General features: G+C 42.8%; 2 protein-coding genes across 4 annotated transcripts; one reads left to right on the top strand and one right to left on the bottom strand.

Moving 5' to 3' along the window:
* Positions 1-19,801: 19,801 nt before the first annotated feature.
* Positions 19,802-35,573, top strand: PCNX4 (pecanex 4). 3 transcript variants are annotated; one of them, XM_069018515.1, is made up of 12 exons: positions 19,802-19,902; positions 22,410-22,464; positions 23,107-23,833; positions 25,466-25,645; positions 25,734-26,248; positions 27,113-27,213; positions 27,362-27,484; positions 27,706-28,069; positions 30,584-30,687; positions 31,114-32,147; positions 32,645-32,831; positions 33,553-35,573. In XM_069018515.1, the coding sequence occupies exons 3-12, from the start codon at positions 23,145-23,147 to the stop codon at positions 33,802-33,804; spliced, it is 3,549 nt and encodes a 1,182-aa protein (XP_068874616.1). In that variant the 5' UTR covers positions 19,802-19,902; positions 22,410-22,464; positions 23,107-23,144; the 3' UTR covers positions 33,805-35,573. The 3 variants fall into 3 exon arrangements, with proteins under 3 accessions (XP_068874616.1, XP_068874618.1, XP_068874617.1); XM_069018517.1 differs by lacking the exon at positions 25,466-25,645; XM_069018516.1 differs by lacking the exon at positions 22,410-22,464 and having other exon boundaries at positions 19,821-19,902.
* A 1,071-nt stretch (positions 35,574-36,644) lies between these two features.
* Positions 36,645-55,191, bottom strand: DHRS7 (dehydrogenase/reductase 7). Its single transcript, XM_069018518.1, has 7 exons — positions 55,034-55,191; positions 50,192-50,344; positions 44,474-44,580; positions 43,893-44,132; positions 38,895-39,017; positions 37,236-37,451; positions 36,645-36,839 (listed from the first exon to the last, which is right to left on the bottom strand). Exons 1-7 carry the CDS (start codon positions 55,167-55,169, stop codon positions 36,804-36,806), a joined length of 1,011 nt encoding a protein of 336 aa, XP_068874619.1. The 5' UTR covers positions 55,170-55,191; the 3' UTR covers positions 36,645-36,803.
* Positions 55,192-60,069: the final 4,878 nt, after the last annotated feature.

Below are 60,069 nucleotides of genomic sequence, written 5' to 3'. Positions count from 1 at the left end.
AAGCAATACGTCTTGTAAATAAAATATGTTTGGCAGCTGTCTGAAAAAAAAAATCTAAAAATAAACCAAAATCAAATGATTTTTCTTTCAGAGCTTTCCACATTTCTATAAAGTACATCTTTTTTAACGATAAGCAGCAGTATTAGGAGAGCCTGGAAACAGCTGGAATGATTAGTATTTTGTTTGGTGAGGAGCCGTTTCAGCTGCTCTGACAAGCAAGCTGCCATTTTCAATGTAATCACTTTTGATTCTAAAGCACTTGCTTTGCTTTTAACTTTGTGCAAATCCCTCTTGATATTTCTCTTTTTAAAGCAGATGCATTTCCATATGTCCATAAAAGTTTCCTTGACAATTCAGCACACTGCTCAGAATGACTTCCCTGATTCCTGGTGGGGGATTTGTGAAATGAGGCTGCTTTGTTCATTAAGGATACGTGTACATAATGTAAAACATACTTAATATCCTCAACCTCTGCACAGATGTTTTTTTTCTGAAAGGCACTCAAAGTTTCACTGATTTAATTAAACTTTTTTCCCCATTTATAAAGCAATTTATTAATAACTCCTCCTATTCCTGATAGATATATTATTCCATGGTTCAAATGTTACTCTTAAAGAGTTTTCAGTACTCTCTGAAGAGAAACAATTAAGAGTAAAAGATGTTTTTTAAAACAGAAAATCATGAAAACAACTGATCCAGATACTTCTGCTCATTCTGTCATTTTCTGTCCTCAGAATGGTGCCTGATGTCTTTTTGGGGAAAAGGCTTTCTGCAACAACAAGCGACTCTCTGGCACATTTTGTTAAAGTCTCAGTATTTTATTACGCAAAATGTTTTACACACACTTTTTAATTCTTATAAAAATAACCAGCAGCCAAATACGTATCAGTAGCATTTTTAAATTTCAGTTCTTATTCCTTCCCACCAATTTGGCTGGAAACAGGTATTTGCAAACACTGGTAGCCTAATTTCTTGTGGCCTTTCATTTTTTATGAAGTGTTTTCAAAAGACTTCAATCAACCTTAATGGTGCGTTTTTAGTTAAGGAAACAGAATGGAGAGAAGTCAATTTAAGCTCCCCAATGAACAAGTGTGTACAGAAAAAAAAGCCATAAATGGGTTTAGAAAACAGAGCCAGTACAAGCAAAATGCAGCGAGCAGAGCGCTCAGGGAAGCCAAGATATAATGGAAAGAGTAAAATACTGCAGAGCTTTTTAAACTATATACAATTGGAACAATGGGCTGGACCCAGACATCCATGTTTAAACTGTTAGGAGATAGGTGAAAAGCAAGCTGCAATTCTGTAACCAGGGCTAGAGAATACGAGAATGGAAGGGCTTAAAGCTGAAGCAAATGAATGTGGGTAGTTTAGCAGCATAGAAATCAAGTCAAAATTGGCATATTTCACTGTTTAATGTACCATGTGAAGAATCATCTCCTGGCTTTCCGTATTAAAGGACTATTAGTACCAAGCTCCTTAATGAAGCTGCTTTTATGCCACCTGTGAAATAATAATACCTTTATTTGCACACCTACTTTTACCAAAATACTGTAAAAGCACGGGGTAATTAAGTAACACAGCCTCTGTGAGAATACAGTATAGATCTACAAAATATATAAAGCAGGAATACACCTGGGAAACGATCACCCAGCGATCGTTTAATTGTCTCTCATTATTTAAACATGGCGTTAATAATGCATAGAACACATTTTTCCAAAGCATCACAACCTCCCCGGTAAAAGGGTAGCTGCATCAATATTAACAAGCCAAAGACTTAAAATAATTCAGCCCTGCTAAAGCAGAGCAAGGCACTCTCCCAGCTGCCTGGGCCCCAGCAGCACTGCTTTCAAACAAACTCCAGTACAGGGTCCCGGCGATTATCGCCGCTTGTATCAGTTTATACGCGCCTTTTATGCCTGCTCACAGCTGAGTGCAGTTGTTTTTTCAGTCTCTGCCTCACGGTATGATTCAATCCATTTGGGTGGCTTAATGCAAAGATTTCGTAATGTACACAGGGATGAGCAGCGCTAAGGCAACGAACATCGTGCTCATTATTCTTTTAACGGGAATGTCAACAAGAAGAGGAATTAGAGAGGAAATCGTTGTAACTCCAAAAGAACATCTGACTAACCACTACAGATGACATGTTTTTTCCTTTTTTATCCTCTTCATGATCCATAAAGCAGGATTTTTCCAAAACAATTAATTTGGTTGCCAAACCCTTCTTAATTCTAAGGAGATTTAAAACTCATCTACTTGGAGTCTGTCTCATGGAATTAGACCCACAACCAGATTACAAGCTATTCCATCATATGGCTGGTGTTAGCCCAGTTGCTGCTACGTAGTACATAATTGGACTGTTTAAAAAAAAAAAAAAGGGAAAGAAATATAAACCTCCAAGTCTTCTTTACACTAAGCCCACTGGCACCTCTGCGTTTTATTATTTGTGTTACTTTCTCCTCAAAATAAAAGCTCAGCAGCCTGAGAGAAAGAGTTCCCAAAAACTTCTTCTAAGTAACCTTGATATCCTTGATATACAGACCCCACAACAAATATTAATGCTCTTTAAATGAGCCAATCGACAGCACTGGGCATTCCAATTCTACAGCAAAAAAGAGGTTTAAGTGGTAAAATGGTTCTTCTTTGTGTCTAGTGTTGGAGAGCATATGGCAAATTTCCACTTAACAACAGTCTCTTGGTTTGCAACACAATCTAATTCCCGTGTTAATTCTTTTAATTATTAAGTGTGTGTGTTTGTGTGCACACAAGTCTGTGTGTTATTTTGTTTCTTTAAAGAGAATCAGTGACCTTAAAAAAAACGAGGTGGACTTAAATCCTGATCCACTCCTTTGTAACATCGACTTAGAGCTGGGGTCATGGTGGTGGCTTTGTCGTCTCTGCTGGTGGTGCACAATGGTCTGTGCTTGATCTTTGCAGCCAAGATAAGCCAACAGTTAGATAATGTCTCTGCTGGTAGCTGTGGTCTTGGGCCTCTGGTGATCCAAACATCCTGAATACAACACCACCACCTAGCCTTTGTGCATGTTACCTTTATGGGGGAACTATAGTGGCCAGGGAATATGGAGGAATGTCCTGAGATGGCACTAGAAGGGTTGCTCCAAAGAGATGAACCCAGCAATAAATCAGTGCTCTTACTTCATAATAGTCTTCTAATTTATCAAACCTAAACCAATTCCAAAAGCTAGAAGCTTTTGCCCTTCATCAGTCTCTTCACTCATCCTGTCCCCTTCTAACTCTGTGACTGGACATGATATTGACTGCATTGGATGCATCATCTTTTTCTTTTTTTTTCTTTTTTTTTCTTTTTTTTGGGGTTTTTTTTTTTTTTTTTTTTTGGTGTTGGCCTTTTTTGCCTGTGATTCTCAGGATTAAACATGAACTGAGTTCACAAGAGTAACACAAACAAGAGCAACCTGGAATGACTCGATTGCCCAATATGCATCACGCTGGCAAAAAGACATGAGGCAACCCAGGAATTTGAAATAAATAAGGACTCAATTACAGAAAATGGAATAGAAGAGGTGTTTGACCTGCAGTTTGGACTGATTATTTGAAAACATAATATGGTGCAGTCCAGATAAAGTATCAGCCTGGGAAAACTCTTCCCCTTTTGCAAACAGAAGGGATGAAATATTGTAAGACAAAGGGATGCTGATGCATGTGAGGACCATCCATTCAAATTCCAACAGAGCAGCCCAATTTTTAGTTACACTTGAATAATTTAATTTAGCTGTTTAACATTTGTTGTGCAAGGATATAAACTGCTTAAAACTAGATATTTAAATTCAGATTAACTCCTTTAAACTATATTATTTAAAAAGAAAAAGAAATGCATTGGTATCTGATTTTCACCTTTGGGTTTCAGTTTGTAATAAAAATTCAAGTTATCCTATGTCTACCCTTTCCCCAAGAAAAGAATTGTCCCCTTGGGCCTCTAACCAGACACTGATCTTGGGAGAGGAAGGCTGAAGTGGGAGTTTATGATGAATTCCAGCTTCTGAATCCAAGCTGAGATTTCTCCTCCCCATTACCAACATGGAGCTTTGACACTCCCTCCGCTGCTCTGCCTAGAATTGTGTGGGATCTGTTTTGCCCTGCCACAGAAACACACAGGGAAATTCTGTTCTCATTTCTCATCCTCGCTCTCTCCAGGGCTCAGAGGGAATGCCCCCTTTTCACTTCCTTCTCTTTGTGCAGCTCAGGCCATATTACGAACATTAAATAACAATACCTCTCTCTATCTCTGGTTTGTTCAGTGTGTAACATCATCCAGAACAAAACAAACTGCAGCATTTCCTAAAACATGAATTGTTTTTAAAAAATTCAGGCTGGCCAGCTGTTTGGAGTCTCCCAGCTAGGAATGCTGCCTTCAGAACCCCCACTTGATGCTCCAGCACAGTCTCTGTTGCTCACCACTGTGTCCATCTGTCTGCGTGGCGTGTCGCCAGCTCTTAAGTTGGCCAGATCTTTATCCAGGGTACCAAAGCAACACGGATTTGGACTGACAGCCTCAGTAACTGCAAGTGTCACTTCTTCTGTTCCAAGTCCCTCTGCAGTGACAGCATTGCCTTCCTTGCTAGACTGCTATCTCAGGTTGGTATCTCGCTCCCGTTGGCCTTTCAGCTCTGTTTCAGAAAACGACAGAGTGATATTGATGCGGAGCCAAACAGCTACCAGTGAATATAAAATAATCAGCATTGTATTCTTATATACATCATTTTTATGTACATAAATGCATTTCTTCCACCAAGGAGCTATATACTTGAGGTACATGAATGTGTAAGAAAATGTAATTGTTGTATAGCACAAAAACTCAATCACAAAACTCCCCTTGGTCTTATTGTGACAAGAACTTGCCCTAAATGTAACTTTGCTAAAGCTGGTTTAAAACAAGCAGGTCAGGACCCAAATTTGCAAACATCATTTGAGCAGTACTGTGCTCCAAGGAAGTTCCACCAAAATAAATTAATTTCTACTAGAGACATTATCCATTGCAGTTCTGGGGACTGGGATAAAGTTCTGGGTGCAGAGAACATGCTTTTGCAGTATTTTTCTTTCTTTTGCATAGTTCCATATGCAAATGATCTTGCTGGAGGTGCTTTCTGACCCCACACTGTGAAAGACCTCCTCTTGGGGCCATCAGAATTTATAATTACTTCTAAAATCCCTGGTTCAGAAGCAGGCTATTTCCTTTATAAATTCCTCTTAACTTCAGTGTGCATATTTGCTCTACAACCATCACAAGGCAAAAAAGCATTGCTTTTTTTTTCCTGAGATCTGAGTAGTTTATGTTCTGGATTGAGGACAGCAAGAGCCAGATTGTCACTGTACCTGTAATTTATCTCTCAGACAATTGCTATATAGTGAAACATAAAAGTTTAAATCACAGGGCTGGAGAAAGCTCCCTGTGTTGAAGGAACTCCTGGGCTGTGGAAACATCTGCTATTTTGTCTTTGTCTCAGCGACCACGTGGAATTGCACTGAGGTAATGGAGCACCCTTTGTGTGTAAATCACCCTTTTGCACACACCGTTTTTTAAATATTGCTGTTACTGTTTGTTTCTCATCCCATTGCTGTTAGTTTTCAGTAAATTGTTATCTCAACCCAGAGTCTCTGCCTTTGTCCCTTTGACACCAGAGGGGAACAGGGGAAGGGGAGCATCTTATTTGGAGCTTAAGTTAAAATCTTTAAGAGAAAATAGTGCCCTGTGCAAAGAAAACAGTAAGATGGGATTGACACAGATACGTCCATGGGAAAATTTTTCTAAGGCAAAGCTTGCATCACTTCTGTGGTTGCACTACAGCTCCTCAATTTCACAGCTTCCATGACAGCGAGCAGAGGTGTCAGAGCTGGTTAAGGGAAGGTTTGTTGGGCACCACCAGGGCAGTCAGACAGATGTGGGGTCCTCCTGCTTCCCTCTGCACTCTAACCTGTGCCTGAGCAGCAGCAGCAGCTGGCCCAGCACTGGGTCCCCCTAAGGAGCCAGGGACGAGGGCAAGGCTCATTCCCAGGCACCATCACTTTTGTGGCAAACCAAAACAGATACAACAGCTCTGCAAGCTCATTGTACTCCCATCTGTGGGGAGCAGGCTGCAAAAGTTCTGGGACCACCTCAGAACTTCAGGAAATTTCTGAATCGTGTACTGGAACACTTCCCATGCTTAACAGAAAGCTCTTTTAAAAGTATTGCTGGTGGGTTGTGCTTTCCTTATATGGACAGGGTTATAACTAGACATGGATAACTATTTCCAAATTTCCCTATTTTAATTCTTTCCATTTTTATGAGGGTTTTTTTGAGCTTGCTAGTGTGTTCTGTTCTATTGTTAACATAGGGTCTTGCTGAGATTCCTCATCAGACTAAGCTTTAAGAGAAAACACATGCACAGCATAGAGCAGTTCCTCTGCTGTTTCTGCAGAGAAACAACACAAAATCTGCAGGAGCACAGAGCCATCCTCAACTACCCTCGTGCTCATGCTGGCATTCAGCCTCTGTCAGCCTTCTTCAGGGGCAGTAATAACATCATAATGAGACCAGGAGACAAAACTGTCAAATTCTTTCCAAGACAATCTTCCAGGCTCATCAGCATAGACGATCATTCCTTTCACTTCTGGAGTAATAGGAAGATTTTAACCAATATCTTTTGATTTGAGTTGGACTTGAAAAATTACATAGCTGGGGGCCCTATTTGAAAATGCAATGAGACTGAAATGTAAAGTGCAATTTCCCATGCAGTCTGCAGGGAGAATGAGGCACTTGTCCCAGCTCTCTTAATTGTCTCTGATTGCTGTTTGTGTAGCACAGTCACTTTCTCGTCTTCAAAATCACCTTCGAGGGCCCCAACATTTTTCACTTCCCTGTTTTAAATCAAGAAGGGCTAAACACCCACCCATTCAGCCATTACGGCTCTTTTATGTTATTTATGTGTTTTATGCTATTAGGCTTTAAAATTTTGTGTATTTAATGGGCCTTGACAAGTACTTAAGTAACAGGTTTGAGGACACATCAGTTGGACTTGGCACATGTTGATTAAGGTGTGCTTAACCTGACAGTTAATATTTTGCACCATTTTCCCAGCAGCCATGACTGTTATGGAAGAAGTGCTAATTTTCCAAAAATGGTTAGAGCTTGATTATTATGTTGGTTCTTTATTCACATGGCTTCATTATTTTGTTGGCAGTGCTCTGTGAGAGATGAAGTAGTGCTATTATTTCTACTCCCAGCTCCTTTCAATCTCTTGCAATCATTTAGGCACACGTGTGACATTACTCAGATAAGCAATTCTGTTTGCCTTCAGTGAGGCTGGGCAGCAAAATGCACTCCATAAAATGAGCTGCTCAACTTCAGGAGTGACTACAGGATTTTCTGGCATACAGCTGGGGAGGCAAACAAGAAACTGTAAAAATCATGATTGTATGTCCCACTAAGTCTTCTCTGTCTACATAAAGAGCTTTCATTCACAAGGGATGTTCTGTCAGCTGGAAGCCCCTAGAGCCTCTCTCATTTTTTGGGAAGCCCAAAGGAGCCTGGTTAGGGAAGGAGGGAAAGGTCAGGTATTTGAAATAAGGGGAATCCAGAGAGGCCACTTTGTCCTCTAAAACTGTTTTTTCTGTCTGTGGCTGGAATATTACAACCTGGTATTCCCAAGTTATCCGACACAGCAGAAGTCCAACTTAGCTTTTTACATCAAATTATTCATGGAAGTCAGCAGGAGGTGGAGATAAACTATTCATTCTGTGCATATCTATGTGAGCATCTCAGGAGAGATCCTCAAGGTCCTGCCAAGAAAACAAGTGAAAACATTTTAGGAATGGGAGGGAACATTCATAATTGAAATCACCAACAGCGTAGTTTGATTAGTTAATTCTACCAGAATAAAGATGCCACCTTTCCTTAGATGATGGGGCAGCACAGAGGAGAGCAGAGGAAAGTATGAGAAGCGGGAGGGAATGTGATTGTCACTCCAACATATTCTGCCAGCCTGATTTTACACACCATGGGACCTGTGGGACCCTGATGCTTCAGACATCCTGACCTGATAGAGGGTACCCAGGCACACCTGACACCTCTCTCCTTCACTTCTTCCCTTTTGTCAAGATAATACTATAATGTCATCATACCACCATCAGGTCCTCGTGGAGATGCCCCTAAACCAACACCTCCCACCACCTCATACTCACCCAAAGTTTACAAAACCATGTATTGAGAGGCCTCTGATTCCTTAACACACAGTTGCAAATGAAAGGCAGGACTGCAGACAGAAGCCAGCTCACTTTTGCCCTTCTTTGCTGGAGAAATAAAAAGTGGAAATAATTATTTAACATTGTCTTATTTTTCCGTGGGTTTTTGTTGTTATTATTCCAATTGCCACAGCAATTCTCTCCAGTCCTGGGTCTGAATATGCTGCTCATGGTCCCTGCCTCAAGGAGCTGACCACAACAGGGGGAGAAACCACAGATGGACAGAGCCCAACAGACCACAGGGAAGGAAATAATAAAACAAGCCAGGTTAGCATGTATTTGGGCTGGCTCAGAGCACTTGAAATTTCACCTTAAAGAAAATAAAAGTCCATTAATAATAAAGACTGTGCTAGTTTCAGACCATTTAAGCTAATTTTTTTTCTCTGCAACAGGAAAATAAATGCCACAAAAAATGTGAAATTTCTTCAAAGCCCCTAGTCTAGCAACAGAGAAAGGAAATAAATGATGTTTTAAAAATGAAAGCTTTTTCTTTAAATATTGTATTTAAATGAAGAGTATTGACTGGTTTTTGTTCTTTAATAAGATGTTAAGTGGTTTCTTAGTGGTATTTGAGGCAATGGGAATAAGTCAGGGTTAACTTGGCAGAAACCCCAAACCACACTTAGCTGTTCCCTATTGTAACACTGAACAAAGGTTTTATTAACATCTTACTCCTTGTTGAGCCCAAAAGTCCCTTTTCAACACAACCACAGCCTTGAGTCTTCAATTTGCAGCTCTGTGGAGAGGATTTATGCCTTCAGATCCAGCACATTGTTCAGCATTTGTTTACATTTATCCCCATCAAAAGTTATCTATGAATAGGAGAGATGTTTAGAAAAAGAGTATTTTAAATAAATCAGCACCATAGTTTGCTCATCTCTCAAACTGGATGGCCTTGCCCCAAACATTCAGCATCAACTCTATCCCAGCCCAGGCCAAAGCTAATTAATTCACTGCCTTTTCAAGAGCCAATGTATCACCAGCCCTTGCTCCTTGAGGAATTTAAGATGAAGCATTTTTGGAAGGACAATCTCCTGTCACCTGGAAAGATGTATTTCAAGACCACACATCTAATAGTCACATTTAAAGAGAAACCAACAGTTTGCAGTCCTTCACAGTGATGTGGTGATGACATCCACATTTGGGTTTCTCTGGCCAGGAGGGACCAGCACCTCATCCACAGACCTCCCTCACAAGAAGAATTCCCCTGTTTGACTTGAGCCCTAAGGTCAGCTTTCCTCATGTATCAAGTTTCCTAATCCACATTAATATCCAAACACGTCAGCATTTCCTGATGCATTTTGTGCTTTGCCTCAAGGGCACAAGAGCACGTCGTGGGAAATATGCTCCCTTCCTTCATGGAAATAGTCTTTAACCTTGTATGATCTGCTGGTTCATGCTCCAGGGAAATGCACCTTTGTGGCCCCGGGGCACTGCAAAGAAGCATCCCCTGTGCTTTTTGTGTCCTTTCAAGTGCTTGATCTCATGGAAAAGATGGAAACAAAGAGACTGGTATGCTTTTATAGATGGGAATAAAAACCCCCACTGATTTTGCATGGATTTATAGCAACTTTATTTTTTTTTTTCCACAGCGGGCAGCAATTTTTCAGCTTCTTCACCAGGGTCTGTGTTTCTATCGTGTTGCAGCTGCCGTAAAAAAGGGAATAAAAAGGGTTGCTCTCCAACCTCGAGAGGGCACCACGAGACAGTTGAAAAAAAGGAATGGAAGCAAACAAGCTTTACCTCAGACACCAAATATTCCTGTCATGAGAATGTTCAATTACAGTAATTAGCAATAATCACATAAGCAACAGGAGCTTCCCTTACCTCCCTTCACCCCTTGGAAGAATGGAGTCTACTTCATTAAAACCTCTGCTTCCTGCCTAATCCCAGGGACCCGTTCAGGGGTGCTTCCTTCGGAGACCGGGAGACCTGGATTCACCAGCGCAGCTTCCCAGCGCTGCTGCCAAGATGCCGGGACAATGTACGAACTGCAGAGGGGAAAAAAACCATATTGTAGTGACTCATCTGACTCCAAAATGGAAGTTTTAAAAGGGGAGGGAGGAAGTGTGAAACATTAACAGGACCTATTACATGCTGTGTGACTGTAGCCATGCTTTCCAAAGCAACTCTGACCTACTTATAAGAGATGAGCTCTGTCCATGAAGCAGGATTTGGGTTTTTTTCATAAATAATTATGTTTTCCCTCCTACCACCCGGTATCCAACCGACTTAGTCAGACAGTACCTGATTTGCAGGGGGAAAGCTGAAGTTAGCAGATTTACTGAAGGTCACAAGAAATCACATTTGTTTAAAGAAAACATTTTTTTTACTATTTTAGCCTAGATGCATCTCAATCCAGTATCTTAAACTCAAAGCCATTTTTCCACCCTCCAAACTGAAGCATTCTGAAGAGGAAGCACAGGGCACTTCACCTGCTGGGAATGCAGAGAGCAAGGCAGCCCCAGGCAAGGCACTGGGCTACATCCATCCACACAAGGAATGGAGTTGAGGGGTTAAAATCTGCTGCCCTAATTTCCATGAACCCAAAATGATCCATAATACCATGCCATGAAGACCCTCTACCCTGACCTGCTCCAACAGTCAAGTTAGGAGTGAGCAGATTAATTGTAAAAATCAGAAATTAATTTTAGCAACGTTTCTACTTCTTTGCTACATCCCCTTTATAATGGTGTTATTCTAGTTGCACATTTTCTTGACAAATCTAATTTTTGGTGCTATTGATAACTTTGCAGTATAAAACCTGAAAGAAAACAAAGACATTTCAAAATAGAGAAGTTAAACAAAAAAAGTAAACTATTTTAATGTAAAAAATTACTCAGTGAGTTTGGGTAAAGAAAGGTAGCTAGAGAGTTCTGAATGTGCTTAAATTCCTCAGTGTGGATGAAAGAACAGGCCTGGATTTTCCTGACCTACAAATGCTTGAAAATATAGGCAGCACAAAGGTATCTTCCATACTGACTTTCCAGAAACCAGGATTGTGCTCTCAATGTCTTCAGTGCATTGTCTGAGCCATCCAATATAGATGGGAAAGTCGGGATTCAAGATATAGCACAAAGTAACAAATTTCATAAATGGCTGTAAATCCATGTTGTGAATCAATGACTGTTCCAAGTGAAAGGCAAAAGCAAAGGAAAAAACCAGGAATTCAGTTCTATTAGGCTTTAGGTCCTTCTACCCCAAAATAGCATGCAACATGATAAAGGCAAAGAACAAGCTGGACATATTCAGGACATTTGGCAATCTGATAGCAATTCCAGTCAGTGACATTTCACAACCAGCATTCTGCTGTATCCTCTGTACTCAGGAAACCAGATGGACACTCTACACTCTCACCATTGGTAAGCTGAGGGCAGAGATGGGGAGGTCTTGTTGTTCAAAAGAACAACCATGCAGAAAAGAAACCCAGTGCACAAAGGAAACCATGAATTTCAGTCATATAAAGGTACAGAAAACAAGTGGTTCCTACATGACCAAGAGAATTCCATTTACAGATGTTTATTTTGGGGCAGCACTGCTGTCATTTAAACAGAAGTGCTACAAATACAACATTTTAGGACTCACATTACAACATGGATAATTAAATAACTGCAGTTTCTTGTTTCTGTATAGATTTACACAGGTAATCCTCGTATGGATTGGTTTTGTCCTCTTTTCAGACTTCTGACGGCCACTAGAGCTCAGGATGATGATTAAGTCTTACAGGTGTCAGGGCCATGAGTTAAAAAATGATGTGTGGGTTTTGTGGGAACCTCAGATACTTCAATTTCCATCCCTCCAGCTCTATCCCAAGCATTTATTTATAAACACTTCCAAACGGCAAACAGCAATCTCCTCAGCGTCAACTCAGAGAATTGCAAAGTCACAGAACCACAGAGTAACTCAGGTTGAAGGGACCTATGAAAATCATCAAGTCAACCCCACTGCTAAGGCAGGGCCACCTGGAGCAGGTGACACAGGAATGTGTCCAGCTGGGTTGGGAATATCTCCAGAGAGGGAGTATCCATGACCTTCCTGGGCAGCTTGTTCCAGCGTTCTGCCATCATCAATGTAAGAAGTTCTTCCTCATGTTGAGGTTAAACTTCTTATGTTTTAGTTCATGGACATTGCTCCTTGTCCTGTCGCTGGGCACCACCAAAAAGAATCTGAAGACTGAAGGAGCTGGGACTGTTCAGTCTGGGGAAGGTCAGAGAATTATATCAATGTATATAAACCCATGGTGTGAAGGAATGAGAACACAGAGACCAACTCTTCTCTGTGGTAGCCAGTGAGAGGACAAGAGGCAATGCAATGGACATGGATTGCAATAGAGGAAACTCCATTTAAATATGAGAAGTTTATACTGGGAAGGAAATCAAACACTTGAAAAGGTTGCCCAGAGTTGTTGTGGAGTCTCCATCCTTGGAGATACTCAAAATCTGAGAGGACAAGGCCCTGAGAAACCTGCTGTACGTTGATTCTGCTCCGAGCAGGGCTTGACTAGACAACCTCCAAAGGTCCCTTCCAACCTCAACACTTCCGTGATTCTGTGACTGCCGAGCCAGTTTTTTTTCCAAGTTACTGGTGTGTTTGGACACAGGAAGAGCCACAAGCTGTATCAACAAACTTCTGTGACTGGAAAAGCTGAATTAATTGCTAGAATCACACCAGTCAGCTGGAGAGGACGCGAGTTTCTGTTCGATGGCCTGCCAACATAAACATTATTGTTGCAGAATCTGAGCTCTAGCCGAGGGCTGGGTGCCAGATTTCTCGATGTGCCTCGAGAAATCTCGACTTCGTTAGCCACAGTAGTAGCACCCTGATAAGAGCTGCATGTGATGGCAGTGGGAGGGGCTGGCTGAAATGGGGATTGAGCCTGTGCCACCAGATCTGCTGCACCAAAAGGGGTACGGATGCCTTAGCCCAGCCAGAAAATCACCCTGTGGCAAACAAGTGGCAGATATAGGAAGGAACTATGGAGATGGTTCCAGAGCACCCAACAGAGAGGCCTGGAAGAGCCGGCCTTCTCATACTCTGGGGAAAAGTCAGCAGCCCCCAGATCCCCCTGTTCATTTCTAGTCTTCTACCCAGCCCCTGGAGGAGAAGTATTTCATGAACATTCATTTCAGCAGAAATACTGTCCTATTCTATGGCTGTAGGTGGAGTGGGAGTAACATCCAGGCACCAGAGCAGGAAGAGGTAAGGGATAAACAAGACTGAACACTGTTGAAGGAGTGGGCTGGCAGCTGAGCTTCTTGGTGGAACTTCATGCTTCTTCATGGATGGAAAACAGGAACAGAGAAAGAATGGTCCTTCCCTTTCATTTCCTGGTTACATGATGAGCTGTTTGATTGTGATAAGGGAGATTTCGTTGCCAGCTTTGCCTTTTTGGCAAACAGCTCTTTTAAGGTCCAGTTCTTGGAATACATTTAAGCTTTCTTTTTTTTTTTCAGGCCTGATGATTTCAGAAAAAGCAATGTAAACATAATTCCTAAAGACACAAACTGAGAAGCAACATTCCTCACATCTCAAAATCGTTCAGCCTAGTTTTTAAGTCCATCATGTAAGTTAGGGAAGAAGGTCTATGCAATTATTTCATCTGCAAAGGCAGATGAAAATACTATTTTAAAGTACATCCAGTGTATTCCAAACCCCATTTTTAGATCTAGCAGTGTGGTTGTTACATCAAGCATCATAAGGCTGTATGTTTCACAGATTCAGTTGCAATGCTTGTCTGTCCCCTTCTATATAGATGACTTGAAATGAAACAAACTGGAGCTAGATGCTGAGGAATTATTTATTTTGAAAAATGATTGCACATTTTTAATCATGTTTGCCATGGTTAATTACATAGACCTGCTCAGGAACAAAATTAATCTTTAGTCTGGCTTTATTTTTCATTTTGTCATGTACTATGTCTCCAAATGTTGAACTATAATTTATTCTTAACCACACTGGTGTTTTTGTAGCACAATCAATAAACATCCAACAAAGGACGTCCTCTGCATTTTGTTACAGCTTAAGCAATTTTCACTTCAAACCATGTTATTCTTTACTCTTTGCTTTCTTGTCCAGTTCTGCACATCAGATGTCTATAATTGCCATCCTCCCAATTGCATACACAGCCTGCTTATTTCTCACATCCAAAACAGGAGCACAAGCGTAAAGGCTGACTAAGACAAGTATAATTGCTGTTCACAAGAACAATTCTGCAAGATCCAAATCTAGCAAAGTTTGTAAGCATATATTTAATTTAAAACATGTTTGTATTTCCATTGCCTTTGACAGAGTATGTTTCATGTTAAGGCTTCTATAGAAATTCTCACACTTGAACTATGCACAAGCTAAAGACCTTCTGGACTGGATCAAGGTCTGAGCACCTCACAAACTGAGCAGATCTATTGCACTAAATGCAACCTTCTTTGTCTTTCAGAAACTAAATTCCTTTATTGTCTTTACACTGCAATAGACTCACACTTCAATTTAAAATCTAAAATGGAGAATAGAAATATGACATACATATTAAGTGAAATTTCAGATATGAGAGTTTCTAATCTGCAAAAAAGCTTCAGTGGAAGTGGTTCATTCTTAGCAAATTACCTGTGACAAGTCAGAATTTCACTGATCAGCTTCTCAAATACTCAGTGTCTGTTCAGAGGAGTATCTAAAAACTCATCATGCCCAGTCCTTGACGAGGAACAAGAATTCAATTCAAACTGAAAAGAGGCAGTGCTGGGAGAGGTTCTGACATTCAGAAAGGGTAGCAGGATAAAAGAGAGAGAAAAATGACAGACTCAGTCTGCACCATTACTAAAATTAGATCACTTCTTTTGTTCTCCTGAACCTTCTGCTCTATTTGCCAGGAATCATATTAGCAAAAGAAACTGTGAGAATCTGTCCAACCTTATTAGAGAAGCTGGACACAAAGAAATTATGAAAATCTCTTCTAAATGTACTTGCACATAAAAAGAAAAAAGGCAGAGTTTTAGAATTCTGCAAGATTAGATCAAAACCCATGTCAGAAAAACCGGACATCAAACTAACCAAGATTAATTAACAGTATTGCAGTGTGCTGCACATCAGCACAGCACAGGACTTTATCATTTCTGTCTCTCTATATACTGTTTTACTGCTTAGGACAGACCTGGACAGGCTCAGAGGTGTGCCCATGGCTCTTGACAATAGCAACCAGTTTACCCAAAACATTGCTGTCTAAGCTACAGTTCAATATTGCCACCCAAAAGAGCTGTGAAGGTCCAGCTTTGCTCCTGAGGAGTATTTGGGTGGCTGGCAGGGAATCCCTTCTCCATGTGGAACCTAATAGTCTGTAGTGCTGTAGGGGCAAGAGGTGATTCTGGGGTATACCAAGGAATCATGGCTGAACTCCTCGATACTGTGGGAATTTCACGGGAGAGTCTTTACACTGAGATCTCCCCTCCCTGGCCTGCTTTTTTGAAGACACAATTAAAAACAATAGGTAAGGACTAATTAATACTTTAAGTTGGGCACACAAGGGAAATGTGATTGAGTGATAGGATCAGGTTCCTTCTCCAGTTGGATTTCACTAGAATAGCTGGTAGTGGCTCTTGTGTAGCCTCATGTCCATAGTCTCATGGTAAGAACATCTTTTAGGAGCGGCACAGTGAGCTAAGAAGGTCCTTGGCCTCCTTCCTCTTGGGGTGGGCCCCCAGCCCCCCTCAACAAGGCAGTTCCTGACACCAGACCACTGCTTTTTATTCCTCCTTAAGCAGGTACCAGCCCAGCCAGGGACATCCCAGTTCTGAGTGGATCAAGGCACTTTTTGCACAGTCACAAACCAGCAGCTCAGATCTGCTTCTGGAGAGATGTTTCCTAATGACCAATGTGGAAGCTCTCCAATTAATGAGCATCCAACTCCCTCCAGAGACACCTACTTCATTCCCAATATCGCACAAAGCCCAAATGTTGCACTCTCATCTCTGAATTTTCTTGGTCAAGAGTATTTTTTTAAGTCTTTGAGAAGCTGGATGCTGGACAATGGTGACCTGAACCAACTTTTGACAAGTAGCAAGTGTGTACATGACCATTTTTAATTGGGTGAAGTGCTCAAGGACACAGGACACGCTGCCTCGTAGGTGATACAAACATTCCTACTCCACTGGAAGCTACGAAGTGTCCTCTAGCTCCAGCTGTAAGAGGTTGTGTGTCATTGGAGCCGAGAGTCTCCCACATGATCTGTCTCTGTTTATATCCACAACATCCGAGTGGCCACAGACTGGGGTATAAATGACAACTGCGAAGGCTGCATGGCCACAGGACTGTTGCACCCTGTCAAACTAAAGATGCAGAATATCCCACAGTCAATCCTGGGTTGTCACTTACAATTCTAGCAGCACACAAATTTGCTATTTGTAATTCTCTCTCTGTCCCTTTCGCCTCAGATCAGTGACAGATTCTCAAAACACAGCAATTGAAAGAGACTTCCAAGAGAAGTGAGTCTTTCCCAAAACATAGAATATTTAACTAGATTGTGTCCATAATCAAGATGTTTTCAGCTTGAAATGCAAAAAAAGGGAAAAAAAGGAAAACATTACTGTGTTAAACAACAAAAATACAATTCAGCCCAAAGCTCCCAATTTTAAGAATATCCTACACAAATTAAACAGAAATGTGCGAACTCAGTGTTTTATCCCTCATCTGAAAAATATAGCTCTCATAAAATCCAAACCACGTTATACACAAACTTAAATTGATGAGAAATATTTTCATGTTTTAATGTTGTAAAAAATAGCTAGGTAGGAATACTGAAATTACTTGCAGCATATGTTTAGCTGCCACACAGGAAGGGCACCTGAATGGGAGCTGATACTTCAAGTTGCTAAAACTCATTACATGGATATTACCCTTGAACTCTTAATGGTTGCTCAGGAATGTCACCAAAATCCTTTCCCTTTGGGAAAACATGGGAATCTTCCACATGTAGGAATGGAGTACCTTTTCCTAAAGTTTATTTTAAGGGGATAAAGTCACCCAGAAAGAAGTGAGCTCCTCCGTGTGTTTTTCCGCCAGCCTACGGCCACGTTGTCAAAAGGCATTACTTCCAAGGGAGCCATAGGAAAACAGTCATGGATAACACACATCCAGCACACATGGTTCCCAGAAACCTACACAGACAGACACAGGACGAGTCCCCTGTAGGATGCAGGACAAATAGATTGAGTAAAACAAGGAGTCAGATTTCACTCTGACATCTTTCCCTTTGGGAATGCCAGCCTGTGGATTGCAATAAAACAATAATTAATTGGGCATCAGGAAAAAGAGAATAAACAATTCTGTAGTCTAATTTGAAACTAAACTTTTTTTTTTTTATCTAGAACTAAATCTCTTTAAAAAAATAATTTCCTATGAGCTCTCTCTTTCTTAATAATCAATAACTGCAAGAAAGCATCTGTTTCTCCCACCCTTATAGCTGCACACAAAGATGCATTTCCAAACAGAAATCACTTTTTTGGTTCATCTTCACAGAGAAGAAAGATCAGTAAGAAAAATATTTGCACCTGCATCGCTATAAACAAAGTAAATGTTAAAAATATGGAAATGTTCATATTATTATTCAGGGAGTCAGGACTAACAGACTTTTCATAAGCTAAAAATAAGCAAGCCAAAACCTAAGTCCCAAATCTGGAAATAGTTTATGTGTATTGTAATTTTAACAGGATCCAGAGTCCTGTTAAATTCAATGAGATAGCTCATGTTTCCAGCTATATATTGTGTGATAATCAGAAAAAGACAGCTGGAGGTCAGCAGAATTTACCTGGAGCAGTTTACTCTGTTAGCAGGTTTTATCTTATTTTATATGACCAAGAAAATTCTTAGAACTCTTAAGAGAAATAAATTACTATGCTCCCTTCACCAGTAGCTTGGAGTTTTCACTGACTGAAATTCTGATTTATTCTTTTGAGCAAGAGTGAAAATACAGGAAATGATTTCTCAGAGTTTTGGAGAAATTTCCTCTGAGTTTTGGAACACAAGTGGCAGAACTTGCAAAGAAATAAATCCAGTGTCTGCTTCCCTCACCCTGCTGTTGCTATTTAGGATTTAAATATTCCAGAAGAGAATCATCAACTTTACAAAGTTGTAACTGAATTGGGAGACTGGGACAGGATGAAACTTGACAACCAAAAAGTAAGTACCGGCTACCAACCTTTAGGGAATTGCACAGAGATGCTATTTACCTTTGAATACCTACAAGACATAAATAATTTTAATAGGATTGAGACAGATACATTTGAAAGACAGGCAAAAAAAATATTAGATCAAGGATGCTGAAAAAAACCTTTTTATTTTTCTTCAATACCAGCATTTATCTTCCAAGAGGCTGGAATCATCTGTGCCACTGAACTGCATTTAAAAGAAATTTAGTAAAGATAAATCAGCATTTTCCTTTGGTGGTGCTTCCAAGGTTTTACACTGGATTCCCCAATCCAACTGCCTTTTTATTATCTCTGAGAATAAAGATTAACAGACCTATGAAAAGGTTATGATACTTCTGGTGAGAACTGCTTACAGTGAAACCTTTGTCTATCTAAAACTCCAAGCACATACTTGTGTGTTAAATTAGTTATTCAGATTAAAATGGATATAACTGTTTCTAATTATTTACAGGGTGATTGTTCTAACAAGTATTAAGGTAGACAAGCGTGCCCTGGTGTTAATACACTGAATTATACATTTTAGTATTATTAGATATAAATTATACTATGTGTGCTGAGTCTATTAAACATTCTCAATGTTTAATGGGTGTAATTTGAAGTGGTAAGTAGTATTGCACTCTTTGGATTTATATTTCAATTTCCCACTGAATGTTCAACTTTATTCAAAGAAAACAGAATGTATTTGGTTTTACCTGAGGCTAAAACCAGTGTTTGTGTCTTGAATCAGACAGCACATAAAAGCCATTAATATTCAAGATTCGGGGAACTCTTAGGGGGTATTTTGGTATTATGTCAGAATGCTGTGGACCTTCTTGCTCTCTACAACTCCCTGACAGGAGGTTGAAGCCAGATGGGGGCCGGGCTCTGCTTCCAGGGAACAAGGGACAGGATAAGAGGACAGTCTTAAGATGTACCAGGGGAAGCAGCTGGACATTAGAGGAATTTATTCCTGGAAGGGTGATTAGACATTGGAATGGGCTGCCCACGGAAGCCGTGGAGTCACGGTCCCTGGAGGTGCTGAAGTAAAGACCGGCTGTGGCGCTCAGTGCCATGGTCCTGCTGGCACGGCGGTGTTCGGTCATGGGTTGGACTCGGCGAGGCCAGAGGTCTTTTCCACCCGGATTGATTGTGGGATGCTGCGGGGCGGTGGGGCCCTGCCCGCCGTGAGGGAGCGGGAGCGCCATCGCCCCTCAGCGCTCCGGTACCGACCCGCCGAGGAGGCGCCGGGAGCAGCCCCGAGCCCGCCGCTCGCCGGAGCCATTTCCCGCAGGCAGCGCGTCCCACCGCCTGCCGCAGGCGGGCAAAATGGCGGCGCTGGCTGAGGGGCGGGAAAAAGGGGCGGGCAGAGAACGGGAGCCGTGCGCCATCCTCCTCCTCCTCCGCTTTCTCCCACCAGCGGCTCGGCCGTGTGCTCTGCCGGCCCCTTCCCCGCTCCGAGCCCGGGCCACAGGTAGGTGCCCTCCCCAACGAGGCTCTTGCCGGGGGTTTGCCCCCTGGCCCTTCCCCTGCGGAGACTGCAGAGGTGTTTTTTGTAGTCGCTTGGTGTTGGGTGTTTTTATTCAGTGCCTGCAGAAGAGGTGAGGGGAGGTAGGTGGGTGGGTGGGAAGCGTGGTGGCTCAGGCGGGTCAAGGGCAGAGCTGTCTCGGGAGGAGGCGGCCTGCGACCCTTCCCGAAGGTGATCCCGGGGTGCTCATCCCCTAACTGGATGGGGTGTGTTGTGCCAAAATGCTGTGTCCCTGCTCTCACCGGGGAGCGGCATCAGCACTGCTGAGCAGTGGCCCCCCCAGCCTGGTTTGCCTGGCTCCTGGCTAGAATCTGGCCTGCAGCACTGTGGGGTCTTTAGCCATGGATGTTCATCCAGGGAATCTTCATCCAGGGCACACAGGTGGGCACGGGGTGCATCTGGATTTGGTGGGACAGGGGATGCCAGAGCCTCCCCTTCACCTCCCACCTGTTCCTCCAGCCTGTGCTAGCAAGGTTACAAGCTGTGTAACCCTTACTTATCCTCACATGCAAACACCTGTAAGACCACCGAGGTAAGAATTTTTGAGCCCTATGTGTTTCAGCTGCTTAGGTGGCAGAAGGCTGTACACATATTCTGTAATCTGCTAAATATAAAAGCAAACCAAACTGAGGTAATCTAACATCAGCCCACATGAAGGATGGTGTTCATTTAGACAAAAATTCGTGCTCTCCTGTGAATTCCTGCCTGAATTTGTGGCAAGGTTGGCTTTGTTTCCCTTCGTAATAAGCGCATAAAGAGGTTATTGCAGGGAAAACTTGTGAAGTGACTTTATGATGTTTAAGCCCTTTTTCCATCCTTGCTGTGATAGTGTCCAAGTGGCACGGATCCTCTCTGGTGATGACAGACTGTTGTGCTGGGGGTTGTTTGGGTATCCAGGCAAGTTGTCAAAGTGGGGCCAGGCCTGTATGTCAGGAATGTGTATTGAAGCCAGGTCTTGTAAACACTCACAAATGTGTGGAGCCTTGTTGCTAGGGCTTTGCACAGGAATACAACATGTACGAGTCCCTCTTTGAGGTCCTGATGTGCTACCTGACTATTTGGAAGCCAGGAGCGTAGCAGAGGGAAGAGTTTCCATAGTTAGCAAGCTTCAGCCTTGGGATTTTCGTTTATAAATAAATTCACCTCTTTTTATGGCCTGTTTTGGAGCAGAGCCAAGTGGAACTATATTGTTTATGTGCGTAGATTCTTGTGTCTCACACAAAGATGCCTATTGTTTACACAGAAACTGTAAGAGGAGTGTTTTGTTAACATTTGGTTAGCAATATAAACTGACAAACACAAATGCAGACTGGAACTTGAAACAAAAATAGCCCTTCTCAGAGGAGAAAAACACAGCTGCCCAAAAACTGTTTTTCAAGGAAAACTGTGCACCTAATGGTTCTATGTGGTTTTTTTAAATTCAGCTTCTATCACTTCAATGCCTGTGAATCTTCTACTGCATGTAACTATCCCAGCAACTTAAGCTCCACACCCATGTACCCTCTAAACAGTGCTTAGTTTTCTAAAGAAGATTGACTGAATTGTGATACTTTTTAATTACATTTGAAATTTGGTTTTAGTTGGGTGTGTCGCTGTTACATTTTTAAATTCCTGAGCTGACTGGGATGAATTCCCCTCTCCATTGTCAACATGTGTCTTTTCCATTAGTTCCAGTAGGACTGACTGCTGCCTTCTCCTTACTTTTAAGAAACTTTCAGCGGCTTGAAACAGTATGACCAAAAAACCTGTGTTTTCAATATTTTATTAAAAAAAATTTAAATCCACAGCCTACATAAAGAGTAGTTACAGAGCCTGTGGGGGTCTGCTTTCCATGGTGGAGTGTGATGACTTAGTGGATGCAGAATGCAAATTTTCAGTGGTGATAATGCAAAAAATCTCATTTGCACTGTTTCCAACTTCATTCTGTAATGACCAACATCTACCTACAGTCAAGTGACTGATACTTGTTTAAATAAAAGGGGTGAATTGTTCTCAGAAGGGCTCAGAAATGTTTGGTATTGTAGGAGAAAGGTATCCACAGTAGTTTGAGGACTGCGGCAGCCGAGTGTTTAATTTTTAATGTCTCAGCAGCGATGGCAATAGGTGTTCATCAGATCATGCAGGTCCAGTGGAAGAAAGTCAGAATTTCAGTCCTTGCACATCTCCTGATGCACACCATCTCTTTTTTAGAATTATTATAATAACATGGTTTGGCACTACTTTTTTTGTGCTGTTTTTTTCACCCTGTTTCTTAGCTTGAGTATTTCTACCTGTCACTCATAGATTCTTGCTTTCATGATTAGTAGCATAGAATTATATTTGAATATCATAGTTGCCACCTTACATTCATTGTTTCTACATTGCCTGATCCTCTCTAAATGAGTATTTGCACCTATTTCTATTTGATGGGTTGTTGTAAATGTCTACAGGTATCTTTTTTTCTTTTCTTTCAGCTTTCTCTATTGGCATAAAGAAGAATATATGTGCTGCTTCTGTGACAACTCACAAGTATTGTGTTTATGTTTTTATTTTATAAGTTTTAAGAAGCAGAAAGTGAACTGTTTATTTTATTGTAGTGCTCATTACAGTGAGATCCTGTCCTGCAACTGGGCTGCGTAGGAAGGGCAGTACCAATGTGGGAAACAATTTGTAATACTTCTACTTATATTCTTTAACATATTTATATAGAAAAAGCTTTATTCCATAAAGCTTTGATTTTTTACAGGGACCCCTGTGTGCCTGTATCCTTGCACTTGGGTGGCTGTTCACTGAAATCACTGACCCTTCTGTTTGTATACAGAGATCCTTAACAGGATTATTTGGAATGGGAGGTCTGTGGCAAGGTGTGATTGGAATCAGATCGGGTGTGGAAAATGTCAGTTTTAGGAAGGTGTTCTGGTCTGGAGATGAGTTGGTTTTATCATCTCCCAAGAACAGATTATATATTTTTATTTGCAACCTTCAGGTGAAAGAATGTGTTCACATTTTAAAACAGATGCTTGCTAAGTAGTTGTATTTTAGGAAATTCTAACAGCAACATGTCAGAATTCCACTGTAACTTGATACATAAAAAGAGGAGACAAGAATTCCCTTGGTTCTGAGCTCCAGAATCAGTAATGTGTCTGTATATTCCTTTCTGTTCTTTCACAGGAAAGATGATCCCCAGGCAGCATTCCTGAGCCACGAGGATGGGGCCAGATGTACCCCTGCTCAATGACTACAAACAGGAGTTCTTCTTGAAGCGCTTCCCTCAGACTGTGCTGGGAGGTCCCCGGTTCAAATTAGGCTACTGTGCCCCTCCTTACATCTATGTGAACCAGATCATCCTTTTCCTGACACCATGGGTTTGGGGAGGAGTGGGAACACTCTTGTACCAGCTGGGAGTGATGAAGGACTACTGCACCGCAGCGCTGTCGGGAGGACTCATGTTTGTTACTGCACTTGCTCTTCAGATGACAAACCTCTATGCAAAGCAGAAAACAGTGACTGTAGAAAGAATGCAAATTCAGAATACCCTGACAGATGAAGATGAGTTTGAATTTTCCAGCTGTGTAGGTTCAGAGACAGTAAAATTTATTATTCCTGGCAAGAAGTATATAATCAACACTGTATTCCATTCCCTTCTGGCAGGGGTGTTGTGTGGGCTGGGAACCTGGTATTTGCTGCCAAACAGAATAACCTTGTTATATAGCAACATTGGAGGAACTGTTGTGATCTTTGTGTTTGGATGGGTGACCATATGTATAGGAGAGTATTCGTTAATCATAAACACAGCTACCGAAACAGCCACTTTCCAGGCACTGGATACTTATGAAATCACTGCTCTGATGAGACCTTTCTACATTTTTGTCTTTATTGCAGTGGATCTTGCACACAGGTAAACATAATAATGCGTTTTGCTACTTAAAGTGGTGGTTATTCTGTGTATTTTTGATGGGAAAGGTTAAATTGTTCTTCCGAGGAAAATTTATTTTGAGGTTTTAATCAACTGTAGTAACTTCAAAGAAAGAAGATTGATGCATATATGGTAAAAACTGAGGTTCTATGTTGTGCATAAAAGGTTCTTAAATTTTTATAGCATTCCACGTAAAGTAGGAAGAGCAGTTTGTAAGTAAGATAGTTTTACCTGTCTTCTACCATGTCATTTTTCATATTTTTGTATTGGAGCATTTGCATTTATGTCCTTTTAAAGAATGTGTTTTGAAAACACGTGTTCCTGACGTGGAATCATAGATCTAAACACTGCAAGCTTCAGGATTACTGGATTTATGTCGAGATTTCATCCTGGAATACTTTCTAATGTAAGCTCTGTAAAGTGATAGCAGACGCTTTTATACAACAGACAAAACAAAAAAAAAACCCACCTCTGAATTTGGTTTTAATGATTGGGTAAGCAAATGTGAATATTGCTGAGGCTTTGTTATATGGATTTTGAACTTGGATTTTTAAATGCTTTTGCAATACAAACGAGCTGTGTCAGTCTACAAATTAGGAGAGTCACATTTCTGTTTTTCAGCTAAGTGTCTTAGCTAAAGTATTTGTAATACCATGCTCTTAAAAGCAGATGCTTTTAGATTTACTCTCTGCAGTCTTCCTCCCTGTCAGGTGATATTTATATCACTTTGTCACATGTACATATTTTATGGTTGGGGTACTTCAGATACATTAAAAAAAAGCATGTTTGATTTTGCTAGTTTTGCACTGGGAGGTGTCTATGTTAGTGATTTACCCTAATAGCCACTTCAGGTAAGATATGAGTATTATACATATGGATCTTGGACTCCAAATTCTTCTATTTAATTTCCTGAGGAGAAAATTAAGACATTTTCTAAATTCCAGATAAAATTCCTCTGAGACTTGCTTACTTATTAAAAAATAGAGAGAAACCAAATATCTTGGCAGTCTAACTGGTGAACTACATTTGGGTTAGAATTTATGCACATTTCTAATACTGATCTTTGTGGTTTTGCAGGAAGATTTTGACACTTTTACATAAAAAATAAACTCTCATTAGGAATATACAGTAGTATTTGTAGGTGTACAGGCAACATGTCAGTTCTTCCATTGTTAAAGCTTAAATCTTGGGCCTTGAAATTGCAAAAAATTTTGCTTTTGTGTTTCTGAAAAAAAAAAACTTAGCAATTTTTGTTTAACAGTCGAGGCCTTGGAGCCTTTGGACCTTTCTTGTTTGCACAAGTATTTCTTCAGCGTATTATCACAACAGTAACAAAAATAATCGGGATAATTGCATCACTGTATTCATCTGAAGGCTTCAAACCTTTTACATGAAAAGTTAGTCTGTGTTCTGGTGTTCTAATTAATGTGTTACTGCCCTAAGCATAAATGTATGTCCTTATTTTTCCTTTTAAAAGATACTCATTAGGTTTTGTAGGTTGAATGTGTAATGGTTTTGCTTTGGGATTTGCTGTAGTAATTAAACAGAAACTCTTCCCACATGGAAGTTATTCTTCCCTTCACAGAAGTCAAATCCATTTCTTCTTTTATCCAGGTTTGCTGTCAACGCACCCATTCTAGAACAGACAAACCAGATCTTGCACATCCTGTTTCTTTTTCTGCCATTCTTGTGGGCAATGGGAATTCTGCCCCCGCTTGATGCACTTTTTCTCTGGGGAATGGAACAACTGTTGGAGTTTGGACTAGGAGGTTCACCTATGTCAAGTAACACAAAGTAAATGTTTAGACAATTGTAAAATATATCAGTACTGTTTATAACCTTTTTCTTTTCAAGCAAATCTTCTTTATTTTCTCCTTCACAGGTTGTTAGTAATGTTTCTCATTTCTGCTGGAACAGCAATAGCATCGTATTTCATTCCCAGCCCCCTCGGTGTGATCCTCTTCATGACTGGATTTGGGTTCATACTGAGTCTTAACCTAAGCGAGATTGGGTTTGCCTTCAAACACACCATGATCAGCCATTTAGCCTCCAGCAAATCTAAAAATATGCACAGAGGTCTTAGGATACAATTTGGGTGGAGGGAATTTATTTTCTATGTGACTGTGTTGACATTTGCTCTCACAGAAGCCAGCCTGCTGCATCAATTTGCAGGCTCCTCATCATTTTCCCAAGCCAGTCCCCAGGCCATAGCAAGTTACATTCTGATCCTATTGCTTGTAATTATGTGGATTCTTAGAGAGATTCAGAGAGTGTACTTGTTTGGAATCTTCCGAAACCCCTTTTACCCAAAGGATGTCAGGACTGTGGCTGTGTTCATGGAGAAGCAAAGAAGGCTAATGAAAGTTGGTGTTGTCAGGAGGATTTTACTAACACTAGGTAGGAATACACCACTGTCTGTTGTTTGTTAGATGATGCTTGTAGGGAGATTGAAACTCTAGAATTACTGTGTGTGCAAGATTCTGTGAATGAACCAAGGGAAACCAAATGGCTGGAAATATTTGTTGATGTCTTGTTAAATTGTGCGTTGAGGTCAAAGTTACTGGTCCAGAATATTTGAAAGTGATTTTATTTATTTCTTTGTTAGGGGTGAACCTAAAAAATTGAGCCTTTTAAAAGCCCAGCTGAGAAAGCAGGGCCTTTTAAAGGGTTTTAGTTACAAGTGCAGTACCCACTTTTGAAAAGGTGTCTCTTATAGATCTTTTTGAAGGTACTTGGAAACAAAATGAGTTGAAAGTGTTCAAGCTGACTAAATATTTGGTTCTTACAGCTTGCTAGGAAAGGGAATGTCTTGGTTTGAAAAAAAAAAACAGGAGAGCTCCTAAAACCCCAACAGGGAACAGCCTCCTTTCTGGTAGGTTAGAGACAAATGCATCTACTTCAATGGAATAAAAAATTGATTTAAATTATTTAATTTTGTAAAGAAGCATCAGTTTGGGAAAGTAGATTGATGACTGCTATTCCATGTTTATTTTTTTGAGTATTCTCTTGGAGAAACAAATAAAGGACAAAAGAATTAATAGCAAGTAAGAACTAAGCATTGATGTAAATATTTGTTGTCCTGGGCCATTAGTGCAAATAAATTGTTCAATATCCTGGGAGTGTAATACAAAGAGGAGTTTGTGATGGTAGAGGTTTCTCTTTTTATGCTAGGATTTCCATCCTGCAATAAGACTGCTTACCTCTGTAGACTTTTGTTACGTTTTTGGAAGGAGGTCAATGATTCTTTTCTTTCAATTGCAGTATCTCCGTTCGCTATGATAGCGTTCCTGTCACTTGACCATTCGCTACAAAGCCTGCATTCCGTGTCTGTTTCCATTGGATTCACAAGGATATTTAGGATGGTAATTTGAATTTTAAATATGTTAGCCTTAGAAGTGCTCTTCTACATGATTTGAGTACCAAGGCGACCTAGAAGAAATATTCTAGGTCATGAAAGCAGAGATAAATAGATATATTTTTTAAGGTATTTCTAACATATCTCTATTTTAGGTCTGGCAGAATACAGAAAATGCCTTACTAGACATGGTGGTTGTGTCAGCAGCACAAATGTTGGTGTTTAATCCAGACCTCTGGTGGAACAGGAGCCTTGATACAGGAATCAAACTCTTGCTGGTAATGGTCATAATGTAAAATTAAGGAGATAGTTGTTACCTGAAGTCTGTGTTTCCTTGCCCTCTCCTATTGGAGAATTACAGAGCCCAGGACCCAGCAGATAGAAGCTAAAAACTGGGAACTAAGATATTTTCTACCACCAAGCAATGTAATTTTGTTAAAGCTGCTGTAGCTGCGCTGAATATGCTGCATACAGCGCGCTTCCTGCCTGTCTCCTGCAGGTTGGCCTCCTGCGGGATCGGCTGTTGCAGTTCATCTCCAAGCTGCACTTTGCCATCGCCATCCTCCTGACGTCGTGGACAGAGAAGAAGCAGCGCCGCAAATCAAGCGCCACCCTGATCGCGCTCAACGTCGCCTTCTTCCCCGTCCTGCTGGGCCTGGTCGCCGTCTCCGCGCTGCTTTCCTCGCCCCTGCTGCCGCTCTTCACGCTGCCCGTGTTCCTGGTGGGCTTCCCCAGGCCGCTGCGGAGCTGGCCCGGCCCCGTGGGCGGCACTGCCTGCGTGTGCTCCGACACCGTCTACTACCGGCAGCTCGTGCCCAGCCTGGCCGGAGCGCTGCAGTCCGCGCTGGCGGCGGGCGGCCTGGGTAGGTACAGGCAGCACTGGAATTTTGTAGCTAAGTATTTCAGGAAACATGCTGGAGAACAGGAGAATCTGTAGTTGGAAACTGTGTTTCACAGTGTGGGTTAAATCTGATATTCAGGGATTGTTCAGTTGAGGAAAAAGTGGTTACTTTTGTACTTCTTGTACTACCAACTATAGGACAAGAGGGGACGGCCACAAGTTGTACCAGGGGAGGTTCAGGTTGGATATTGGGAAATATTTCTTCATGGAACAGAGGGGTTGGAGCAGGCTCCCCAGGGAAGTGGTGGAGTCACTATCCCTGGGAGCATTCAAGAAACAAGTAGATGTAGCAGTTTGTGACATGGTGGTATTCTGTCAAAGGCTGGGCGTGATAATCTGAGAGGTCTTTCCAACCATAAGGGTTCTATGATCTCTACTTGTTACAATCCTATAAAAAAAAAAACTCTGGTTTGTTACCTTTAAGGAGAGACTAAATGGTGATGAAACAGTATCAATCCTAATTTTTCTATGCTGAACAAAAAGGATGGAATGCATTCATCCCACCTAACCGGAGGCAGTAAATCGAGTTCTTTAGCCAGACAGCATAGAGAAGGATCTGTGTCAGACTGGCTGTCTAGGTCTGTCTGTCTCTTCATCAATCCAATTACTCAGCATCCAGAAGGTGACTTATGCTAATTTGGCTGTGTTAATTGGCTGTGGTGAATATTGACTGGATGTTTGTGAAATACATGATGTAGTGTAGCTACCAGTAAACAGCTGGGAGCAGAACCCGTTGATAAGACTTAATGCTGTATCTTGTGCAGGCAGTTGGGGTAGGATTGTAGCAGCACTTGTGGGTTTACAGCCTGTGAAAGGCATTGTGATGGGGTTTTCATAGAATTACAGAGACAGAGGTGAAGAAATGCCCAGTCTTTTTCCCAGCTGGAGAGAGAGTAACTGTTTTAAAATTGCAAGGTCATTTTCTTGAGAAACAGCCTTTGTGTAACCTAAATAATCAAAAGATTGTAGCCCTTAGACAAGAGGCAAATATTTACATAAGCCTCTTAGAAAATGGCTTATGGCTAGAAAAAAATGGTCTAATATTAGAAGGCAGTGGAAGTTAATCATGCTTTTCTGAAGAATATATCCAGGTGCTTTACTAGGAAACATTTGCTGCACTTTCATCACTGGCTAGAGGGAGCTACTAAATAAAACTGGGAAGTCTTTTTTCTCTAAAGAAGGATACTTCAGTTTGTCTGCTGCATTAGTCCATCTATGTTTTATATGTGCAGTAGATGTATTTATTACATTATTATAATATATAGCTATCATATATATATATGTTATATATTTCTCATACCTATCTATTTTATACCTATACATATTTTAATAGGATTTTTTTCCCCATTCCCATCATGACTGTGGTGGCATGTATGCCTCAGAATAAATAATTTAAAACACTAGTCTTGGGGGGTAAAAAGTCTCTTCTTTAATGTGAAAATCTGTGAATGAATGTCTTCAAGCAAGAAAAACTGTGGTGTTCTCAGTTGAGTTCAAAAGGAAGCGGTACCACTTTGTGCATCACTAATTTAAACCCATCCTTTTTTCTGTGTAAAGGAGTTTTAGTAGCTTTAACAGCCAGCAAGAAAGGAATTAAAATCTTTGCAAAATGTTAACAAGAAAATGCACTTAATTAGCTCAGTGGGATAGAAAAGGTTACTTAAATTTTAACTACAGCTTAATGGTTGGTTTCACTGATTTCGTCTTACAACATTTTAAAACTAAAATTAAGTAAGTGAGTGTAAGTGAGTGGTCACCAGACATGAGTGACAGTAGAAGCTGGTCATAGACTGGCAGCAAATATGCTTAAGAATAGAACCATTGTGGCAGGAGGATTGACATTAGGCTATAGTTCAAATACACTATGACTACTCGTTCTTAGGAAATTTGGCATTGCTCTTTTTGTGAAATAGGTAAAAAAGAGGGAAAGTACCTGTTTGGGGGTTTTTGAGTACTAATTTGATGTTGTCCAGGACCTGATTTTCAAATTCCAGGTCAGTTATATTTTTATTTCTCTGATAACAAATAAACTTCCTACTCCACAGCAAATTGGCCCATTAAGAAACTCTTGTGCTATATCATCATTCTTTAATGCATTCTTAGTCAGAAGGATTTTAGGTTTCCAGAGAACATCAGTGAGAACTGTGTGGTTGGAAATGGCAGCCAAAAATTATCTTTAATCATGAAAGTCATCTCTGCAAAGGGAATTGAGGGTGGAGTTGTTTAACCCTGGTCTGCAGTGAATAAAGTAGTCCTGCAGTTGCGTGAAGTTTCCCAATTTTCCACAGGTTTTTCAAAGCTAACACTGCAATTTCAAGATCCAGCTTTGCAGCCAGTTTCTTAAAGATTCTAAGGTGCTACTTAGCTAATGATTGTGATGTTGATGCAGAAATATTTTGAGTTTGCAGTTGAATTCTTATGTTGGCATGTAGAAAAGGTAATATGTAATTTTTGTTTGGGTTTTTTTCCTGTCTAGGTCTCTCTCTGCCTGGATCACATTACTTGTGTCGCTTTCAGGACAGGCTGATGTGGATATTGGTGCTGGAAAAAGGCTTCACGTACTGTGGTGTTAACATTAAGGTAACTGCATGCTGAGCACTGAGATGCTGATGTTTGGAAATTGTGCAAAGGTTTTGCTGTGTAACATTTCAGCAGTAGCTGATTTACCTGATGTTAACAGTAAATTTTCTAAGATGAGTGTTATACTAATTAGTCTTGCAATTGACACATGCAGCAGATGTGAAATTTTTTGTCATTTAGCTTGTGACACAATATCTTTAATAAGCTGGCTAATAAGATCTGCATCAGGCAAAGATTTATTTAAGACATTGATTTGTGTCTAATATTGCCGTGAATGCTTTGTTATTGCTGTTATCTCTAGTTAGATTTGTAGGGTCAGGTGTGGAAATACTGACAATCATTTTGTTCACAAAAATTGTGCTGCAAGCAAACAGCTAGCATGTCCTGGTGGTGACTAACAGGAAGCTGTTTTCATGTGTGCTTTAGGGGCTAGAGCTGCAGGAAACATCCTGCCATGCTGCTGAAGCTCACAGAGTGGATGAAATTTTTGAAATGGCCTTTGAACATCAGGAGCACACAAGGATTCTGTCTCCCAATCCCCATTTTGGACACATCCTGACTCCCTGTACTGTTGTTCCTGTGCGGCTGTATTCCGACGCCAGGAATGTGTTATCTGGAATAATTGATTCCCATGAGAATTTAAAGCACCTGAAAGATGATTTCGTTAAAGTGCTTGTATGGATGCTTGTCCAGTATTGTTACAAAAAATCAAAGACGTGGGAAAGCCCAGGCAGTGCCAACAAGAACAAACAAGGATCATTTCCGGAAAATCATACTGGTGCAGTAAAAGGATCCAGGGCTCTGAGGGAAGAAGACAGCTTTAGTGTTGATACAGTGGAGGACTGGACTGATGATAGTGACATTTTTGATTTTGAACCCAGCAGCAGAACTAGAGACAGAAAAGAACCTGGGCAGTTGGGACTGACAACAAAAGTGCACCTGTCTATTCCAGGGTCTGTAGAAACACAAAGCCAAGATTTCCTACAAGAAATGTCACCAGAAGATAAATTAAACAGGGCTGTGGTGCTTGGGCTGCCTGCTCTGGACAAAGGGAAACAGCCAGAAGTTTTACCTCACATAGAATTTAGTTGCTCTTACTCGGAGCTGCTGAGCATCCCTGAGGAATGGAGAACAGCGCCAGTGCCTTCTTCCAAAGTCAGTGAAATGAGGCAGAGGTTTCCAGAGGAATGGTACCACTTCGTTTTGAGCCAACTGGACTTTTTTCATCTGAAAGAGAAGCCTTCCAGTTTACTCACAGACCTTATGCAAGATAAAGCTTTGAAGGACCTGTACATCCACGGGGTGCTGTCGTGTTGCTTTGGTCTGTTTGGCCTGGATAACGCCGTGCCTGCCCCAAGCCACGTGTTCAGGGCGTACACTGGTGGCATTCCCTGGTCTGCTGGCTTGGACTGGCTAACAGGCAAACCAGAGCTCTTCCAGCTGGCATTAAAAGCGTTCAGGTAAAAGAACACCATTTCCTGAGATTAGAAAAATTATATAGAGAAGTGTCACTTCAGTAATGTTTTGTTAAATCTATACAGTTTAAATATATTTGTGGGTTTTTCCTACATAAATATTGCCCTTGCCTCCAGGCAGTGAAGCCTGTGTGTTTTCTTCTTTCTTCTCTTCCCACAGCAGCTGCCTCCAATCTGCTCTGTTCAGTGGGGAAAAACAACCTTCTTTCATTGTCCCCAGATCTAGACAGTTGTGCTGGATTTAGATATTTGGCACTATCCATTATCAGGCAGTGGGGAAGTGTGGGAGGTGAATGAGAGATGTTTAAGCTGATGTGTTTTACATGTGGGTGAGCTAAAAGCACACCCAGACCAACTGGCAGTGACTCAGCTGACAAGCAGTGGCTGACAAGTGTTTGGTGGAGACTCTCTGTGGCCTGAAGAGCCTTTCTCCCTCCTGTCTTTGCTGCACAACTGACTGTGTGACGTTCTGCACCTTTCAGATACACCTTCAAACTTATGCTGGACAAAGCCAGCCTGGGCCCAGTAGAGAACTTCAAAGAGCTGGTGAATTACCTGGAAGAATACGAAAGCGATTGGTACATTGGGCTGGTGTCAGACCTGGAGTGGCAGCAAGCAGTTCTGCAGGAAAAGCCATACCTGTTCTCACTGGGGCATGACCCAAGCATGGTAAGGAGAAAAATCACTAGGTCAAAGTTTGGGTTTCTTTTAAACTGTTCTTTTTTTTCCCCCTTGTAATTGTATTCTAAAACATGAAGGCTCTGCAAGGTTGGTTTGTACTAAAGAGGTGTAGATACAAAAATGCTGCTAGCAAGGATTTTCTTGCTAGCTTCTAAGTCCGTGAGAGACTTTTCTCTCTCACAGAAGAGGTAGCAGGGAATGTAAACAACCAAGACACCTGCAACCTTGAAAAGTCTTGTTTATGGTAGAGTAGAAAAATATTTTGACAATGGATGTTTTAGGATTTTAGCCAATCACCCCCAAGGGGTGGCTGGTCCTTTGTCCAATTAGACTATGAAGAAAAAAGTCTATAAAAGAGTTTGTAAAATAATTAAATAAATCAATCTTGCTGCACAATTCCTGCCTGCTGGATCTTCTCCTCCTCCCTATGGCTGCGGGACACGGCGATATACCCTAGGGCCCAGGCCTGCGGTAATAAAGAGGAACTGGCACCACTGTTGTTGAAAACCCCACTGCACTGTTCTTCAGATGCAGCAACATTTCCTGATTATATTCCCGTGTAAGAATTGAACTGAGGGGACTGTTTTATACTTTGCTGTGTTTAAAGTGTTCATGGAGTGTACCCCCAAAGCTTCACTCAGTGCTTTGTAACCAAAATGCTCGTGTGTCTTCTGGGAGAATGTACCGGACATCTTGTTTGTTCTCGTAGGGAATTTACACAGGGCGAGTCCTCACTCTGCAGGAGCTGTTAGTCCAAGTGGGAAAGCTCAATGCCGAAGCCGTCCGAGGCCAGTGGGCCAACCTGTCCTGGGAGCTGCTCTATGCCACCAACGATGACGAGGAGCGCTACAGCATCCAGGCCCACCCGGCCCTGCTGCGCAACCTGACCGTGCAGGCGGCTGACCCGCCCCTGGGCTACCCCGTGTACTCCTCGCAGCTCCTGCAGCTGCCTCTCTTCTAGACTGTCCTTTTTGTCATTATGACTGTTACTGTTTTGTCTTTTTCATCTGCATGTTGGGAATCAGATGTCCGTGCTCCCTTCGTGCACTACAGATCAGGTGTTACTCTCAGGGTGGTGGTGCCAGGCCGGTGCACATCCTTGGCACAGAGATGGTTCTGGCCAGAACCTTCAGCAGGCAGGAAGTTGGGAACTGGTTTCTTGCTGCTGGAACACAAGACACCATTGCCTGTGTGGCTGATGAGCCAGATGCTGAAATTCTCTTCTCCAGTTTAGAGAAGAGCACCATAATTCTGATCATTACCATAATTCTGATTGCTAACATAATTCTGATCATTAACTATTTTTGGTGCATTCTGATTTATTTTTACTTTTTGTTTTGTTTCTTGGACAGGTGACTTGCACTGCCAGTCAGGTTACAGCTCCTTGTAGTATTGTCAACCCCAGAGTTGGCAACAACCAAAGTGTACATTGGACTATTTATATGGATTTTTTTTATTTTGGCCATTTTGCATTGGACTGAACTCAGTTCTAGCATTTGTTATATGACTTTCACTGATCTTCCTTAAGTGTAGTAAGTTATCAGCCGTGCTTTAACTGAAGTAAATTCTAAGGGACAATTTTTACCAAAGTACTTGTTCTGGTAAAAAGAATTTATGGAAACCAGTGTGTGCTCTGACACACTGATAACCTGGGTGACTTTACTGATGAAAGAAGTAAACATGTATAATTAGGGGACAGAGGAAATTTTAAGAACAAATGCTATGATTTCATCTCCTTCCAGTATCCATATATATGATATATATATTTATATATGTTGTTACTTGCAACCTCTGTCTGCCTCACTAACCAGTCTTCCACAAATGCAATGAGAGCTTGATGGGGGGTTGGGTGGAAATCCAGCTGTCTGTGCCAGAAATAATTAATTTTTTTAACCTCACTACAGGCTGGAACAGACTTGGGCAGCTGGTTTGTAGTGTTACAGGTCACCTTGAAAACAGGTCCAGGCCCAGTTTCCAGTGGCTCATTTATCCTGTTCACTACCACCAGTCCTAGCACATAAATGTGTGTTCTCAGCAGGTCAGTGGTTACACTGTAGGCAAATGCTGTGCAGGGAGTAGGTAATTGCATTTCCTAATCCTATAGAATCAATTTAAATCAGACCTGCCCCATAACTGAAGTAGTATTGGCTTAGAACACCATGCCTTGTCTGATCTGGAGCATGTTTATGACTCCTCACCTTTAAGACCTTTTGTTTTAGATAAAACTTGTCAGAGAATCATGGACTTGGCTGCTGGCTGTTCCTTTCGATAGTGGCCAGAAATGATTTTTAAAACTATGCAAGTGGTGTAGTGGAAATTCAAAGCAGGCTGGTGCCATGCTGGGCCCTGAGCTGCAGCTGGAGATACAGAGCCATGGAAGTGACTTAGGGGCTTAGAGAGAGCATCGATTTCAGCTCCCTCTCAGAAGGAACTACACTGGCAAGTGTTTACTCTGATCTAAAACTTCCAATGCCAAGAGTGTCATGAACTCCTCAAGCAGTTCACTCCAGTTCTGTGCTGCTCTTGCAGCAGCTGGAAAGTTGGAGTTATTTCATAAATCTAATTAACCCTCCCTTCCTCATTGTAAACCTCTTACTACTTGTCTTCCGTATGGTCACAGAAAATTTAATTATCTTTTTTTGCAGCACTCCTTATTCAAAGATGGCTGTAATTTCTGCCCTCATCCTTTGTCTTTTGTAAACTGAATAAACCAGTTGAGAAAAAACTGCAGAGAGCTGTGCTCCTTTTCCTTTCCTTTCTCCAGGTTCTCTCCATCTGGTCCCTGGCCTTGAGGAGAACTGCTGATAACCGGGCCCAGTGTTCCAGCAGAGTTCCTGATTGGCACCAGATGGAGGAGCACAATTAGCAACGGGCAGAGTTCCTGCTGGAGAACAGGAAGGTGGAGCTGGGCTGTGCTGCCCTGCCACATCCTGTCCCCTGCTGTCACAGGCAGCATGTCCCACACCCCCACTCCGGGCTCACGGAGCCCCTTGGCACATCCCAGGATGTTTGCAGTCCTGAGACCCTGATTCATGGTACCATCACCTTAAACCTGTCTGCAGTCTGGTTTTGGCAGAAACGGGGGTCAAAGCTTCTTGTTCTGTCCCGCAAGTACAGCCAAGTGCCCCTGTTCAGCTGTTGGTTTGCTTGTATGCTCTTGAACCATGGCCTCTTTGGTTTGGTGCATTTCTTTGATTTATCTGGAATTCAGGAATCAGAGCACCTTCAACCTGGCCTTGTCTGTGTTCAGAGGCTGCTGTTTGGATTACTGATGGCATCCTGGTACTGCACTCAGCAATGGGACTAAGCTTAGGACAGGCCCCCCCATTGTTACCCCATGGGGCCCCTGAACTGCTGTGTTTTCCAGCCAGGTGTCTGCAGAGCTTTATTTAGTTCTTCCCAACACCTCCTTGCTTTAGATTGTGATGTTCATCACACACAGGGAAGTCTAAGTGCAGTGGAGCTGGGGAAGGGTCCCGAGCGTGAGTCCTGATGTGTCAGAAATGAAGGGATTTAGCCCTAAACACACATCCCAAGCACAGACCAGACACCCTTACCCTCTGTACCACACCCTTCTACTTGTAGGGGTTTTTTTTTAATCAACATGAATTAGGAATGAAAGTGAGGGAAACAGGATCCTGGGGTCTATAATTTTAGGCTGCTCACCAGGTATTTGCCTGTGTCAGAGCAGCAGACAAACAAGCATCAGAGCAGCCCAGCCTCTCATGGGTCTCAGTTCTTGTAAGCTTAAAACGTCAGCCTATGGGAGTTTAAATAAAAATCTCTTTTTAAACACACCTGTTTCATGTCAATCAAGTGTATCATCAGCTTCATACATCTGTCAAGTTACAGGATGACAAAGACATAAAACCAAAAAAAAGCTATTGTTTGCAGTCATGCAATATGAAAAGTTTCTCAGCCTTAGCACAAGAACAGCAGGATTTTTGTACATGCTCATCCTTACTTCTTCTTTCTTGAATAAGAGGCGTCAGCATCCTGGAGGGAGAAGACATTAAATCAGAATTTCCCCACCCAGCTTCCTGCTGTGTTAAGTCTTTCACTCACAGTGGTGTTTTTATTTTGAAACAGCTCGTGACAGTGGGAAGTTACAGTGTGAAAGCACAAAGTTTTAAGCTGCATGTGCCACACTTATTTTTGCATTTCCTGCTCTTGCAGTACTTTAACATGGTGGGGGTTTTATACCAAATTCAGCAAAAACACAGTGAGAATAAATAGCATCTACGAGGGAGCACTTCAGGAACAGAAAGCTGCCCTGCATATCAGGGCTCTAAGTGTGAGTGAGGAGCAATGCAGTCCCAACATTCCCACAGCAGAAGAGTCAGCAGAGCAAACCAAGCAAGCAGAGGAGACAGGGACACACTGCACACTCACAATTCCACTCTTGAAGTTCTGTATCCTCCTCTTGCCCATCCTGTTCATGAGCCACCAGGCCCAGGTGGGCGCGTACTGCCACAGGTAGCACACGGCCAGGTAGGGGTGGTCGCTGATCCAGGCCTCCTTCACGTCGTTGGCCACGCTCACCAGGGTGAGCCGGGCACAGCGATCCGTGGGCATCTTGTGGGACTGGTCCCCGCTGTTCTCGAGGGACTGAGGGGAGAACAGAGCAGGGAGGGGTTAGAACTGGATCCTGGGAGTGACAGAGGGAGGAAAAGGGCCAAGCTCTATGTGACAGACACACTCCTCCCCATTTCCCCACAAGCAGAACTCACCCAGAGACTGGGGCAGAGGAACCCATCCCTCACTATCCTCTGGTTTTCAGTGTGGGAACACTTCCCACCTTCCTTTGGCTCAACTAAAGCACACTTTTAATTAATGCCTCTATTGATGGGTCAAAGGTTTAAAAAAAGTGGATCTCCAGGCTCTATCCTGCTTTAGCAGGGCTTCCACTTGATGGTGTTTATTGAACAAGTTCCCCCATCTGCAGCTCTGAGGAATGGGAACTCCCCAGTTCCCAGCTGTGCCTGCCCCATTCTGCCCTAAAAGTTACTCAAGTAACCAAGTTACTAATCAAGTAGATGAGGTCACATTCCCCATTAACTTAAATATTCCTGCCAGTTCTCTTCATCTCAACCAAGAGAAAAGCAGCCAGCTGCTTTGGAGTAGGGACATCAACCTGAGGTCTTGTCCCTGTGTATCATTTAGTTAACATAAACCACAGCCCTGTGGACTAGTGCACATTTCACTCCAGTAACAACAGGCTGCTCTAGGAATCTGTCCTTCTGTTTCACAGGGAAAAGCAGTTCTGGTCTAGATTTGCTCCTCCTCCCTGGTCTTCTGCCACACCAAAATATGAGGAATATGTTTTGCAAGCTTTCACCATTGTTCAGAAAGAACATCTTTTCTTACACGCCAGTCAGAAGTTTTGCAACACAAAAATCATTCCAGAACACAATTCGGCAACGAGAGATCCCCTCCCTATCACTGGTGGGTCATCCCAAGCTTCAAATTGATTAAATTTAGGGCAGATTACAGTCTGATGTATCACAGTAGCAATTTTTGCCAGCTGCTTTGTCAGACAGCCTTTACTAAAGGCCATTGTGCTGTTGGAAGGTTTTGCTTTTCCTCCTGGAACAATCCCTAACAGGAAAGGAATGCACAGCTCGTGTCAGCTGAGCCGGGGCTGTGCCAGCAGCAGCATCACCCACCAGGGCACAGCGTGACCAGGGCAAACAAAACCCTACCTGTGCAGCAAGGACAGCACTCCTAGGCAGAGCTGTATCCAGAAAATCCTGGCTTTCCCCCCAAAACTGCAGCACAGTGGCTGTACAGTATATTTTACTAGACTTGGGTTGTATGTGTCAGAAAAGAGAGAGCCATAACCATTATCAAACCCAATTTTCATTTGACAGAGACTTGATACCACAAAGAATGACAAGACTATAGACAGTTCTGCACCACTCAAAGGATTTCTTGGTAAGAAGACGATGTTAGTGTTTGCTAGGAGGACAAAACCAGACAAAAGTACCCCACAAAAGGATCACTGGCCCCCCAGCAAAAGTTGGGTTTGTCACAACAGAACTGAGTCCTTACCTTTGCAAGATTCTCAGTAAAGACATTTTGGATGATCTGGGACTGTACAGGCCCTGGGCAGATTTGGATAATGCTTATCTCAGGGTAGTCAGTCAGCTCGGTCCGCAGAGAATTAAAGAATCCCTAGAAAACGAGAATATAGTGAAATCTTCCTCTGCCATGTTTTCTGCAAGGTTTAACTGAGGACACCTTTTCATAAAAATTCATGCTACAAAGAAAACAGCATTCCACTAAAAGCAGTTCCTACTACTTTCTGTGACTTTTCAAGTCAATGGCTAATTTAGCATTTTACCTGCAGTTACAGACATTGATACATAAAGCAGTGAGGAATCTATCCTCATCTTACCAAACACACAATTTCTCTAAACTACAGCCACATTCTGCTGTCCCTGTACTGAGGCCAGGCCTTGCTGTTTGGCAGTAGAAATGCCACCAATCCTAAGAACTGCAATATCATGGAAATCACCCTTTTGCAGGTGAATTGACATTTGGGGTGAGATTAAAGAGTTTACACAGTGTCTATGAAGTAAGTGAGGAAGAAAAGGAAGAAAATTTTCAGCATAGCAAAGTCAAAAATGCACCCTGACATTTCAGGGGGTTAATCTGCAGCACTGAATCTACCTCAGAGTTTGAAACTGTCATCCACATTGATAAAAATCTTATTTCAGCTCAGGAATATGCTACCAGTGTATCCAAGTTAAACTAAAAGTACAAAAATTGCAAGTACTTCTTTTCTTTAAGCTAAGAGGATACAAGGTTTTCTGAATCTCTGTAGCAATTCACATTTAGACAGCAACTATTATGGGAAACATGGCCCAATTCAGAAGGCTGCATTCCACCAAAGCTGCTGGTCAAGCACTGTGCAAGATGATTTAGCCAACACCCCATCATGTCTTATCTCAGACCTGGCTACCAACAGTTCCCTGTATCTATTCCAACATGTAATTTTGTGTCACAACGGAGACACAGAGTGAGCACAGGCTGATAAACTTCTCCCACTGTAGTAAAATTTTATCACTCTACTCCCATCCAGCTTGGGAGGAGGGCTGGCTGACCCAGAGCTCCTCCCTGAGCTGCAATACAGGCTAAAACCAGTCAGATATGGGCCTGTGGTGACACAGAACCATCACCTGGGACAAGCCACCAAAGCTCAGCAAGGAGCAGCACACTCTGACCAAGAACATGGGCTCCAATTGCCCAGTTGCTGGTGGCTAATTTCAGTTCATGGATTGCATACAGGCTTTGCAGATCAGTTCCCTAAAAACACTGAGCAGGAATTTAAAGGCATGAGTACCTGCTGGCCCCAGATCTGGGGCTGGATCTTCACAGCATGTAAGCAAATCTGGAGAGGACTAAATTCTAACATTAGACACACTTATGTGCCCAGAAATCTGCTCCTGGACAGATGAGAATCTGCTGGCCTTCCAGTTGTTTTGGATTAAAAAGCAGGCCCTCCCCTGGCTCCTCCACCCCTGTGGGCACCAAAAGGGCTGTATTCTATCCACCACTCAGGCTAATGCTATATCCCAACCTGCACTTTCCTCATCCCTTCCTTCCCTGAGCCCACTTCTTGCAGAAAAGCCCCCAAACCCCCAAGTTGTGCAGTCCTGTCACAAAGGCCGTGCCATCAGTCCAGCTGAGGATAAAGTCACACATAACAAGACATTTAGACCGCACTCCCCCACCACTCCCTGTCTATTTGAGGCGAGGAGCAGAACTGGCTCCCATTTTGCCTGAAGGGAACACACTCAAGATGCACTTCCAGGAGTCGAGGAGGTGGAAGGGAGTGTGTCTGGGAATGCTGTGGTAGAAGGGAAGCCAGATCATGGCTCAGTCACTTGTGACAAAGCTCCTACACCTGCTCAGATGGTGAGACACTCCTAGGATCCAGGCAGTACCTAAAACTGGGCACCTGAGCAGCCACACGGAGGCACACAGCAGCAGCCAGCCCTGTGGGCACTGTCAAAGTCAGGGTGATTTCATTAAAGGCTGCACAGCCTGTAAGCATGAAATGCGAGCAGCCAGAGATGCCAGCGAGCTCCTGTTCCTGCTCTACAGCCATTCTGCTGCCCCACATCCTTGCCTCATGCTGCAGCTCCAAGGCTTTCCACCAGAGAAGAGGCACAGACTTCACCAGCAACACAGGAGGGCCAGGACACTCACTCAGCTGAAATCCTGGCTGATACACATGGACAAGAGCCTCTTGAAAACCAGAATCTTACAAAGACTCAGTCCCCTCCGGAGGCTCTGTGTACAGTATGTACATGTTTTCTAATTCCAGCACTTATCCTTGATATTCAAAGATAGCTGGCATGAAATTCCTCTACTTCCTCCCAGAAGAGAAGCTTTAAATTCCTCAGAAAGAAAAATAAGTGCTCTCTCTTCTTGAAATTCAGACAGGGACAAGCCCAGATTTGGGAGCAGTAAAGGAGCTCCAGTGCAAGAGGGAGAACCCGAGTGCTTCCACCAAGCCCAGACTGAAGGCAGCTCTGGCATTCAGACACAGAATGTGTGGCACAGGAACTTCTTTCAGCCGTCTCTGGGTCTTTCCAGCTTAGTGACAAATCCTAGAAGATGCTGAAGAAGGCAAGGCTAAAATGACTGCTACTCTGACAGAAATATTTAGGAATTCCACTCATGACCAGACAGTGAACAAAGAGAGGAGCTGTTGCTGCCCTGTGCTTCTTAGACAAGTTCCTGATGAAGGAGCATTTTGAAGGCCACCATTTCTCAGCCATTCCCCATGGCACCAATTAGAAGAATTCCAACTGGGTGAATGTCACATGATCTCCACGAGGATCATCCCTCCAGGAGAGAAACTGCACCAGGCAGATGCTGGACTTGACTCATGCTCTTACAGCACTCCCAGCACTGAAATAAAGGGTAATTTCATCAGTAGAACATTGTTATGAAGAATTCCAGTTGGCATGAATCAAAGCATGATTGTTTCAAGAACAGATTCTAATTCTAGGCAGAATTCCTTCCTTCCTCCTACAACTGCCATTTAAAGGAATTAAAAAATAAAATGAAAAAAAAAAATTTAAAAAACCCACAAGGAAAAGGAAGGACTTTTTTTCAAAAAAAGGTGTAATTAAGATTGCAGCATTAAGGGTGTCAGTTGTGATACAGACTCCAAGGCACAAATTAAAAAAAGCAATGAAACAAGCCAAAAACCATGACAGATGAATCTGTGTCAGATGGGCTCACATGTTTAATAACTGGTGGCTTAAACACAACCTTTAAGAAGATCTTAGAATACAGGTGGATATATTCTGGGAAAGCATCACTTTATGCTTTGGCTTATTTTTCCCCTCCCTTCTTCCAGTCTCCATTTCTTCTTGGTCAGCATCAGAAATGGGTTACAGGGAGGGCTGCCATTCCTACAGAATTCCTTTATTTGAACTGCACTGGAAGTTTGTTATTTCAAAAAGGCTTTTCCTAGTTTTTGGGGACTTCATGCCCGCATCTAGCTGTAAGTCCTGACCAATAAAAGACTCCAGGCAGAGTATTTCCAAAATCTATATTGCAAGTCGTGTTTCAACACCTGAAATTAGTGTTTGCAGAACTACTGTGAAAGAAACAGGAAGCAGGTTTGGAGTCTGGCCTGGTTATTGAGCAGAGGTAGAAGCTAATAAAGATAGAAGCAGTTCAGTCAGCTTATTTTAATTAATTTTAGTAAACCATGTCTTCAAAACTTTGTCTGTCCTCTCAATCTTAACATGAGGTTCAGAATTCTGAGTTATTTTTAAAGCAACACGTGAATTCCTTGTGCTCTGCAATTAATTAGCCATGCTTGGCCCAACTGCACCACACCCAAAGATAATTCAACCGAAAGAACATTTAATAAATAAAGGAGCATGAAGGGAAGTCAGGCTTCTGCTCATTGCATTCTTCTAATTAAAATCTACCAGGCTTAACCCAAAAGCTGGCCTGTAATGGGCAATTCCAGCATTCACTGCAATGAAGAGCAGCAGATCTCTCCCCATCACTAACTGAAAAATATTGTTAGCAGAGACCTGTCACCATCTTCTACATCTTCATCTTTTCAAGAGGCTTTGCAATGTCAGCCACTGGTTACATTTTTGTTGTTGGCGGTCAAATTGTCAAAAAGATACTGATCCCTCAGCTTAAGCAGTTGTTTGCTCTGTTCATGTGCTGAAATGCAGCAGGGAGTAAGAAGGTGCCAGTTTTTAAACCATCACTGAGCACAGCTGAAGTTTGTTTTACTGAGATCAAAATGTACATTAGCAGGAGGCCAAGCAGTGGTGAAAGACAAATATGTCTAAACAAATTCACTAGTCAAACAAGTGATTCCTCAATGATACAGGCAGAAACTTTTCTGAGCTCCTCTTTTATGTTTTTCTACTCAAGTGACACCACTTTAAAAAAGTTTTTCCAGGCAATATTAAATGCTAAGTGTCAGGCAGAAGATAACTTCCTACAGCACTGGGAGCTGCCAGTTCTTCACACCACAGAAAGACACAGAACTGTTGGGAAGAGTTGTTCAGCTGTTCCCAGATGGATCAGGAATTCTCATGTCTCTGAGTACTCTGCTTTTCCACTCACTGTTCTCACTTCCCTGTCCTAAAGATTTCCTCAAGTCTTAAAGCTGTCACCAGTGGCTCTTTCTCCTTAAACGAATTAAGACCATTAGGGCTCTATATGCAACAGAATAATCCCCTCATAGAGGTGTTCCCTCATCTGAAGGCCAGAGGCTGAGGTTTTGTGTTTCACACTGGAATTTACCCATGTAGTGGTTAGAACCAACTAAGCTGGCACTTGAATTCCAGTCAGGCAGATATATCTACACTGGGAGCTGAGTTATTTCACATTTCAGAGCAAATTAATCTTAAAGGACTTCCAATACCTGAGGATGTCGCATACACTGTGTGAAATTTCAGGTGAGACTTGTGTTTTCTGCACAGAACAAGGCCCTCTGTTCCAGCACTGGTACTGGTCCACTTAATTGACTTAATTAACTTCCAGACTGTAACTCACCTGCAGAGCGTGCTTGCTGGCACAGTAGCCGGTGGCAAGAGGAGCTCCCATGATGCCCATCACACTGCTCACAGTGACAATCTTCCCTTTCTTCCTCTGGATCATGTGATTCAGGACATGCTTTGTCAGAGAGATGGTGCCCAGGTAGTTGAGTTCAATGATGGCATTGTAGACATCCAGGTTTGTATCCACGAACAAGGAGCGTTGGGAGCGCCCACCATTGTTGACCAAAACATCGATCTCAGGAAAGATACAGAGATAAATTAATATAAACACAATTTCCTTTAATATTTGTGGTTCCTCAGGCAATCCATCAAGTGACATCAAGTGAGTGTTTAGCCCTTGGCAATGATTATTTGGCACTTTTATGATCACTTGGCAGTGATTATTTGGGTGTTGCTGAAATCCAGAAGCAAGCAGCAGAAGGGATAAAAATTCAGGTACTTTTTGGCGAGTTTAATACTGAAACTGAAGAAAAATACAGACACTGCTGAATTTTCACACAGTAAAATAAAAGTGAAATATGAACATAAATGGAGGTCTAGGAGACAAAGTAGTTTAACCCCAGAAGCACATCTTACCTTGCCAAAATGCTTGAGCACACTGTTGGTTGCAGGTTCGTGAGAGGATCTGTCAGTCAAGTCGAGACGCAGAACGAGGATATCATTTTCACTCAGGCTGCTAATCTCTGAAAAACAACCATGAAGGGAATGGGAGCCAGTAAGATTCCCAACATAACAACTGTGGGCAACATAACATGCTTTTAAATACCACATTTTCACAAAGACACCAAGAAACCATAACATCAAATTGGAAATAAAATGCTTGCTTTGTTTCCATTTTGATCCCCACGTGGAATCTATTTTTAATCTGTTCCTACCAAGTGTTTTTCTCATCATTGGTTTTTGTGAAAAGCTTGACTTTACTAAACAGGCTTGGTAGCACAATACAGAAGTTTCACTTCTCCAAATAAATTGCAATAGTTGGGAGTAAAATCCAACAAACTTTTCACAGAGGGATTCAGAAGAATATTGGGAGCCCTGACACTTTGCTTGGATGTCAACAGGTCAAGCCTGTTTATTCCTGACAACAGGACTCACACATTCAAACCCAAAACACAACATACATACCTGAATAGCTACGAGGCAAAGCCTATAGAAGCTGAATTATTGGGGGCTTTTTGGGAGGAGGTAGAAGGCTTTTGTTTAACTGACAGCTTTTAATGTATCCGTCCCCTGAAATAAAAGTCAGCTGCCATCAAGTTCCAGCCTTTCTGTTGTGCTTTTCCCCCACTGCCTCTTCAGAACTGACCTTTTCCATAGAAGGCATTTCTTGAGGAGTGATTTGTTACCCTGGGGTTTTGGGGCAGATGAGTCACAAAAACAAAATCCTCATCATTTCAAGCTTTTTTTTTTTTTTTAAACTACATCGAACAAGAATTTTTACATTATTTATATTCGTTTGTTGGTGCTATTTTTTTTTCCTAAATCAATTCCTAGCCACATCTAAGTGTGGTTGCTCCCCTTTAAGCAGCTGCCCTCTTCAGAGGGCCTTAGGCTTTGATTTTTTAATTACTACTTCTTGCAAATACAGGGGAAGTTGAACTTTGTCTTAACAGTGATGTAGAAATAAAGAAGTTACTTAAACCCATGAGTTGCCTCTGTTCAAAGGTCATTAGTATTTAAGACACTGGTTAAAATAAACCCATCTGTCTGGTTTAAAGTTAGTAGGTATTTCCATTTATTCCTCCCTCCATGTGCATTTTCTCCTCCATTTCTTCCAGAAATGCAGCAGTAAAATGTAGTTTAAGCTGCCCTCTCAGGGCCACACCTCTACCTCTACGGCTTGAAGCAGATATGCACAGCTGAAACCTGTTGGGGTGTGGATGCTTCTGCCATGGATTAACAAGACCACAAAGTCAGCCCAGCCATGAAAGATACACAGAGGAGAAAGCAAAGAGCAGAGGAAGAGACACAGACTGCTGGTAAGGAAGGAAGTGATCTTTTATAAGATGTAAGAAACCAGGAAATTTCAAACCAGAAGCCTTGTTTTGGAGCAGTCTGTTGCCCAGTTCGACTTCCCCCCCCCAAAGCATTCAAACCACACATCTCTTGCAGCTTCCTTAGTTCTTTTCTAGGCTGAGGGATCCTTACTTCAGGCACTCCTCACAGACAGCTTTTACAAAAATCAAGCTTTCCTGTTGCCCTTTTCTAAACTCCTTCTCCCATTCACTAGCCCATTGTTTTCCTGGCTGATGACCAGCACTGTGCCCACTGTAGAAGGCACATATATGTCCCAGTTTATACACTGCCAGAATGGTGTTCCTCATTGCTTTTACTAATGAACCCTAATGTTCCACTGCCCCTTTTGCCTGCTACCAAAGTGATGTTTTAAAGGGAACAATTTCTGGATATCCAGAGAAAACACTTGGTCCCAAGTGGGAGACCTTAGTTTAAAGTTCATTGCTCAGGCTTCAGATCAATAACTCTTTCCAATACATGTTGATCCAAGGTAGCAGTTTCTCATAACATCATAAACATAGCTCAGAGAAGTATTTTCCAGCTCTTCAGCATTTCCTCTTCTGCCTTTTATTTCTCCCTTGTATAAATGCCCTTCAACAGAGGTTGAGCTTTCAGCAGAGGCTGATCAACATGACCTCTTGGGGTCCATTTCAACCTCAATTACTGTATAATTCTTGAACTTATAGATTGCCTGTCACTCATTTGGCCTATCCATAATTAAATCATATCTGACCTTTGCCAAACCGAGAAACATTCCCTCCCACTTCTTTTTCTTTTTAGGGCTTTTGAGAGAAAACAGCCTCCAACATTCTGACAAAAGAAAGGGAAGGAGTGGCTGGGGAAAATAGAGAAGCCTCTTGCAGGAGCTGTGCGAGTTATACAAGTTGTTTTCCCTCCCTCCTGCCCAAGTGCAATGAAGTGTTGAGTTGGCATATGCATGACTCAACAGGTATTTCCCCATGGCTCTTACAGTCCTTTCCCTCTCTCTCTTTCTCCCCCTCAGCTTTTAAACAGCGTAGAATGCACAAACCTGTACCACAGGGTGGTGTCACTAAACTTTGGACAAGATGTATGTGCTTGTTTCTGACACACAGCTCAGTTGCTGCTGCAGTCAGCCTCTACAGCAGGCATGTTGCAGCCTATGAGCTCCAGTTATGCCCCATAAATCAGCCAAATTCATACTGATGTTGCACAGTGCAGCTCACACTTCATCTACCCCACATTACTCAAACCTTACAGGACAGTCTTGAACTCAGCTGCAAAGACAAAGCATGCAGGTGGAAACAGGGACAGGCCATCCAGGAAGCACATGGACCCACTGGACAAGCATGCAGGGATGGAATCAGGAAGATCAACACCCAGGTGGAGTTGAAACTGAAATTTCCATTGGACTTGAGGAATGTGAAAGGCAGCAAAGGCTCCACAGGTACAGCAGCAGCAAAAGGGAGACCAAAGACAGGGTGAGCTCACTGCTGGGGATGGGGATGGTGAGGAGGAACTGATGAAATGCACAGAAAAATGTCAGGTACTTATTGACTTCTTTGCTTCAGTCTTCTCTGGCAAGATCTCCTCTCGAGTCTCCCACACTCCTGAGGCTACACTCTGGGGAAGGAAACACTGCCTAGAGTCAGACAAATCAGGGACAAAATGCACATACAAGCAGGGCAATATATGCATCCATGATTTACAAGAGCTGACCAATGTCACTCCTTTTTGGAATGTTCTTCTAAGTGGAGTAGCTCCCCAGGGACAGGAAATAAACAAGTGTCATACAGCCTAACTTCAGTTCTTGGGAAAAATTACGTGGCAATTCCTCCTGAAAGCAATTTCCAAGTAGGTGAAGGACAAGAAGGTGTGTGGGAAAAGCCATCATGGATTTAGCATGGCCATGTACTGCCTGACCAACTCAATTGCTTTTTGTGATCAGCTGTGGTATCCCTCCATGATCAATATGTATGAATATCTTCATTAATGACCCAGATGATGGGAAAAAACCCACAGGTTTTCACAAAATTTTGATTTAACATCAAGTTCAGAGGAGCAGCTGCTGGAGGGAAGGCCTGCCATGCTCAACAAGCTTTAAGAATATTCTGACAAAGCTCATTAAGCTCAACAAATTCAAATGCAGATTTTCACACCTGGGACAGGATGATGCTCTGCAGTACTGCAGGCCAACACCCAAAGGGTCAGGAATCAGCTCTCCAAACAAGACCTGGGGTCCTGATGGAAGGACAGCAGCAAGCTGAGTGCAAGCCAGCCACTGGCTCTGGCAAGGACAAATGCTAATGGGCTGCACTAGTAAAAGCAGACTGAGGGAAAGTGATTTTTAAGAGCTTCTGCACAGCATTCTAAGACTGCACCTAGAGCACTGTGTCTAATTTTGGACCCCGTAGCTCAAAACAAATACTGATGAACTGGAGATAGTGTAGCAAAGGGCCACTAAGTTGGTTAAGGTGGCTGGCACACATAACAGTCAAGGAAAAGAGTGGAAGACAGATTTACACAGCCTTGAGAAGCAAAGGATAAAAGTGGAAGTGGGTCCAGTTACTACCTTCCACTGCTCAAAAGCTGGCTGTGGAAAACATGAACTATCATAGAATCACAGAATGGTTTAGGCTGGAAGGAACCCTAAATATCACCTTGTTCTAAAGCCCTCTGCCATGAGCAGGGACACCTTCCACTATCCCAGGTTGCTCAAAGCCTCATCCAGCCTGGCGTTGGACACTTCCAGGGATGGGGCAGCCACAGCTTCTCTGGGCACCCTGTCCCAGGGCATCACCAGCCTCAAAAGCAAGAATTTCTTCTAAATATCTAATCCAAACCTGGTTTCTGTTAGTTTAAAGCCATTTCCCCTTGTCCTGTCACTTCATGCCCTAGTTTTGTTTCTGTGTTACTGAAGAGTTTCCAGTATTCCTACTAATCAGACCATTGGTTAAAGTTCAGCAGCAAATTTTGCGAAGCACAGGGCTACCTAAGACTTTCAAGCTTGTGTATGGCACAGCTCAGACATTCACAGGGTCACTGAAAATTGGCAGAGGCAGAAATCATCTCAGATAAATCCGTGCTCTCAGTCCCATCACTTGAAATAATATTTCTGAATATTCCTTAGCACGTCACACAAGTATTTCCTGAAAGTGCCTATCCAGGACTGCAGCTGCTGCCAGCCTGTCTCGTGTCACGAGTTTTGCAATCACAACAAACAGCCCCAGATGCAAACGGTGTGGAAGACTTGTGCTGCCCATTGCATCACACAGCACCGGGATTTTTGTCACTTAACCACACTGTCATCACATGTCCCTCGCTTCTTTTCAAATGTTAAATTGTTTAAGTGACTGCTTTTTTGAGCCCTCAGACAGTAAAACTAAGGAGTGGTGCATTTTTGAAAGTTCCTTGAAAGATTTTCTGAGTAGGCTGCTGCAACTTTCAGCTTTCTAGGCATGTTTAGGTGCTAATCCAAGAAAAACATCTGATTATTCCCTAGCACACCTTCCAAGTAGACTGTGGACATTCTGTCAACATTTCTAAGACTGACCTGTCAGTGTGATAATACATTCCACATAAAATACTCCATCCTGAGCTATAGAGGATAAATAGTCTGAAAAAAATGCATCATCTTAATAATGTTCAAACCCTCTATTTATCAGTGTGAATTAACTGCCTATTCTTCTTGCTGCCAAGCCAGAAAACCTGAGAGAAAAAGAGAAACAGGAAGAATGAAGCCAGACTACTGGCTCATTGGGTGTATGAAAGCTAACTGGAAGATAACTGAAATAGTTAAATATTTTGCTTCATATTTTTTCCTCTTGATTACAGGAGATCCTCTTTCTTACACTTTCTCAGAACAACTTTTTCTGAACATTTTTATTAGTCCATTTTCCAAAGAGCAAAGTCGGTTGTCTCTCTGCCTGTAATGTGCACAAACCTGAAGAAAGAATACTTCTTAGTAGCAAGCAGCTACATGGTTTGGTTCTTTACCAGGATGATACCCGTGAGATTGTTTCCTCCATTCCCCACAGCATTTTTTCCATTTCTTAATCTAGTACCTTACAAGAGCACTTGCAAGTGATAATGAGATTTTTAGGTAACAGTGGCATGTGTAGGCAGTTGAAATGCACATCTATACAAAGGCTCCTCACTCACAAAAAGAGGATACCAGCTCTGTATAAAGTTGACTTTCATCATTAAATTTATTGTTGTGATATGTGGGTTAGTGTTCCTGTGGCAATTCCAGCCCAGCAAGGGTGGGACTGCTTGCATGAAGTGCTAAATTGTACTTACGAAGGCATTTCTTTTTCACTCTCTGCAGTTCATCCTCCCTTCTGGCAGAGATGGCAAGCAAGGCTCCCAGCTTTGCCAGCTGGTAAGTCAATTCTTCTCCGATGCCACTTGAGGCTCCTGTCACCCAGACAACCTTGCCACGCAGTTCATGTTCTATCAAAAGAATCAAGACAGCAGTTCACACATTGCCAATGCTAGGATAAGCATCTAACTCACTGCAGGGGTGTAATCTGGTGCTGTTTTTAAGAAATATGCTCATTTTGGGGGGTATTACAAAACCCTGACTTCTTTATTTTTTAGTCACATGCAGTTGTGAAATTGTTCATAGTTGTTCTGTTGCCACTTGAACTTTGTTCCAAGGCTAATCTGAATAAACACAGGTTATTTACCGGATGGAAGAAATCTGATTGCATTTCTGCAGGCCATCCACTCATAACAATTCCACTAACCTCATCAAAAACCGCTTCAGAGGAAAAGAAGAGAATTCTTGGAATTGACAGGAAATCGTTACTGTACTGCAAATACAAACAAAAGCCTAAGCAAATCTTTCCAAATAATGATTTCATCCCAAAAAATGTTCCAGAGTAGTCGCTGACAGAGTAAAATTCTCTGAGCAAAGACAGCTAATCACAAAAACCCCAATGGGTGTTCAGGCACTTTGTTTTGTATCTGATGCAGGTTAGCTCCTGCACCGGCCAGGGCACAGTACATGGAGTTCCCAGGGTGTACGTTCATGTGGGAACTCCCCGTGTTCTCACAGCTCCTGCCCTGACACACTTTTTTAACCTGTAGTAAAAATAAGAGCATCTTGCTCCTTTTACTCCTCTGCTGATACGCCTGTTCCCACTTGTCTATAATCATTCCCACTCCGTGGTACACCTGGGCACTGGGAAAAGCCTTAGTTTTCCAGACATATGTCCAAAATCATCAAATACCACAGATGGCTGGAAAATCACTCAATTAATTCCAGAACATGATTTAGGGAGGAAGGATCACAAATATCAGAGCACTTCCCAGAAGGAATCGTTGCCTGACACGTGTCATTGTTCCTCAAGATCAGCCATAGTGAGTATCAGTCTTGGGGAAAATCTGACTCAGAGCACTGCTGACAGGAGCTCTTCCCTCTGTTTCTCAAGTTTGTGCATTCCAACATCTAGCCAACCAAGAAAGATTTCATGGCATAATTCAAATAGCAGAGCCAAATGCAGTTCCTGAGACTTAAAGCCAGTTCCATTCTGGAAAGGGTCAGAACAGCATTTTTCAGCTCACTGGAACTTAACCACTCATTTCATTTAGCCAAAGTGCTCCTTTTCCACTGTGGCTGGCGCTGCTTTTACTTCCTGCTCTCTTCGGTGATCAGTTCCTGGTTCTCTCTACACTGTGTTTCAAATTTCTGCTTTTGGAGTCTTAATGACACAAATCCCACAAAGAGACCAGCACCAAAACCCTTTACCTTCAGACAAAAGCAGTGAGCACTCAAGACTGACTATCAGAGCTCAGCTTGACTTTGTGGGGCTGGCAGTGATTATTTCTCTTTTCTTAAGCTGACTGTATTTCAGCCAAAGAAAAATCCCTCCTAAAGTCAAGCTTTTGTGGTTTGGGATTGTTTGGAGTTTGTTTCTAAAAACACTAACAGCAACAGGAGTCACTTCCCAAAGGAGAGATGTATTCTAAGGTTATGAGCTAGGGAGGTGGAAAGAGATGTTCCTGATGTTGTAGGAATATCCACTGTGTTCATCATTAGAACAAATGGCTGCTGTCTGTAAAGCTTATTCACACTCTTTTCCTACTGTTTTATTCCAGTATATTCCAAATTTATTGAATTAATCACAAGAAACATGGGAGTTTGCCTCTCCTATCACATTTTTTTCCTGCAGAAAACCCAAGCAGACAAACACTACATGAACAAAACAACACATGGACGTAATTTCAACCCTGCTTACCACACTCATTCCTCTTGCTACTGAAAACAAATCCGCTTCCTCCTACCACTTAGTTTCCCTGTTCCCAACCTGTCTTGGGCAGCTTCACAGCAGTTATTCAGGATCTTGTTCTGTGAACAGAATAATTAACTGAGATAAGGAAAGTTTTCCCACCGATTCCCCAGAGCTGATCATTACCAAGCACTGAGCTACTGAGAGTTAACATAAAGGGAAACCTCAAATGCTGGTGTAGAACAAGTAACCAAACCATCAGCTTTGCTCCAGAATAAATGTCCTGTTGTTGCTGGAAATAAGTTTAAAAATTAACCGTGCCAAATTAAAAAATAAAAGCAGATTATTCTATTACTAAATGCTAACTACTGCGCTACAAGGCATAACAAATGAGAGGCTGAACTGAGTAGCACTGCAAGTAATCCAAAAAGTTGTTTTGTAACTCTATTTGGAGGCTTTTCCCAACATTTTATAGCTCTTATAGCACAAGGTTGCCATTTCTTTCAGGAAAAATATTTCAAGTGCAGAAGTTTAAAACAGAACATCCACTCCAGAGCCCTAAAGAATATACCATTATTCCTAAATTTATGAGCAGGGTTTTCATACATGGAAGGTTCCCTCTTAGCTTGTTGATATTAAGCTGCCTGTGAAAAGCAACCAGGGTTTAGGGTGACTTTTATCCACCCAAGGAAACACAACACGGAAGGAAAGGCATCCAGCACCCAAAAACCCTTCTCTCCTGACGACACACACATTCAGAGGATGGGAAGCAATCCAGCACCTGCCAGTGAATAAATCCAAAAGTCAATTTTCCCTATAGAATTGAATCACTGAATTAGAACCACTCTTACCTACATTAAGGCCTTTCTTTGGAATTATAGTTTATAGCACAAGAAACACTGGAGATCAGTCCACTTTCTGCTAGATATGTTAATCTCCAAAAACTTCAACCCCCATAATAATGTTGTAGTAGTGATAACACAATATAATGACTGCAAGAGTGATAGTTCTAATAACAGCTTTAGTTAAAAATCAAGGAATTCACACTTTATTTTCTTAGGCACCCTACATTACATGCACAATATGGAGAGAAGGAAAAGGGAGAATATATTAAATGAAACATCATTTCTAGTGTTTGTCCCTTCTCTTTTTCTACCTGATTTGCTGAATGGTACCATTTCAGCTATGTGTTTTACTTAATTACAAGCACAGAGGCTAGGGGGCAAGGGGATGTGGCCAAAACAAAGCCTACCTCTTATGCTGACAAATTTCTGCCTGATTCTTCTTGTATTACATGTTAAAGCAATTCCTTTACAAAACTGCTACATCGGTCTTTAGATGGGAATTTTTAGAGACTACTTAAAGGACTTCCAGGCCTTCAATAATTCTGAAGGCTACATTCGAATAACACTTTGTCTACCCTAGAGAGCTCCTGCATCTTGATGTGTATTGCACACAGATGCCTCAGGATAAAATTTCAATTCTGTTTAGATTAGTCAAGATTTATCTCATTTCTCTGCCCTGATTCTTTCCATGTTCTTTACAAAGCCCACACACGGAGACGTTGCAATTTTCTTACAGCAAGGGAACTCCAACCAAGTTCATACAAAACTTTGGGCTGAGTACTCAAAGAGCTACAGGAGATTGTTCAAGCTGATCTAAATTTAGTAATTTTTAGAGCTTTATTACTTGTGCTAATCCATCTATAGAGAACAGAAAAGCATGCACATTTGCAGGAAGCTTCTACTGAGAGCAAGAGAAAAGGATGTCTCAAGTTTGTCCTACTCTTCTCTCGAGCCACTCCTAATGCCAAACTTCACCTGTGCCACCGTCCCCTAAGGAATCATGGTCCCAGGCCCAAACCATCACTGCACTATTCCTGATCCACCTTCATGCGATGCAGTCCCTTATCCCTATCTCAACCCAACAGCCCGTTTCAATTCCCACATGGGACACCTTACACTGTCTCTCATCCCACCTTTTTTCCAATCAGCTTCTGTCCCCACTCTCCACTTCCACCTCAAGCACCAGCAGCTCACAGCAGCCACGAATCCCCACAGCAGGTGGATATTCACAAATTTGTGCCTTTTCTGCCCAAAAACCTCTATTAAGCAAGCAAAAACCTAGATTTCTAAAGATCTTTGTCCAGAAATAGGGAGAATTGCAGTCAGAATAGAAAGTTCAACACGAACAAGAACTGAAAGTGCCTGTCTAACAGTATTTTATTGAGCTTTTGTCCCCCCAGGTGACAAAGGCAGCACCTTACAGAGATGCAGTGGACGGCCCCTGACAGCATCGCGTGCCTGGGCTGGTCGCTGGCGCCGTTCAGGGCACAATTCACGGAAGAGGAAACCCAGCTAGCCCCAGCATTAACAATCATGTTTACTTCACCGTAAACACTTTCGACACCCCTGTGAACACAAGATCTGCTTGTGAAGATGTCAGAACAGGCTGGAGCAGAAGCTAAACATTTAGGCTACAAAGCCACTCGTCCCGGCCACACGGGCCAGGCACCCTCGTCCCTTTCCGAGATGTCTTTCCACACTGTCCCTGTATCCAGTGCTCGCCGCAGCCTCAGCTGCTCCGCGGGGCCCTGCCAGGACCGGGAACCTGCCCAGAAACTCTGCAAAACAAACAGTTTTGGGCCAAACAAGCCAGCCCTCAGCACAGACCCGCGGGAATTCACGGGTGTGGCTTTTTGGGAGCTGCTTTGCCAGCACGAGGGGCACCACGCGCCTTATCCAGGTAAAGGGCAGGTAAATTACACTTTGGGGGTATTTTTATGGATAACCCCACGGGACAGCTGGTGCCACCAGCACCCCTATGCTCCTCGCCACCCCGCTTGCGGAGCGCCCCGCGCCCGCCCCCACCGCGGTCCCGGGCCGGGGCTGCTGGCGGGCGGCATTACCTGGCTTCTTCCCCCACCTCTCGGCCCAGAGCAGCGTGAGGTCCCCGTCGGCCCTGAGCCAGCGCAGCAGCTGCACCAGCAGCGCCAGGAGGGCCCCTCCCGCCAGCACCAGGCACAGCGCGCACCCCCACGCCATCGCAGCCGCCGCCACCCGCCCGCACGGCGCCCCTTTATCGGGAGCCGCCCCCGCCGCCCGCAGCCAGCGCCGGCCTCCTCCCCGCCTCCCGCCTGCCTTCCACCCCCGTCCCCTCCCTTCCCGTCCGCTCCGCTCGGCCGCGCTCCCCCCGCAGCGGGAGGCGCTCCCCGCCCGGCCCCGCGGCGGCCAAGGCTGCGGCGATAAGCGCGGGGTCTGTGGGGCAGGGGCCGGGCGTGCGGCCGGGGGGTGAAGGTCGGTTTCTGGGAGCGGAGCCCTTTGTTTCCTCTCCTCGCCGTGCCCCCAGGACTGCGCGGCCTTTCCTCGCTGCAAAGAGCGCTGCCCACCGCACGTCCCGGGCAGCGGGGCGGTGTCCGGGGCTCGGCTTCGGTGTGCAGAAATCGAACGCTGCTCAGAGAAAAAAAAAAAACAGTGCCTGGTTTCCTGGAGAGCCTCGTGGCTGTCTCTTCGAGACACCGGCGATTCCTTTGCCTTCTGAAGCTCTCCGAGGGCTTCAGCCCAGCTGCAGCCACCCCTGGCCCCTGTGACAGGTCGCATCCTTTCCCGGCCAGGTTCGTGCAGGAATGGACATACCTCCTGCTTCCCCACCTGTGAATGCAAACCCATTTCTCACATGCACTCAGTCTGGCCAACGTTTCAGACCTTGGGCTCCAAAATTTGTGTTGGTGGTTACCGACAAGTGCTAAAAATACTGGGGACCGCAGCATTTCTGGTCATCACATCACTCATCTACAGCTCTTCACCACTGATTTATTAGTGCTTATGTGCAGAGGTGAAAAACTGTTCCTACTGCTTTGATGTACCAAAGTATTTCACTAGAGGAGGTACTCTCATAAAATAGAAGGCTAGAGAGGGACTTTTTTCAAGGACATGCAATGATAGGACAAGGAAATGGCCTTAAGCTAAAGGAGGGTAGGTTTAGATCAGATGTTAGGAAGAAATTCTTTCCTGTTAGGGTGCTGAGGCCCTGGCCCACACTGCCCTCAGAAGCTGTGGCTGCCCCATCCCTGGCAGTGTTCCAGGTCGGGATGGATGGGGCTTGGAGCAACCTGGGATAGCAGAAAGTGTCCCTGTCCTTGGCAGCAGGGATGGAACAAAATGGTCTTTGAGGTCCCTTCCAATCCAAACTGTTCTATGATTCTATGAAAAGGGAAACCCACAGTAATTCCTAGCTCCTAACCAGATATGACACAAATGCATGCAGAGCTTATGTGGGACAGGACATACATCCTGTTCCCAAAATCTCACAGGCTCAGGCCCCTGATCTGCCAGAAGATGTAGCACAGGATGGCTCTTTACCACACGCAGCTGCTTGGTCTGTTCCAGCTCCACCAGTGCGCAAAGAATTCGTGAATCACCTCCTGAATTATCATAAAATTTGCATTACAGCTTTTTGAGGCAAAACATAGCCATGGTCTACCTTTGAACCCTTAGGTTCTTACTGATTTTTCAGGAAATCAGTCCAAACCTAATCCACACAAGAGAAAGGTGACAGAAAATAAAAATACACCATATAAAACATACTTTGCTTCTGTAAATAGCTCCAGTCATCAACCATGTCCAAACTAATAATTGTAAATTAAATGGTTGTGGTGGTTCAGAATAGAAACAGGCCTCTGAAAGTTATGAAGGAAATCACAGAACTATGATTGTTCACAGTTAGACAGCTATAGGTAACAGCTATTTTTATATTCCTCTGTTTTCTCCTGTTTTACTGAGTTGAGAACTATTTATCTTGTGTTAGTGCAATGCACAGTGTAGTGGAACATTAATGTCATAGAAAATAGAAATAATATAAATAAATAGCAAGTAACTTAAAGTGTTTTCTGGGTCTCATTTCCTCCTTCTGCTAAATGCAGGGGGTGCACACACAGTCCTGGAGTTTTGCACCACAACACACCCAAATAGGCAGCATAAAGTTGGAAAGGATGTACACTGCAGCTGCACAATATATTCCCAGTCTGGGTTTTCCCAGCTATCCCCAAAGACACAGGGATGCAGCAGCTGGGGCTGAGCATAGAAAAGATAAGTAGGAGAAGTTCACAAGGTTCCAGCATCTTGTGATTGGTTAGTGGCGAGAATTTATCCTGTTAACTCTGTGCTTCAACTCTTCTTTTACAACAAAACTGAGTAAAATATATTTCTCCTGTTAAAAAAAACGTAAAGTTATAGAGGTTTTGTGAATTTGTACACTTGCACAGTCTCCATCGGTGGGGATTTTATGTCCTGTCCCTGAGACAGGCATGACGTTCCTGCTCAGTCTCAACCTGAGCTTGGGAAGGAGAGTACTCGGAGAACTTACAGCGTCCTTTACAAGGTAATGCCCATTCTTATTGTTTTACAACTTATAGAAAGTAAATATGCTCACCTCATTAGTATTCTCTTTATGATAGGTAAGTATACTTAAGGAATTACCTGTTCAAGTCAATTCAAGATATTTATTTTGAGATCTCCACCAGCAGTGAAGCTACCACAGGCCACAGCTTTTACACATGGCTGATCTAAACCATGCCAGACTGAAATTTCTTCTTAACCCCAAAGAAACTGGCAAGACATTGATGAGAGTCCAAAGCTGCCACTTCCAGTCTAACCTTTATGGCCAGGAGTGCCCTGACATTCCTTGCTGGAAAGTGCAACTTTGAGGGCTCAGAGTAACAGAGCTGCCTCAGAGCCTGCAAGTACTTAGGAAAGAGATGTTTGACAGAGCACCAAAGTGAAGTGAAACATCTGGCCAAGAAGGCCAATGGCATCCATCAAAAATAGTGTGGCCAGCAGGAATAGGGAAGTGATTGTCCCTCTCTACTCAGCACTGGTGAGGCCACACCTTGAATCCTGTGTCCAGTTTTGGGCCCTCAGTACAAGAAAGATATTGAGGTGCTGGAGCCCCCAGAGAAGGGCAACAGAGCTGGGGAAGGGTTTGGAGGGTCATATGAGGAGCAGCTGGAGGAGCTGAGGTTGTTCAGCCTGGAGAAAAGGAGGCTCAGGGGAGACCTTGTTCTCTACAACTTCCTGACAGGAGGATGGAGCCAGGTGGGGTTCGGGCTCTTCTCTGAGGGAACAAGGGATGGGACAAGAGGAAACAGCCTCAAGTTGTGCCGTGGAATGAGGTCACACATCAGGAAAAGTTTCTTCACTGAAACCATGGGTAAGGATTGGAACAGACTGCCCAGGGCGGTGGTGGAGTCACCATCCCTAGAAGTGCTCTAGAAACAATGGGATGTGTCACTCAGTGCCATGGTTTAGTTGGCAAGGTGGTGTTTGGTCAAAGGTTGGACTCGATGATTTTGGAGGTCTTTTCCAACCTTAATGATTCTATGATTTCTGAAAGGATCACATCATAATGGAGCCCTTGGATTTGACCAATATCTTAGTTTCCAAGGAAGACCAAAAAAAATTTTCTCTTTATAATGTCTGAACTTAGTTTCCACATGAAAAGCTAATTTTCACTTTCTGAAGAGGCCACTGCTAACAGCTTTTAAAAGTCAACCAAAGTCAACCTGAACATCAGCAGCATGAATGACAGCTCTGCTGCACTTTGCCCTGTGGCTGGTGCAGACGGCACTTTGGAGTTCAGCAAACACATTCTGATACCTGCACAGAGCACTGAACTGCTGCTGGGAAGTGCAAGAGCCAAGGTAAATCTGGAATACAAGGCTCTGAAAAAAAAATGACAAGCAGTTACTAATGTGGGAGGTCAGAGTCTTGCTCCACACCCTCTGTGAGCCTTGCTGAGGTTCCCATGCTGTCTCAGTGGCAGCAGATAACAGGTTGGTTAAACTCAGCACATAATATGATAACGAACCTTATTCTCAAGAGTTGCACAAATTATATTGACACACAGTGTAAATAAAAACAAGATAAGCTGCCTTCTGTCTCTAAAGCAACATGGCAGAAATTTGGTTGGATTGCTTCTTCTATATATTTTTGGTTTTCTTCAGCTGTGCAGTATTGAGGAGACCTTGTGCAGAAGAGGAACTGGGGGATGGAAGGACTGAGAGCTGTCTTGTGGAGAAAGACTTGGGGATACTGAAGGGTGAAAAATTGGACATGAGCCAGCAATTTGATCTTGCAGCCCACATTTTCCCCCTCTACTCTTCACTGGTGAGACCTCAACTGAAGGTCTGTGTCCACTTGTGGATTCCTGTGACAAAAACAGTGTGGACCTGTTGGAGCAGTTCAGAGGAGGGCCATGAAAATGGTCAGAGGGCTGGGGCTCCTCTCCTGTGGCAAAAGGCTGAGAGAGTTGCAGTTGTTCAGCCACGAGAAGGTTCCATGGAGACCTTGTTGTGGCCTTTTAACATATAAAGGGGCTTATAAGAGACATGAAGTCAGGTTACCAAACATGCAGTGACGGGACAAGGCACAACAGTTTTAAACTGAAAGAGGGCAGGGTTAGATTAGATATTAAGAATAAATTCTTCCTTCTGAGGATGGTGATGTAGCCCAGAGAAGCTGTGGATGCCCCATCCCTGGAAGTGTTCCAGGCCAGGTTGGATGGGGCTTGGAGCAACCTGGTCCGGTGGAAGGTGTCCCTGCCCATGGCAGGGGGTTGGAACTGGATGGTCTTTCAAGTCCCTTTCAACCCAAACAATTCTGTGATTCTAAAAAATGAGTACATTTTCACAGATTTATGGGTGAAGTGCTTCCTCTTGGAATGTTCACAAGGTGGGCCTCACATGACTTGCTGCCAGCCCTGCTAATAATACTGTGACAAGATGGGTGTGAGTATTTTCCACAGTGCTGTGATGCAATTTCTTTGATCCACATTAGAGTGAATAAAGCTCCAGTGCAATTATCTGAGATTATTTCAGTGTCTGCGTAAAACATAGATTTGAAAACCACTATCACGTCACTCAATTATTTATGAGGGTACAATAACACT

The sequence above is a fragment of the Aphelocoma coerulescens genome, chromosome 5, assembly GCF_041296385.1.
Source record: "Aphelocoma coerulescens isolate FSJ_1873_10779 chromosome 5, UR_Acoe_1.0, whole genome shotgun sequence".
In the NCBI taxonomy this organism is placed as follows: Eukaryota; Metazoa; Chordata; class Aves; order Passeriformes; family Corvidae; genus Aphelocoma; species Aphelocoma coerulescens.
The sequence above is the reverse complement of the archived record's forward strand: the minus strand, read 5'-3'. Positions and strand labels throughout refer to the sequence as shown.

What these genes read in the sequence shown, in the direction of transcription:
- DHRS7 (XM_069018518.1), bottom strand. Translation starts at nt 55,169, where the DNA reads ATGGCGTGGGGGTGCGCGCTGTGCCTGGTGCTGGCGGGAGGGGCCCTC. An exon ending in CCAGCAAGCACGCTCTGCAG is followed by an intron (nt 39,018 to 43,892) that starts GTGAGTTACAGT and finishes CTCGTTTTCTAG; the next exon opens with GGATTCTTTAATTCTCTGCG. An exon ending in AGAACTTCAAGAGTGGAATT is followed by an intron (nt 36,840 to 37,235) that starts GTGAGTGTGCAG and finishes TTCTCCCTCCAG; the next exon opens with GATGCTGACGCCTCTTATTC.
- PCNX4 (XM_069018515.1), top strand. Translation starts at nt 23,145, where the DNA reads ATGGGGCCAGATGTACCCCTGCTCAATGACTACAAACAGGAGTTCTTC. An exon ending in TCACAAGGATATTTAGGATG is followed by an intron (nt 27,214 to 27,361) that starts GTAATTTGAATT and finishes TCTCTATTTTAG; the next exon opens with GTCTGGCAGAATACAGAAAA. An exon ending in CAGGAATCAAACTCTTGCTG is followed by an intron (nt 27,485 to 27,705) that starts GTAATGGTCATA and finishes TGTCTCCTGCAG; the next exon opens with GTTGGCCTCCTGCGGGATCG.